This window comes from Netta rufina, assembly GCF_964035555.1.
Source record: "Netta rufina genome assembly, chromosome: 12".
In the NCBI taxonomy this organism is placed as follows: domain Eukaryota; kingdom Metazoa; phylum Chordata; class Aves; order Anseriformes; family Anatidae; genus Netta; species Netta rufina.
In genome coordinates this window covers 19,931,500-19,992,179 of record NC_140135.1, presented here as the reverse complement: position 1 = coordinate 19,992,179, position 60,680 = coordinate 19,931,500, and the positions used below count along the sequence as shown (strand labels likewise).

General features: G+C 49.5%; 3 protein-coding genes across 3 annotated transcripts; 2 read left to right on the top strand and 1 right to left on the bottom strand.

The window, feature by feature from the left end:
- Positions 1-11,319: 11,319 nt before the first annotated feature.
- HMGN5 (high mobility group nucleosome binding domain 5) lies at positions 11,320-18,891 on the bottom strand. The gene is made up of 6 exons (XM_084293866.1): positions 18,463-18,891; positions 17,431-17,460; positions 16,997-17,026; positions 16,032-16,082; positions 13,287-13,430; positions 11,320-12,004 (listed from the first exon to the last, which is right to left on the bottom strand). Exons 1-6 carry the CDS (start codon positions 18,475-18,477, stop codon positions 11,957-11,959), a joined length of 318 nt encoding a protein of 105 aa, XP_084149992.1. The 5' UTR covers positions 18,478-18,891; the 3' UTR covers positions 11,320-11,956.
- An 11,784-nt stretch (positions 18,892-30,675) lies between these two features.
- On the top strand, positions 30,676-54,540 carry SH3BGRL (SH3 domain binding glutamate rich protein like). The gene is made up of 4 exons (XM_084294340.1): positions 30,676-30,793; positions 45,508-45,693; positions 48,190-48,270; positions 51,699-54,540. The coding sequence occupies exons 1-4, from the start codon at positions 30,749-30,751 to the stop codon at positions 51,729-51,731; spliced, it is 345 nt and encodes a 114-aa protein (XP_084150466.1). The 5' UTR covers positions 30,676-30,748; the 3' UTR covers positions 51,732-54,540.
- A 4,912-nt stretch (positions 54,541-59,452) lies between these two features.
- On the top strand, positions 59,453-60,373 carry LOC311213941 (TLR adapter interacting with SLC15A4 on the lysosome-like; the record flags this gene model as incomplete). Its single annotated transcript, XM_084294278.1, has 1 exon — positions 59,453-60,373. The coding sequence occupies one exon, from the start codon at positions 59,453-59,455 to the stop codon at positions 60,371-60,373; it is 921 nt and encodes a 306-aa protein (XP_084150404.1).
- Positions 60,374-60,680: the final 307 nt, after the last annotated feature.

Sequence of the window (60,680 nt, the reverse complement as noted above, 5' to 3'; positions counted from 1 at the left end):
GTATAAATACTTTAAAATGTTTTTTTTTTGTTGTTTATTGATATCCATAAGATGTAAACATTGTAAATAAGCTCATTAATACCTTTATAATGGTCTTATAACAAATAGAAATTAAATATAAATCACCGCATGAGGTGACGAATTAGAAAGCCGTCTTGTATAAGTTTGCCCACAGGAGTCTGAGTTTACAACAAATTTTCAGAGCCACCAATAAAACAAATGCTCCAGTCTGATGAGGAGGAGAATGAAATGGTTTCTGTGAGTCACTTCATAGCACCACCATAAAGAAACCCAAACCGAATTAAAATTTGGAGGTGCAGAGGCAGGAAGGCAGGGGGTGTACCCGCTCTCCTAACCACTCACCACCAGCCACACGTGAATAAAACAGGGAGGATCCACAGCACCCTGCATCCTGGCTGTGTGTCAGCGGGGTCCAGTGCAGGGGCCCAGGGTAAGCTCCCAAAGCAGAGCCTGGCTTCAGGACGTGCTTCCTTGGGGTGCTTCAGCTCTGTACCCTATAACTTCCTTCAGCACCTCCTCAGGTCTGTGCTGCCAGGAGCAGCAGCAGCTGTTCCCCCTTCTCCACGCTGTTCAGGACCACGTTCCCTTTCAGGCTCTTCCCAATAAGAAAGTCCTACCCTATTTAACCCCATCCTATAAGGCAGCTCTCACAGAGCACTGCTACCCCCACCTTTTCTATCCCCACCTTTTCTAGTGCTGTCGTGGCCATTTGGAGATGGGAGGCCTGAAGCTGCACCGAGTGTCGAGGCGGGTGCACCGCGGGGTTGTCTGCTGGCACAACACCACTTGTTGTTATTTGTTCTCCATTTCCTCCCTAATAATTCGTGATGGTCTGTTTGCCTTTGACTGCCTCTGAGCATTGTGCGTAGCGCTATGAAAATGTCAGCGCAGCGATGCCAAGATCTCACTGAGTTTTGTTAGGTCAGAGCCCGTTTCCACATCTTGGTAGTTAAGGGTCCCTCCCTCCCATTGGCATAATTTTGCATTTATCACAGCTCAGTTTCATTTCTCCTTCTATTCCCTTAATATCAAGCCTGATCCAGACAATGGGCTGCAAACCAGAGTTAAGTGGCCAGATCTAACTCTGGATTTGAGTGCTTCTCTAGAAGTGCTTCTCCTGGTAAGTGCTATTCCATACTGGAATTTTGTTGCCCTTGATTTTATTTTTTTTGGCTTAAAGCCTTGTCTCCAGATCTTCAGTCTGGGGCATTTTCTCAGTTTTACCCCTTGTAAAGAAAGGCTTTGGCGTGGAAATCACCATCAATTCCTCTGCAGAGAACAGCGACCTACACGTTTCACTTAGATCTTGGACTTCCATCATTTAGTGGATGTGTACATTCTCCAACAGCCTCCCAGCTTCTGATCTTTGGGAATGTCCTTTTTTATTTTTATTTTTATTTTGGCCTTAAATAATTAGGGCTTTAGATGCAGCTTGCTAGAATCTGTGTTTTCTCTGCCATCTCCATTTTAAAGATGACTCACGGTTACAGGAAGTCCCTTAAAGTTTTTTTTTTTTTGATAGAAAGACTAATTTAATTTAATCTATGTTAAGTGTTTTTCAACACCTGCAAGTTCTTGTCCTTTTGGCTGTTCCCTTCCCTTTCCTCTACACCAGTAAAGAAAGCTTTTCTTTCGGCTTTATGAAGCCCATGAGTTCCGTACAGCTGAGTGATGTTCTAGATGAAGACCAACCTGGAAAACCAGCGTTTGGGAGGTGAAGATGCAAAAGGCAAATGGCAGCCTTAAAGGCAGAACTGCAGCCACCAGTCTTTACTTTCACAAGGTGTTGTCGCAACCTTGCTGCTGAATAATAATAAGCAGAGAAGACAATTGCACAGACTGCGTAGGCAAAAAAAAAACCAACAACACATATTTTTGTTTTCCACATTCCTGGGCAGTTCCTTAAGCCCAAAGGAGTCCTGCCACGTTCCTGTTGAGGATCTCCTCTGCACCCTGCCTTCTTCTGTTCCTCTGGCAGTCCAGCAGCAATTTCGGACCTTGACCTCTCCTAAAAATCCTCCTCCCCACTTGGCTTTGGTGCCGCTGCGTATCAGCTGTACCGGCCACTTTCCCCCTCGTGTTTACACTGCGTGTCTCTGCTGCTGAGCTGCTTCCAGAATGGGCAAGGAACATCTCCTCATGAGACATAGCTCACCCCTGAAAGGGGCACTGAGAAATCCCATGGGTGGCAGTGCCGGCCTCCTGGTGGTGCTTTATTCGCCCATCACTGAACGCAGCTGGAGCAAACGTCGGAGTGCTGGGAGCTGAGCAAGAGCAAAGGAATTCAGGCAGCACGGAGGCTCGTGAGATGCTTTGAGGAAGTCCGGTCTTGTGTTTCTTACCAACACTCCCTCCCTGTCAGGAGAAGAAAGCAACAGGAGAAAAGCCCCAGCTGGAACTTTCGCCTTGCAGCAGTTTCACCCCGTTCAGCCCGAGACAATCGTGGCGTGGGAGCTGCGGGGACCCAGCCGGCTGCATCCACACCATCCCCGTGGGGATGCAGGAGCTGGGGGAGGAAAACCCTTCCCAGGCAGGGAATTTTCCTTGTGCCCCTCAGCCTCACCGAGGCCGTCCAGCTCCAAACGAGGTTTTTGGCAGAGCGAGAAAGGCTCCTGTTTAAGGTTTAATACTCATTTTAAGCTTTAATATTCCTTTTGGCAATTTGTACCCAGACTCCGAGCGACCTTCTCCGTGAATCATTGCGCCGAGATCCACAGAGCCACATCTGGGGGCACAGGGTTTGTTGGATTTGACGATGTGAACGTAATGAATGGGCTGCTCGGCACTGCGAGCCATTTCCCTCCGATGGCTGCAAAATAAATGACGGGACGTTTTCCAGTGCAGCGCTGCAACCACCCAAAATACCACTATAAAACTCACAGGCACAAAACAGAGTGACTGCATTAAGCAAGGCTTAGGGGGATTATCGAATTAAATTGGTTGCCCCCTCCACCCTTCCCCCCCGTCGAAGATATTAGGAATCTAAATACAAAACCGAGCGTTAAAACAACACAATGGGCTTTGCTAAAACCTATAAAAGCCGAGCAGCTCATTGTTAAGGCCGCTGCTTTCTTCCAGACTTCTATTGTGTTTGGGCGCAGCGTTTCGCCGCATACGGTTCTCAATCGGGGCACTGGAGAGCCGTGCGTGGGTAAATCTGCCGAGCCACAGCAGCAGCAGTGCCTCTGATGCCTCCGGAATGGCTCTGCCACCGCGATTCCCGGCGGCTCTCCGGCGCGCACGCAGCCTCGGCGCCTTCATCCGAGCGTGGTTTGTTCGAAATTTAACAAACGAACAAAATAGCAAGCAAACAAGCAAATAATAATAATAATAATAATTGGAACTGATTTACTCGAAGAGCTTTTGGCTGTGCAGTGGAAGCGCTGCCCAGGACACATCCATGGTACGGCACCCGTGTCAGAGGTTCTGACCATGGCACACTGTGCCTGCTTTAATTAAAACAGCTATATTCCAAAAAAAAAAGCATTTTGGATTTAACTTTAAATATTTTAATATCTTCGTGATGCGACTGGTTTAAATATTTAGTATATAAATATTTAACATTAAATATTAATCGCCAGTACATTCACAGAGCACGTTTCACCCAATGACCACAGAACTGTCAGGGAATCCCTTCTCCCTCTGCATTTTTTAACAGCAAGACACAGCATCCCCACCAAAAGGAGTCCTGAAGTATCTAAAGCCTTTATTTTAGGGCAGTTCTCTTAGTGAGAAAATGAATTCATGAGGCCTGGGAGCCACGGAGTAGGGAAATGGGACAGCTGTGTGGCCCCAAATGGGGTTTGTGTCGATTTTAAGCTCTTTGGGGCAAATGTGGGTTTTGTCACTGGGCGTGTGCTGGCGGCGTGGCACACCTGGAGGGAGCACAACCGCAACACGGCCAGATAAGCGTCGTTAATGAGTGCTAATTAGTAAAGCCGCTGGGTTTTCTTCGACCTTGCGCTGTCTCACAGCCTGATTGCGGAGGCTGGGGAGGCAGGGGGAGAACGGAGCGGAGGAGCAGCTTTCAGGCTGCGTTTTGCCCCCTCCCCAATGCCCTCGCCCCCGTGGCTTTCCCCTTGTCCGTGTGTCCATCCTGGTGCTCTCAGTGCTTTAGCAGGGGTGAGGGATGCTCCATCGTGCACATCCGAGCTGAGCTCCCACAGCATTTGGCAGCGCCCTGTAGGGCAGCTCTGTGGGATGGGGCTCGGGATCCCGACTGCTTGGTGGCCTAGAAGAAACCCAAACTGTGGCGTTTCAAAACCTGCATAATATTGCCATGGCAACGAAGTAACTCACCTTAAAATCTAATGTGCATTGGGAAGCAGCCCTGCATCTTCAGGGAGCAGGAAGAGACGGAGCCCATCCTCTTCATTTCGGTTTCCCGAACTCTTGACCTATTAAAAATACCAATTTCTCTCCGAGATAAAATATAAACCAAACCCAACCAGATCTCCGTCACTGAAAGAAACTCCCCAGATGGTGGCACCGGCATGGCAAACTGGTGGCTAGCTCATAACCCCGACACCTGAACCGCCTTTTCCTCGCTGCCCAGAGGCCGCTTCTCGCTGCGCGGGCGGACGGGGAGATGCCGCTGCCCTGCAGCAAGGATGCCGAGCCCCAGCCCCTCTCTCCTGGCTCTTTTACAGCTGAGTGCTGCCTTCTCCTAAAATTAAGACCCATTTTTTTCCGGGATACAGGTAAAATGTCTCAAAACCAACGGCGTTGGCCAGCTGGAGGCAGCAGGCAGGTTTCCCCCTGTTTGGAGACGCTGGGCAGAAGCAGCAGCGATCGCCTGCGACACGCAGCCACGTGGGGACGGATTTTTCCCTCTCTGTCACAGCGGATGAAGAACTTAAATATCTGTTTTCGTGGTACTACGTGCGCACCTTGTAAATGTTGCTTTGTGTGAGGCTGGCACCCGTTTCAACGGGAAGCAGAAATCTGTGCTTCCAGCCACTTGTTTTGTACCAACACAAGGAAACCGGATTAAAAGATGTGAGATTGTTTAACATTACGAAGTAGGGGAAGCAACTAATGAGGCAGAGGGAGCAGACAGGACTCTAGCACCAGGCAAGAGGGTGCACGGAGTGGTTGGATGCCGTGGCAGCGCTAAATAATTGAGCAGTGTCACGTTCTGGTGCCATCAGCAGGCTCCAGGCACTGCCTCTGCCCTCACAGTTCCTCGCGGGGCCGCAACGAGCTCGGCTTCCCGGCTCCTATGGGGCTATTTTCCCCCCCTAGGTCTTTGGAAAGGAAATAAAAAAAAAAAAAAAAAAAAAAAAAAAAAGAATGGTTAAAACTGCTGCGCGCTGCCCTTTTCCTTTCCACTTTGGAAGCCTTTTAGCGTACAGTTTTGCAGCAATTGGGAGGAAAATTGCCCTGAAAGAATGAAACAAAAATCGGTCTGATTTTTTTTTTTTAAACAACCCCCCCCCCCCCCCGCGCCACACAAGCAGCTGCAGAGAATTTCTCTTCCAACTGGATGATGTAATGGGTTTTGTCAGCCAATGCTGTAATGAATAAAAACCTAGCCCCTAAAATCATCCAAGCTTTTGATGAAACTCAGAAGGTTTCTGGTGCAAGTGATCACCAAAATGAGCTCGAGCCGGTGGTTTTGTCATGCAGATCTGGGTGTAAGGCGATTAAAACACTCCAACAGGCACCGGGCAGAGGCGGGGGGCTCGCACCCTTCGCCTGCCGGCCTCGGGACACCCCAGGTGCGAGAAGCCTCTGGGATGAGCCACGCAGCTAATGTGGAAATCTGGTGCCCCGAGCTAGGACCGAGGCTTCCCATCGATAAAATGTGCAAATACAAAGACCTGAAGGCATCGGCACGCGTGTCCCAGTGCCACCAAAGGCACCAGACCTGCTTATCCCAGGGGGATGCCTGCCTGGAGCCCCTCACCGGAGCCCTCCCCAGCTCCGGCTGCCCACCCGGGGTTAAAAAAGAAAGGCACGTGTTTTGGTTTGGGTTTTCACAGCAGTACAAGTCCCCGTGCTTCCTGCTCTGGCTTTCATTAGGCTCTTCTCGCCCTTTTCCCGTGGTGTTTCAGCACAGAGTGTTTCCAGCCCACTTCGCAGAGCGTCGGGCTCTTGGTGCAAGCCCCAGCTCCTCCGTCCTTCGCTGCCCCCTCAGACAGGCTGCACGGCTCCAGCTCCAGCACCAAATGCCCCCAGATCCATCTGTGTGTGTGCTTTTAAAGCTTGTGCAAGTCCCAGCAGAGAGGCACAGCCATAAATACGAAGCAGGAGGTGCTCCAGGGGCTGTGTTACAAGGAAGGAGCCGGAGGCTCTGCAGCCCCCGGACCTGCAGGGCAGGGCCACGTCTTCTGCACCCAAGGAAGGTTACAACAAATCTGGCTCAGTTACGAGAAGTGAAGCGTGTGAGAGGTGTTGGATTTCAATCAGAGAAGGCAGCTGAGCCGAACCGGCACACTTGAAGCAGAAATGGTTGATACGGGATGGTGCTGGACAAGGCTGCCTGGACTTGGACGTCCAGCAAGTTCCAGGTGTGGGGCTGGAGGGCTACAGAGAGGAGAGGAGCACCAGTTCTTTTTAGGAGCACAGCGTCCTTTTGACTTGCAACCACCACTGCTCATCCACTGCAGCTCATATGAAGGTTTAGGAATGAAATCCTCACCGTATTCAGCCGGACAGAGGAGCGTCTGTGGCCTGCAGTGGAGTTTGTGATGGAACCACTGTTTCTTTCCCTTCAAGCTCACAGATTTTAGGTGAGGGCTGGGGACCTGGGCCCCTTTCTCCAAGCCGGCAGAGCTCCAGCTGCACCCTGCGCATCCCCACCGCTGGTTATCTAAGGAAACGAGGTGATGGGGGTGGGAGAGCGGGGCCGGGGCCCCCTCGGGGGCTGCAGCCTCGCCTCGGGAGCGTCTCCGCCTTCGCCGTCCCGCCTGAGCCATTTGGGGGGGGGGCTCCATTTGGGCAACGAGCTCCCCGGCGTTAATTGCGCATTGTGTGCCGTGTGGCCGCTCTGCATCTGCCGCTGGGTAATTTCTCGTGGCCCGGCTTTGTTCGCTTTGTCTCCCACACAAGAGCCACCGACCCCTATTCACTTCTCCCCCCGTGCCACTGCCTGAGCCCATCCGGCTCCCTCCTCCTTTCTTCCCCTCCTCCGTCAATTCTCCGCGAGACAAAAAGGGTAATTTATTTAATCGCTGCTGATATAATGTGCGAAGGCTCTCCTTCACCCTTCAACAGTTAATTACGCTTGTTAATTATTTTAATTACTCCCAGGGTAATGGTCCAGGTACAGACGAGGACCCCACTGGGCTGCACAGGCACGGGCAGAGCGGAGAGGTCCGGGTTTACCCCAAGGAGCCGCGTTCCTGTACCTCACATCAACCAGCCTGGGGCAACACGGGGGGGCAAAACGGGAGCAGGGAAAAAATTTTGGAGAGATTTGTGATTTTCTGTAATGGGAAGCAGCATGGGAAGGTTTCTGGGAGGAGGCCTTAGGGGAGGGCAGCTCCTGCAGGGCTTCCCTTGGCCTGGCAGTGGAGGTGTGGGGAGGGGAGCCCAGGCCTTCCCCTCGGTGGCAAAAACGCTGCTTTTGGAGCAAAACGGAGCGGGGACGTGGCACAGAGCTACGGTTGGCACCTCTGGAAAGGCAGACGGGGCTCTGTGATGGAAGAAATGTGCTCCAGCTCCGTCCCAGGCCCAGCTGCCCACCTCGACCTGCAGCAGTGCCTCGGGGAGCCGTGGCCCCAGCCCAGCAAACCCAAACGCAGCACCTGCGGTCGCAGAGGCACCCAAGGGATCCTCGGAGCGAGGGTGAGAGCAGAGTTGCTGCGATCTGAATCTCCACAGCCTCTTTTATCTTCCTGGGGAGAAAGCAAGCGGAGGAGAAGCAGAAGGCCTTGTGGCTAAGACGTCTCACATCTGGTTTCAGCTCCGAGAAATGCACTTCCACCCCCCTCCCTGCATCACTAATGTTACAAAAACAAAACCCCGGTGATTTTCCTGGATTTCTGTGCCCGGATAACTCACGGGGAGCTTTCGCTGCGGATTCCAGGTTTGCGCTCACCCCGATCCCTCCTGCGAGCAATGCTCCTTGCTCGGCTGGCAGGGAGGTGCCTCGGGAGGGCAAAACCACCGCGTCCTCACCTCCAGCATGGGCATGGGCACGGGCAGAGGAGCAGCTTCCACCAGAGGAGCCTCTCCTGGGCACCACAGCAGTGCCCCAAAAGCAGAGCCCTCGCCCCCAGCCTCCAGTTGCCCCCAGCCCCGTTTCCGTGCCCCAATGGCAGCCCCGCAGCGATGTGGTCCTGTTCGTCCTTTCCAGCGGGATGAACCTGGTTTGGATCTGCCCAGGCCACTCTAATCTTAGGTTTCCACCCCGTGTTGCTCTCTGCCTTACTTGTGCTCCCCCCCCCTCTTTTTTTAAGAGCGTCTGGAATTGTTTAAGACGCGTCCAACTGTATTAAAATGCCTTCGAGAGCTCTGTGGTGTTGGGTTGATTTCCACGCTTTTAGGAGCTTGCTCATTTGCGACGTTGCTCCTTAAGCACCTCCTTCCCTTCCCTTCCCTTCCCTTCCCTTCCCTTCCCTTCCCTTCCCTTCCCTTCCCTTCCCTTCCCTTCCCTTCCCTTCCCTTCCCTTCCCTTCCCTTCCCTTCCCTTCCCTTCCCTTCCCTTCCCTTCCCTTCCCTTCCCTTCCCTTCCCTTCCCTTCCCTTCCCTTCCCTGCCTTCAGGTGCTGCCTCGCTCCCAATTTCACCCTAACGCCCTCGGACACCGCTCAGCTGTTGCCGTTTGATGCGTTTTGAGCCATTTCCTCAAGAAAAATCAGCATTGCCTTTCTTGGGGGCCCTGCCCGCAGGCTGCCCTCCCCACGTCGCTGTGCCCCTCTCTTCTCCCCAGCCCAGGGCTGGTTTTGGGAGCTGGGGAGGCTCTGGGGAGGCTCCTCCAGCCCCCCAGAGCCCGAGGGGTGTTCTCAGCTCCCTGGAGCCCGGCCACGGGAATCAGGTTTCAGAGCCGGGGCTCCTGCGCCAGCTGCTTGGAGGAGGAACATCACCTCCGGGACAATTAGGCAGAGGAGCCATCCGTTTCTATTCAGGGGATCCAATTTGCTTTCTGCTTCATCAGATTAACACCAGCGTAACTCCATTACCTACCAGGGAGTTGCTCTTCGGCTGAAAATCGGAGCCATCGGGTCTCCTGGCTTCTGCGCGCAGCCCCTTCGATCAGAGGCGCAGAGGCGGCCATAGGGTGTACCTGCAGCTCTCCCAGAACGTGCTTTGGGCAGAGCGGGTTATTTTTCCTTCCCTCCCATTTTAAACACGTCATTTGCCCCCTTTCTCCCCCAAACACAAGGACCTCATGGCGATTCTCATTTTCCACTTGTTTGTGGGAGCTGTGCCTCTCTTCTCCCCCGACGAAGCGTCACCGTGCCGCTTCCGAACCACCTCTACCTTATCAATCCGCCTGCCACATCCGTCCTTGGGTCTCTAATTGTGTAATTAACAACGATAATCAAACTCTCGTAGGCAATTTGGGCCGTTCTGTGCCGCGGAGCTCCCCTTGGTGCAGCGCCCACAGACGAGGAGCTGGCAGAGGGCAGGCGACGCGTCCCGTTGTGCAACTCGCCCCAACGCCCCAGCGCTCAGACGAGTTGGGGATTTGAGCAGAGGTCTGGCTGAAGGCTTCTTGAGCAATTCGCTGCACTTATTTGAAAGAGGAATCTGATTATAACAATAGTTATAGAATTAAGAACAACTTGGCCCCGGCGCTGGCAGGGGGAGAAATAACCAAAACCAAACACTCAATTGTACGGCTCCGGGGAGCAGCCCCCGTTACAGCGGAGACCCGACGGGACACGCAGGGTGACCTCACTTCGTGCAGGCGGGCTCTGACGCTTTGGCACGCGGACGAGCCCTTTGCTCAGAAGAAAATACCGCCCCTACTCACCCTGCCTGCTATTATTTAAATAACAATGCCTGAGACACTGAGACTGGGGCACAGAACTGCAATGGTTCGGGGTTGCTGAGGTTTGGAGCTCACCTTCCTCGCCGTCCCCGATTTGCTGTTTTACGCCCTGTTAGAGAAACCATCTGGAGGGGGAGTTATTGCCGTTACAAACCGCGTCATTCCAAAATGCATTTTCTCCTTTGGGATTTTCCTCTCTTTGGGATTTCTCGCCACCTTCAAGCAGCATTTGGCCAGCCCCTGAGATCTGGTCAGACACCTCCTGTGTCCAAAGCACGGGGAGGTCCAGGACACAGCCAGGAGCTCCCAGCACCACAACCACACATGGATGAAACATCACATCGCAGGCAGCGCCCTCAGGTACTGACCAGGGGACACACATTTAATAAGACATCACACCGGGCCACCGAGTTGGATTTTGGGTGTGAGATAAAACACGCAGGCTCCTGGAATTTCACATTTCTGAGCTGCAAAACAGCCTCATGCAAAGCACGAGGCTTCTGCATTGCAGACATTTCTCTTCCTGCTAAATACACGCTGCAGTTGGTCATCAACATGGAAAGACTTCATATACAAAGCAGCTTTGAGAGGAAAACGTGAAGTGTCCTTGAAAAACTTGCAGAGAATAGCTGCAGCAACCAAAATAAGATCAGGTACAACCCGTAGGAAAGCCCAGTTTGTGCTGCCCAGTCCAGCTGCTGTTTCCCAGTACAAGCCCACGGTATGGAAACCACTTTGCACACACATCCCCGTGCTAGGGGAAGCTAACCAAGTCCAGGAGAACATTTTGCAAGTAATACATTTTTAAAGAAGAGAACTATAAACAAAAGTTATGTAAGTATGCACTTGAACAAGTGCTGTGAACGTTTCAACATCGTAGCACGGAACTATTTCGTACTCCGAAGGTTTGCTGGCCGTGCAGCAGCCCCTGCTCTTCTGCACTGTTTCCAGGAGGCAGGAACCCACTAAAATCCTAACCAACAGGCAGGGGAACGTAAAGGAGACAACACCCTTTGGAATTTATAGCACTGACAGAGCTTAAGGCACACGGGACAACAGCAGTATCTTGTTTTCACTCGAGCGTGCAACAGTTTTACAAGGTAAGCCTTCACCTGGAGCTCCCAAGGGGCGTTAAGTCAGCGTGCTTCAAATGGGATCGCCTGTTCCCATCCCTGCTGCGGGGAGGCTGCCCCATGAACTCCTTTCTGTTTACACCCCTGCACAGGGGCGCACGCATGGAGCGCTTTTAGCTGCAGAGGTTCCTTCAGCCTCAGGCCCTCTCCTCCTGCACCTCTCCGGGAGGCTGGCGGCTCTCCAGCAGCACAAGCAACAAACCACAATCAGCTTTTGAGGAGTCTTTTTTATTAAGATAAATCCAGCAAAATTCCTAACAGTGGGTACATACAACCAACCTGCCCTTCTAAAAGAAATGTTTGTATTTCATTTAAAAACATGATTACACTTTTATTTATTTTATTTTTTTTTTTTCAAAACTGACAAAATAAAATTACATTTGGGAAACAACAGATTTCCAGCTCTTAGGTTTTTTCATGAAAATAGCTCACCTTCTTTATAAAAGCAACCCACAGAACCACTGGAATGTTTAACACAGTTATTTGTTTTGAGACCTCCCCACTTTAAGAAACCATACAACACATACAAGGGTAAAATTAAAATCTGAAGTCTGTAAGCATGACTTACACAAAAAGGGACACACTGACAGAAGTCAAAAGCTACCACCACTTATTCTTTCCATGTACCATACAAACTATTACAATCACAAAATTTAAAAACAATGATTTTTTTTTTGTTTGTTTTCCTTTGTTTGTTAGGGATTTAATTCCCAAGTAACCGAGATGAAGATGTTCCATAATTAAATTCATGCTAAAAAAACCTGCATTTATAAAATAGTTGATAAAAATATTCCTCTCTGTTAACAATACAGCATGGAGGTACGGATACCAAATGATGGAGATATAGGGCAGGGTTAACATTACTCGGACTTGGCTTCCTTATCATCAGATGCTTCAGCAGCTGGTGCCTATAAAAGTGTTTGGGAAGAATAAAAATATTATTTGTAACGCTAATCGGATTCCGTTCTAACAAGCATCAAAGAGAGACTAGTTTGTTAGTACACACACGGACAACACTTGGTGTAGATAGACAAGAATGCACGGCTACTACCAAAAACACCAACACAACACCACGTTGGCTGATGATAAGTCTAAAAATTGAAACGCAGGAGGGCATTATTTGGTGATGGGATTAATATTGGAGCGTTAAGTGAATCCAAAGAGGCAGGAATTTGGAATGTGTTTAAGATAAGGATCGATCGTATGCTAGGGAAAGGTCACGTCCTCATCTCCGTACGTCACAAGGAAGCGTAAGAATCATACATGAAATCACGATACTCGTCCAAGCTGCAGGGAAGGTGGTGCTCCCCTGTTTTCTATCAAAATGCCTGCTCTTAGTCAACACTTTGAAATTGCAAAGCTCCTACCAAAGATCTTTTCAAGTACAACAGCCCCACGTTAATTTTGAGCAGAGAAGATTGTGAATTAGTCTGAAGAAGGAAAGACTGAACAACCCATTGACTGCACAGCGATACTCAACAGACACACGAAGAGATCGCTGCAAATCGAAAGCGACAGAGTACACAAGAGGCTATTCCACGCCTACAGGTAGCAAATGTTGCACTTCTACTATCAGCAAGAAAATTTCTAGGAAAAAGCCATCGGGAGCCGACTGAAGCTTGCAGCTAGTCCTAGCAAACGGCAGCTTAGGTAAGTAGCTGAGACAGTAAGAACCTGTAAGAAAGAGGCTTGCAGATCAAGAGACAAGACCACGTTTTGCTTTGCAGAACTCTTGCGGAATTGTTCTGATGCGAAGAATTGTTTTAAAGGATTGTGTAAAACTTAAAACCAGATTTCTGGCACAGTACCAACCCGTGCTGAGCAGAAGAGGCAATCCAGCAGTCCAGAGAGGATAGGCAAAGGCAGCTCAGGGTTGGATCGCAATCCTTCTGAGCTCTATTGTTCCCCAACCATTCTGCATTGCTCTTGTGCCAACACAGAGCGGGACACTAGGGAAGCACAGACCACCTGTGGAAGGGCTCTGCCCCAGAGCAGGACTGAGGTGGAAGGAGAACGCTATTCTTTCAGGCTCTCCCTGGGAGTCGCCCCGTGCAGACACTGCAGCTGGTCTGTCTTAACAGGACGGCAGTGAAACACGCCACCTTGACAGGGAGGCCCCAATCATTAGCTCCTGCAGACGTATTAGCAATACATCTGTGTTTATTCCCATGTTTACTGTAGCTAAGGTACCTCGTTAGTTTTGGTATCTCCATTTTCAGAGTGGTTTTCTTCTTTAGCATCCTCTTGTTTAGTTTCATCTTTGCCTTTGGCTCCTTTCTTCCCTTTTGTTGCTGCCTTTTTGTCCTCCTTTTTATCATTTGCTGCCTTTTCTTTCTGTTAACAAAACAGACCACGATATGGTAAACGCTGATTTCCACCCCGGACGCCTGCGTTCGCACATTCTCAACTCCAAAGATGAGATCAAAGTTTCCAGGGAGAAGAGTTTCCCTTCCGCTGTGCCCCGAACGTGCTACTGGGAAACGCGTAACATAAAAGCAGTCATGGCTGGGGTTAAAAGAATTCCTATTTTAAATAGGCATTCAATTAAATTAGCTAAAAAATGTTGGAGTTGAACTGGCCTGTACTTCTGCTGCGCTGCTGAAAGGCATACCAAAGAACAAAAAGAACATGTGCAACTAGTGGGAATGCCAGAATACTTCAGATGTGCCATTGAGGCCTATTTAGAAAACTGTAACAAAGCTGCAGTCAAAGCACTTTCCCCCTTGCCTGCCCGAAATACTCCTTGCTGTAACGAACCGTTTGTGTGATGCTCAAGCTGGGGGCCCACCAGCATCACTTCAGGAACAACGGGCACCTTGCAGTTATTGATTAACCGCAGCTTCTTGTCAGGATGATCAGGGTAAATCACTACAAAATTTGATGCTGCAGCTTCTGCAGTAACAGTTTCCTACACAGCAAAGTCAGAGCCTGACCCCAGACCAGCGACAAGCAAAACTCTCATGAGTTTGGCTTGCAAGGAGCTGCCTCCTGCTGCCAGTAACCACGTTAAGCAAAGCAGCTCAGCTCCTTGGTTAACGTGGTTACAGCAACAGAACAGTGACTACCTGCAAAACGACCACCTGAAGTGAAAATCACCAGATAATTGCTGAATAGAGATGTTCATCTGCTCAGCAGATGGGGTTGTCTTAGCGGCTCTCAGTTCTAAGGAGCACGCTTGCTTGTTTCAGCCCCTACCTTACCGGCGCACAAAATTAATTCGCATTAAAAACGAGTTTGCTCAGGGCAAACACAGACAGCAAGGGGCAAAGTCACCCGGTTATTCAGTAACGCTGATGATTAAAAACTCACCAAAATGAACAGCCAGTCGTGCAGTAACGCAGAAGGCTGAGGCAGGAGGCTCGCAGCACCACGTGGGGCTGGGTCTGTCTCCTCTCCAGCCTCCCAGTCCCTGCTCTGACCTCCCCGAGGGACTCAACCCACCTGGGACAGCAGCACAGTGGTGTCAGCAGTCCCTTCCCCGCACTGTGCCTGCTCTCCCCCAGCTTCTCCTCCTTCCTGGGGACTGACTTAGGAGAGAAAGGCAGTGCCTCTTTGTGAGAGCATCACCAAACAGAGGGCTCTCCCAACCTAAGCCATGAAGGATTTTTAAGGTTGGTTGAAGAAGGGTCTCTTTTCCCTCACCCAGTAACGAAAACGCCACTTTTTTACCCTTTTGTTGGTAAAGCCTCTCTCTTAAGGAACGACTTGAGAAGAATCCTCAGAAACTGGCTTCCACGGGAGGGCTCTGCACCAAGACAAAGCATCTCGCACAACACAGCTGAGACCGAGGATCCTGGGATCCTGCACAGCCCCTTTTGCATAGGATTCATCCCAGGTCAGCTAACTTCAGAAAACTTCCACTCAAATATAAAAAATAAGCTTGAAAAGAATACCAACAGCCTGCATCGTGGGCAACTGCAGCGAGCTCTGCGTGGTCACCAGCAGAGGCTGAAGGCCTGGGGAGCCCGCGGGCAGCTCTGTGGCCCTGGGGCTGCAGGAGCAAGCCCCGGCAGCAGGCTCTCCTCCAGGGGACCAGCCACTAGAGGGAGGCCGGGTCCCAGCGTGCCAGCAGCTCGGCCACAAAAATGCAGAGCACTGGGGCTCTTCGCCTCCCTGCCGCTCCGGAATGGGATCTGGAGCTGGGGCTGCGCGGCCAGAGGTGAAGGACTTGAAAACGTCCAACGGGAACAGGTCAAAAGGAAGGTTTGTTGGTTTGTTTCCTTTCCCGGCAGCAAATTCCTGACGCCACCTGAGTGTTTAGAGATGGATCGAAAACCAAAACACCAAAACCCACCGCAAACTGTGACCCCTGGGAACGTTTGTGTCGGGAAGGGGGCACAGGGAAAGACCTCAGGGAGTGCAGAACTGCCCCCTTTTATGCCTCAAGCTGTTGCTCCTAAGCACAAAGGGAACTTTAAATAGTTTTTTGTTTAACTCTCCTGTCAGCCATGCCAATATTTTTGACATTTCCCAAAATATCCAGCTTCAGGGAACGAGTGTGCAGAACTTTGCCTCCAGAGATTAAAATTCGATAAACTGATAACTAACTGGGAGAAGTGCCTTCGAAAGAAAAACACGCTAAGAGACTAATTAAAAGCATGATTTTCAATGCCTTCTCTAATTGAATCTCTGATCTCTGCTCAAAGCATCGTTTTCCCAACAATACACTGCCTGAAAGGCTTTACAAGGCAGCAGTGAAGCCTCCCCACAACCGATTTAAGATCTGGGGAGTGTCAGTAGGAGTTGCATACCCTCATCTTTACATCTTTAACGTTGTTTTAACTCACGTAAGCCAATCTCGAATCTTTAAAGGAAACTATGAAAACCCAAAATGATTAGCCCAAAATGATTAACCCAAAATGTGGACTTTTCTCCCGCATAAACACCTTAAAAAAGAGAAACATGACTTCAGTTCGAGTTCTCTGCAACACTTACCTTAGGTGCTGCCTTTTTGGGCTTTGGCTCCGGTTTAGGCGGAGCAGGTTTCTGTACAAAACACATGCAAGAAACACAGAGTCAGAAGAACCCCATAAACGTTTTAGCACATCGGTAACTTTTGAAAGCTTCCAAATATGTTGAGCTGACAGCCTCAGTCACTAGTAGTTAGGAGGCAACATCAGATCAGACAGATCAGTCTGTTTTGCTGCCCAAAGCCACATTTCCCCGTGTATGTTACAGGGGCTATGGCACAGATGCTGACCAGGAGGAGTAACTGGATCACTGCTTGGTCTGATGGTACTGTGAGGGCAAGCATCTGCCAAGAATTAAATGTATTAACATCTGGCCACAACTGTATAAATGAACACACGTCTTAGCTTTCACTAAAATTAAATACTTTCTTTTTTAAATAGCAGCAGTTATCTCTTTGGCATTTCCAAGACAGCTTAGAAAGGATTGGGTGCACCAACAGTCTGTCGAAAAGGGTGCCAAGAGCCTCTGCAAGTCTGTGCTGAATCCTACCGCATGACACAGATTTACACCCTCTAGGTCTCAGTTTACCCAACAGTTGGGCCATCAAAATCAATGGGAAAATTGCAAGTGCAGGTAATTTATACAGCTATGAGCAGGCACCTGTAAGGAGAAGGCCCCCAGAGAAGAAGTGCATCGTGAAACCAATACTCCTCGACTCTGGGTGCCTAATGCATGGGTCCAGGTTGTGTGTTCACTAACGGGGGAACAAAACGCCTTGTGTAACTCACATGAGGTGCCTCAAAGTGAGCCTGTAACGTGGTGGCGCTCAAGATTTGGAAACACAAAATAGAAATTTCACTCTTTCATATGGCAATACTCTAGGCAGGCCTCTCACAGTACCAGTGGAAAAAAGGTAGTTCCTCTGTAAGTGTCCCCCAGAACTTAACATGCCACGAAATGTAGTATTAAGGGTAAGTAAAGATACTCACAGCGGATAGTCTAGCTGACCTTCTCTTTGGCTGCGTAAAGAAAGACGTGTCACTGCAGTTCAGCGCATGTACCGCCACACCAGTAACCCACAATAACCCAGTATATCGACCCCTACAATTTATAAATCCATGGCCACAGTGGTGAGGGCTTCCTAAAACCACGTTTTTTTTCAACACCCTCCCAAACGAGGTCTCCCTCCTGCCCCAGAGGGTGTCATTAGGGCTCTGCCACCCCACCTGGCTCCGGGAGCACCCTGAGGCCCCACAGACGGAGCCCTGAGGGGGTTTCTAACGGGTGTGAGGGCACCGGGCAGGGCCAGGCTCAGCCCAGGGCCCCGACCCCACAGCCCTGAGGGGCGGCCACAGGGGGAGTGGGGGTCTGGGGGCTCGGTGCCTTCTGTGGGACGCCCTGGGAGCGCAGCAGCGGGTCCTACCTCCTCCTTTGCCTCGCCTTCAGCTGGAGCCTGCAAGGGAAGCGAGAGAAGGGGGTGAGGGGGGGTGGTTAAAAGGGGGAAAAGGGGGGGGGGGGGGGGGGGTGAGGGCTGGAGACCCCCACAGCGAGGGGGGCGGCGCCTGCCTACAACTCCCAGCATGCCTCGCGGGGGGGGAGGGGCCGCCGAGCCGACGTCACGGCGTGGCGCGTTTGAAAAGTTCCCGCCAAATTACCTGCCACAGCAAGGTCGGGGCCGGCCGCGCGCAAGGACAATGCCCCCCCCTCCCCCCCCCCCCTTCCCCTCAGCGCCCCCCCGCCCCCCTCCTTCTCCTCAGCGCTCTCCTCACGGCCGCGCCTCACGGAGCCCAGCGGGGCTTGGAGGGGCTCGGGGGCAACGGGAGGACCCCCCCGGGGCCGTGAGGGGAGCCCGGGGGTCGGGAGGGAGGCGGGCGGGCGCTGAGGAGGCCCCCGGGTACGGTGGCGGCCCCCGGGGATGGTGGCGGCCGCGCTCGGCGCTTCCCTCCGAGGCCGGTTTCAAATTCTGCGCCGCCTAATGGCCCCAAATCACCATTGCACAACCATCTGGTATGACAAGAAGTGGGAGAGAGGAGGAGGGAAGGGAAGAGAGAGAGAGAGAGAGGGGATAGAGGAGAGGAGAGAGAGAGAGAAAAAAAAAAAAAAAAAAAAAAAAAGAAGAAGAAGGAGAACAAAGGCAAACGCAGCGCCCGCAGGCACCGCTCGGCACCCGCCGGGGGCTCCGCTCCGCTCCCCGCCGCTCGGCCCCGCCGCCGCCCGCCCGCCTCTGCCTCCGCCACACGGCAGCGGCGGCCGCGATCCAGCATGGAGCCGCCGCGCTGCCCTCCCCCGCCGGGCTCCCCCCCACCCCCCCGGCCCCGCTCCCGGCCCGGCCCCGAGCCGGGACGAGGCCGGCGGCGGGGAGGCGGTGGGGGGCGGCCCGGCAGCGCTCCCCCAACGCGGCCGTGCCCCGGCCGGCGCGGCTCAGCCCCCCCCCCCCCCCCCTTTGGGCACTTACCTTTCTTTTGGGCATAGTTGCGCCTTAATAGTTGGCGGGGAGCGGGAGGACGGAGGTGGCTGCGGGCAAGCAACGCGCCCGGTGGGGAATAATTAAAAAAAAAAAATAATAATAATAATAACTGTAAAAAAAAAATTATATTGAAAAAAATAAACTGTTGGGAGCACTGCTGCGGAATTGGCCCCCTCCGGGAAGAAGAAGAAGAAGAAGGAAGGAAGAAAAATAATATAAAAAAAAAAAAGCACACACAAAAAAAAAAAAAACGGGAAAGAAAAAAAAAAAAAAAAAAGCAAGGCGCGCGAGGGCCCAAGAGTTAATTGCAGCAGAAACTGAACAAAAAAAAATCCCCCCCTCTTTATTGCAAACAGTCAAAGCCACCAACACGCAACCAAACTGCATGAATGGGGAGCGCCAGATGGGCCCAGCCGCTGACTGACGGGCGCGCCGGCCAATGGGCGCGCGGGATGCGGGCCGAGGGGGCGGGGCCGGGGGGGCGGGGGGCGGGGCCGCGGCCGTAGCGCGAGAGGCGCTGGCAGCCGGGGGCCGGCGGCGCTACGCAGTGCGCGCGGCCCGGCCGCCCTCGGGCGCGCGGGGGAAGGCGGGCGGCGGCCGCGCCGCGCCTGAGGGGAGCGGCGGCGGGCGGCTGGAGGGGGCAGCCCCGGCTCGAGCTCCGCTCCCCCGCCGCTCCCCCGCCGCCCTCCGGCCGCCCCGCGGGCTGGGGAAGAAACTTCCCCGAAAGTTGTTGCAGGCCGCAGGACGACAACATGGCGGCCGCCCCCCTCCTTCCTCACACACACACCACCCCCCCCCCCCCCCCCCCCTCTTTGCCCGCGCACACACCCGCCCGCCGCCGCCGCCGCCTCAGGGGCCAGCCCCGGGAGCCGCCGCCGCCGCCGCCGCCTTTGTCCGCTCGGCCCCCGCCTCATGAGGCCCGCGGGGCGCTGCCCGCAGCCCCGGGGAGGCTCAGGGGGACGGGAAGGCGGCGGCGGCGCTCCCTCGGCCGGCCCCGGGGGTCGCGGAGCTGCAGGGCGCTCCGGGGGGGGGTTGGGAGCCGGGCCTTGGGGTAGGCCCTGAGGGGAAGTCCCCGCGCTTCTGTGGCGCCAGAGCGAGATTTGCCCTTGGTTCTGTCATAACAACGCTAACATCAGGGTTTCTAACGCTTATATTATCACTTTGTTCAGTGAAAACACCAGGCGTGTACTTAAAGCACCTTTAGGACTGCAAACTTCACCTCAGAGACTTGAAGCGGGAGCTGCTGCGCTGAGGCACGGCCTGGCTCCTGGCAGTAGCCAGCTGAACTTTCTGAAAACCTGTTGAACCTCTTCAGAAAGCACAGATTCTGCAATCCTCCCAGATAGCCGGTTACAGCACTTGGCTGTCCTCACCACAAAAAGTTTTCCCCAGCATCTAAACTGGTGGTGAATTATATAAACTTTCTTTGCCCAGTGCGTAGCACACATACAGAACAGACAATCTGCATCAATTTACATTAACATTTTAGAGACTTTATCATTTCACATAGAATTACCACATCCTTTGTTTAAACTTCATTTTTCTACACTAAGCAAATTCTCACAAGTCTCACGATCTCATAATTCACACCTTGAAACCTTTTATCATTCTTTGTCTGCTCCAGATTCTTTCCAACCTTGGCTTTTCCTTACATTTACATCCAATAATCAGGTTAATTAGGTAAGCTATCTCTATGGCATTTGCCAACTTTGCGATAGCATCACAACGTTAGCTGAGATCCTTTTTCCGATCCCCTGTCATCCCCAGATCCCTCCCAGCGATGCTGCTGTCTGAAAAGCTGTGCCCCCTGTTCTTTACAAATTCATAGTGGCTTTCTGATCTGTCACTTTTTAAATCACCTCATTCTCAAGGTCCATACCTGTCCACAGTTTTTCTCCATGGACCTTGGAGTTACACTGAACAGTTTTCCATTGAGGTTCCCCTTCCTCTCCCTCCAGTCAACGGAGAGCCTTCAAACTCCACGACTTCTTCTGTAGATACACACCAATTATTCAAAAACTTATTTGGCTGGCCTCCTAAACACTCTGGAGTGCATTTTCCAGACACCGCCAACCTCAGTGTAACCACAAAGCCAAATCCAATTTAGCACATTCTTCCCTGCTGCTATGTGTTGCTGTCACCTTCCTAAAAACGGTGGGTTGAGAACCAGGTTACAGTTCGCTTGAAGGCTGAAGCAACTAAGGCAGTTTTTTGGTTGTGTGGGGTTTGGGGTCTTTTTTTTTTTTTTCTTTTTTTTGGTGCCTTCCTCTTCTGTCAGCAATAAGCGCGGTTTTCTTTTGTTTTGCTCCTACTTTCAGTGTGTATATATAGAGCAAGTTCCTTCTCTGTTCCTTCGTCACTGTAACTAATTTGGGACCTTTGCCTCCCTTTTTGTTCCCCCATGCCTGTGCTATTCCATGACAGCAGTTCTGAACTGTGTGCTTTTTTCCACTTTTTGCACAATTTAGAAAGACTGAGTATTTATCTTTAAAGCTGCCATTAGGGCTCCATTATTCTCCTGCTCATCTTTATGTTGGTTTTTAATACACCTCCTATCTGCCTTCCACGTGAGGATGGTTTGTTGTTCTGCTGATATGTTTCTTTCAGTAACTACTCTCTTCTTTCCAATCATGTCAACTTTGTATTTTCAGCCATTCTCTTTTATTAATCAAGATTTTAAATAGTGTTTCCACTAGTTCTCTCCATCCTCTGAGCTAAAAATTGTCAAAAACGCACTTCATGAGCCCTTGGTCTTCTTTCAAGAATCCGTGTCCAGTAATAGAAGTTCTCCACTGCTAACAAGATTTATGCTTCAGTTGCTTTTTGTCAGTTGCCTTGAGAAGTTTCACCTGGCTCCCTGTAGCTATTATTTCCTTCTTTCCATATTCTGTGAAATGTCTTTGTACAATTGTGGGAGAGGAGCAGGAATTCACTGAAGAGTCTGTCAGCCGAGGAGAACAACTTGTGTGACAGCAGTTTGGTTGAAAGCTGGGGTTAAAATGGGCACTGGGGAGTACGCACAGATATAAAATTCACTAGGAATTTTGCATTGCAAGTGCTTTGCCTTCTCCACCTTTATATTTTTACAGAGAGTAAACTACAAATCAGCAGTTAGAAGGTCACTTCCCTCTCAACAGGTAGGATAAACGGTGGCAAGACATTGTGACACTGAGGGTGTAGATGGCTGTTATTGTGCAGGCCTATAGAAAATTACAGAGCTGGCTATACCAACGGATACTGTAAACACCCTCCCTTCAGGCCAAGTGGAAGGAGTAATTAAATGTTCCTTTATGTAACTGGAAAGAATAGGAAGTCACCTGTCAAATAAATGGGCCATGGCTGGCTGAATTCTCTTCCAAGTGGCAGCAGTAGCTGTGTGTTTAGCAGTGATCAGCACCAAGCAGCAGGTAAGAGAAGCGCTGGCGTGCTCGGGCACGCACAGAGGACCTTGAGTCTGTGCTGGTCACCTTCCTCACAGCAGGCTGTGGTTCCACGGGCGTGAATGCGGCAGCAGAGATCTGAACCAGACAGGGAACAGGCTCCCTGGCATTAATCCCAGCACACAGCACGGAGCTTACGTTGGCTTTAAGACTGTGTAGTAGCTTTATGTTGGCTCTGGAAAGACAAAAAGGATTTGATAAGACACGTCAGAAAGCCATGCAGTGATGCAGCTAACCTGGCATACAGGTCGCCAGTACAGAGTCAGCCAGTTAAAGCCTTCTGACAAATTAGATCCAGGAGGGTAATTTCCTCTGGATCATTGACTTGTACCGTGTGACCCCTTTCTGGCATTTTTGCTACAACTGGTAGTTTTGATTCGGTGCAAAAAGGCCTGAGCCTGAATTTATGTTACATCGCTGGCCTATGTCAAGAGTAAATCAAAGCAACAAACCAGAAATTAATCTGCTACTGCTTCCATGAGAAATCTTCATGCTACAGTTTGAATCCTGCAGAGCTATTTGAACCAGGCTGTTGACTCACAGAGGTAAAAACATTCCATCTGCAAACAGAAACATACCATGCCTGTGTCAAAACAAAACTACCCAACACTGCCAGCGCCCTGAACAAGCAGGCAGCTGCCCACACTGAACTTCTAGAGCAGTACTCGAATGCTGACTAATTTTTAGAGTTTGTACTTTTGGGAAATTACAGACAACCGAAGTGCAAGAAAATAGTTTCGGACCAAAACTATCACAGCTCGGCCCAGTTTTTGCCCCTTGATCTTTGCAAAATCAGGCAACCCAACTTGATGCCAGCGTGGTGTGACTGCTGTTTGTTGCGTTTATTACTCAATCATCTCGGGGACCTACATCTCTCCAACATCCTCCAAGGTGCTGTTGACCAACTCGTGAAAGTTTTCAGGCTGTTTGCTGGCTCACAGGATCTCATGTACATTTCCCAGCTGTTGCCCAAGGCAGGAATTTCCTGCAGAGAGGAGGAGAGCCTCTTCCTGATACCAGAGGAGATCTCTAATACTTGACGAATGTTTTCCTAGGTCGTGTTTTTGCATTGAGTTTTGAATGCCAGGAGATTCATTCCCACCACGGGATCTCAGTATTCTTGCAGCTCTCTTGGTCGTGCTGCTCAGACCTGAGGCATTTTATTCCGACTCCTTTGTACAGACTTGCTTTTACCAAAGGTGCAGTGATTATGCCGTTGTGCAGCACCAGGAGCTCTGGAAGCAGAAAGGTGCAGGAGATGCGTTTGTGTGCTGATGGCACAGCAAGGCCGCCTTCACGGCCTGGCTGAAATCTGCCCTGACAGATTTTGTTACCCCAGAAGCGAGCGTGACACAGGCTCTGGACACAAACCTCTCAGCCTCCTCCATCTAATTATGAACAACCCCATCAGCAGGAATTCAGAGGCAGGGGAAATTGGGATTCTCTCTGTGCTCGCAGTTATGGCACATATGGCAAGGAGTCGACGTTAATCCATGCTCTTCTGTGGCAAAATACCACAGGACACATTTTCATGTTGCGTACCTGGCATCTCAAGTGTCTGCTGGCCTCACCGTATGTAACTTTTGGGATGAGTGGCTTATTGATCTACAGGAGATGTTTGTGCTTGGTTAATTTTATTGTTTGTCCTGGGTAATTTTATGGTTTGTCCTGGGTAAAAATTGACTTGTGTGTCAAATTCGATATTGATTGCAATGAAACATTTAGTGCTTGTTAATCTGGGAGTGCGAGGGTGTTAACTCTGTTGGTTGGTTAGAATTCCCATTGGTCTATTTGTTCACCTTTACTTCAGGGGAAACCCTTTGGCTTAGCTACAGCTTCCCGCCTAGTTCTCCACCGCAAGCACCAAAGCAAACACAGACTTTTATTAAACATAAACTACAGAGAGGAAGGAATCGCCATGCACTGCAGTCAGGTAAGCTGACTGTCAGCAGCAAGTTTGTCTCATAGTTCTTTCATTCTTCCCGTTTTGCTTCTTTAAAGGAAGATGTAATTTGCAAAAAGCAGTCCAAACTGAGACTACTACTAAAAGGAAGCCAGAAAAAGCACAAAGCAAAAATGAGCAGCGTCACCAGCTGATCGGTTGCCAAAATTGTCTTTTATTTGCCTTTTCCTCTGCAGTTCCCACTGGTGTACGCTGCTGGACGGGTCTGAGGCACGTGACACTTGCTTGCCATTGCAGTAACGATTCTCTCCAAAAATACGAAGGTGCATGTGAGAAGATGAAGGCAGCTTTGAAGAGTGGCAAGAATCACGTGGAATTATAAACCTCAAAACCTATTTCCTCAGCTAATACAAGAAAAAATGATTGTCAAGTTTGGTGATTTCTCAACAGATAAATAAGTGGAAATGTCTGCTACCCTTATAGCATGGGATCAACTCCACCACCAACCTTACCAGCTGTGATAAAGACCAGGGAGGCAGCAAGGGTGGGAAACACAGCTGCAGTGGGAAATTTCCCACGGCTGTATGTAGGCCATGTAGCTGTTATGTCTAAGTGTGAATGGTCAGACACCATTAATGACTTCTTCTAGAGCATCTGCTCAGAAAAACCACAAAAGGAGAAGCAACGCTGGGTTTGGACAAGGACAGAGTACATACAGGACCTAAGTCATCATTCTCTGAAACAGTGACCGTTGCATACTCCAGGCGCCACTCTGACCGGAGTAACAAAAGCCAACGAAGTCACCGTTGTTCTTTGTTTCAGAAAGGAGAGCATGGTAAAAGTGAGAAGGCTTCCTGGAAAAAAGCTAGAAGAGGTAGCTAAAAGAGTAAAAGATTTTCACGCAATGTGGAGACCACTGAGAGACTTTGCACTGGAAGCTCTGACCAAATACGTATCGTTTGCCAACAAAGCACACGGAAGGATCAAACATAACTGAAAAAATGGGTAAAAAATGAAGCATGGCTAAAAGGCAGGACCTGAGAGGTTACTGGGAGCAAGAAGACATCCCTCAGAAAGTTTTATTTCTGTTCTAATGAGGAAAATAGAAAAGATCATGAGTGAAATGTAAAAATAGCTATGTAAAAACCTGGGTTTAACACACAACCTGCAAAAAGACTTGAAAAGCTTTATAGTCTCATCAGGTCTGTAGTCTGAGAAACATTGTCTAGAACCAATCTGCTATCAAGGTACACAAGAAATATATAGACAAGACAAAATTGGAGCAGAAACCCCAAACGAGCTTTTTGCATCTGTGTTTATTGTGGAGGAGGCTGGGGAAGTTCCCAGACAGGAACTCACAAGCTTGTCTGAGGATCTGTCTCGCGCTGAAAGCATCGGTAAGGGTTAGAACAAATCGACAAAGTGAATAATAACAAACTAACCATTGCCAGATGGTTCCTGCAGCACACGCAGAAGTGTGCAAGCCCTCCTTTAAAACCGCTTCCACAGACAGCCTTAGGAGGCGGCGAATGCTGCACAAGTGTTTATAAACAGGTCCTGGGGAGACCCAGCAACTGGGAGGGCTGTGGCCAAGTGAGCAGGGCGAAGGTTTTCAGAGCCACACCACCTTCAGCGCTTGTTTTTTAGCACAAGCCTTTCCAGCAGCCATTTTTACACGCCCTGAACACACGGAGGGCGTTCAGGAGGGAAGGGGGAGGGTGTGTGAATGGACCCTTTGGCCAAAACAGACTCGATCCTAGGAAACTGCAAGCCCTCTGCAGCTGGGAATGTATGGGCTGTCTCCAAGTCTGTAACAACGTAAGCCACTAGCATGGCAGGCATCGTGCAGTGATTTGAAGCTCCACTTCCTCTTCTTTCAGCTTGCTCTGAACTCACAGCAAGCAGGAACTGCAGGTTCCTCACTGGACAGGCGCAGTGAAGGGAGGATTTAGTGTTCAGAGTACAAAAACATGTTCTGGGCAGTCCATCCCTGAGTCAGGGACGGCCACCAGGCGAGGCTGTTGACAGACTTCTGGATTGTTTTTTTTGCCCTTCAGGGCAAGCTACATCCTGTGAATGTCCATTTGGATAAACCGGCCTAAAACACCATCCAAAGAGTGCATATTCCTGTTACTCTGGCTGAAGTCTGGGTGGCTGTGGTATGTCCTTCCATGTGTTTCCCCGAAATACTTCAGAGTAACTAAGTGCACTTGAAGAAAACAGCCGGGGCTGGCCAGAGCTAGGGCTGCTGTGGCCATTTGGAGCTGGTGGGATGGTTTGGAGTCATGAGTACACGGAAAATGAGAGACAAAACTCTAAACAAAGCGTTTTGACTGGCCAGCCCCTCCCTGGATGGAGGTCAGCTGCAGGACAGGAGGTTTCAGGGGCACAAGCAGTGGGAATCCCCACCAGGCTGCTGCTGCTGGGCCCTGGCCCTGCTGCTGCACACAGTCGTGTCCCAGCCTGTGCACACAGCAGCACAGGCTGCTTTTTTTTTCTCATTATGAGATATAGTGTGCCAAAAAATATCTGCCAGGGCTGTCAGCATTTGTCTTGGCTAAGGCTTGGCACCCCTGAGCACAGCGGTTCTGGTTATGCCCACCTTGGCAGGCAGTGTGGCGTGAGGGGCACACACCTGTAGGGCGGTGGAAGAGCTGCTGCTGAGGGCCCCATGGCATTTTAGGGCTCTGGAGGGCGATATGTGATACCTGGGGCCAGCTTGGGGTCATCCAGACATCACCAAACATGATGTCAGCTCACCAAGCATGGTTGGGAGTCGCTCCAAAAGCGCGCTGCAGATCCCAATCTTGGCCCCAGCTCACAGGTCCCCAAAATGGAGGGCTCCCGGAGAGTGGCTCCGTGGGTGCTGAACCGTCAGAGCAATATAATGTTAATTAAAACATGGACTTTGCCTCTACAAACGCTGAACGATCAGGACCATGTAATGCGACTCAAAAAATGGCCCCTTCCCCTCCCTCAGCCCGGGGCAGCAGGGGGCGCGCTGCGGCAGCGAGCCGCCTCACGGGGCCCGGCCCCGGCCCGCCGCAGGGAGGGCCCGAGGGACCAGAAAAACAAGGAATCTTCCCCAAAAGAGAAGCAGGAGCAGCAGTAGCCCCCCCGGGACTACCCCAGTCCCTTCCAGCAGCGTGCTGGAGCGGGGGGTTTCCAGCCCCAGTAAATGAGGCGCACGCTGGTTGTGCCAGAGGGGGACATTGCTCCTGCGGAGCTGAGGTGAAGTCAGGGGATGTCCTGTGAGTGAGTCACGGCTTGCCTTTGGCTCCATTTTTTTGGCTGGCCTGGTTGTCTGCGATGGGAAACGAAGAGCAGATTGCTTAGTGCCTAGCCAGAGCGCTGAGCTGACGTTTCGGCCTGACTGACCCCACGTTCCTCCATTTCAGGAGTTCAGACAAACCGAGAGCATCTTCCCCGGCACTATTACAAGCAAAAGAAGAGCAGGAAAGCTGGCACGTTCTCAGGTTACTTGCCAAAGATTTGCAACTGAATTCTGGATTTATTTCCCTCCGTTGTTGCAAAGAAGCTGTGGAGCATTTGGAGCACACGTGCTTCCTGACCTTTTGCACCAGCGGGATTTTGCAGCTGATTACTGTAATATCTTTCATTGCCAGATTCTACTACATTTGTCTCTCTAAAGGCAGCTTACTTTGCCAACACTCAAAAGCTCCCATCCTTGTCTGCAGTTTAAGAAAAGAGTGAGGTCTTTGCTGTTACCTGCAACATTTTTATCCTAAATGCCCACATGTCTCCTGGATGGCCCATCCATTTGGGCATCCTGCCTCACAGCCGAGGCATTGGGGAGCAATTCCTCACGCTCCTGCTTCCCCCCATACAGCCGGAGGGCTGCCGCTCACTCAGTACAGCTGCTTCGTAATATATCAAGTAACCACAGCAAAACTCAACTGTTAAATCTCCCTTTAAGCAAAAGAGATGGGAATAAAAGATGTAACCTGACAAAATGGCCTTGTACAACCACATGCTACAGCAAATGAACAAAAGAATCGGGGAGACAACAATTACTGCTATTATATACATACTGTTTTGTTGGCTGCACAAGAACCGTAGGTTTTCCTCTTAGAGGCATAATATCAAATTTATCCATTTTGTTTGAGGTTTTAGTCTACCTTGAGAAGGATAATTAAACACTTCATAGCTGTTAGTGAAAACAAAAATAATACCATGGATTTTACGTGAGCAGCCTGGGAATAGAAAACATGGCACTTTTCTGCCAATAGAGTAGGAAATTTACTATTATGAGTCAAGAAAACGTAGTCGTTTCAATAATACCCAATTCATGTATTGCTCTTAATGTAATAAATCTTCTTTCATGAAGATAAAATGCCTTTTAAAATGCACTGTTGAGAGCAATGGTTATGGCACGCTTTTCATAGGGAGAACAGACAGGGAACAGCTCACTCTGGAAGAATTTCAGCTCTGAGATGCTGAAGGGGTGTTGCGAGGAGGAGAGCTGGCCAGCAAGCAGGCGGTCAGCCTGCACAGTGACAGGTAAACACCGTGTTCAAATGAACGCGTCTATCCAGTTCTCCACCTGTGTTTATTTCATTCTGTCTGATAAGCTTCGGTTTCTGCCTCTCCTGCTCCTTGCTATTTATCAGATTACATCCTGACAGCGAGAATCGTGCTTCAGAGGAGATGGGAATTACCAGTGTACTTCTCAAACGGTCGTGAAGGGAGCTGTACAAACACATCTGAAGAAACATTCCTGGAAGAATTTTAATCTCCTGGACTTAGATCTATTTGTTTTTAGAAGCACACCAGTTATTTCTATTAAATTTTGAAATTTCCTGAACTGGGGAACTTTTATGGTGTACCATCATCCTAAATAAATATTTTGGCTCATTATGTTTTCAGAACATGCATAAATCTCATGAGACTCTCAAAGACTCAGATAAGCATCATAAGCAATACCAGAATTAGGGATGTCATTTTCAAAATAACTCTCTAACTATTGAGAAATTAATAAAAGAAATATGGGCGATTTAATTCAATAGTCTTTTTAATTCAACGGTCTTTTTTTAGAAAATCATGTTGTATTACTTTGTTTGGAAAAAACACTTCAGAAATACCTTCCTCCTTTTTGCCAAGAGCACAAAACCACACTTTTATCTTAGCTGGTAGATGGTAACATTTCAGCTTGCTGTGTCTATTTTAAGTATTTTCCATTTTCTGTGATTTTGATATCAGAACATATAATAAAGCGTGTAAGGGAGTAGCTGGAGTACGTTTCTGCAGAGGTAAGTGGGAGACAGGTGCTGCATATAAATTTCCCTAAATAAAGTGTCACTATGGCTGTAATAATTAACAACTCTTTGAGGTCTCATCAAGCAGTCGTGATTAATAAAAATGATAAAATAGCATGCAGTGAAATTGCAGTACGTTATGGCTCCCAGCTTCCCAACGGGCCTTTTGCACAGCCCTGGTACCTTGCATTACCCAAGCAGTAATTCCTTTTCCACGGCACAGACAACTTAAAAAGAGCAGGCGAGAGATGGGAAGCAGAGGGGCCAGTACAGAAGCGCACAGACCCAAACGGGACTGGCGATAGCAATCCTCCTTTGAGGATTTATTGAAGATGCACTACAGTAATTCTGGTAGAACATTTGAATAGCACCAAATGCCCAAGCGGTCTGTATTTTGGCATGGGCCAATGTGTCACTTGGAGAGTGGCTCTCACAATGAAACATATTTAAAAGTTATTGTTGTTATTGTGCAGTAACACCTGCTCATCCCACATGTCTCTTCTCACCTCTCCAAGTGACAATCCCAGCGAGGCCGCATTTATCGGGCCCATCAGCAGGAAGCAATGTGGCTGCTCCAGCCCCGCCTGGGCACCAAGGTGCCGCCTAATTCATGTACACCAAGTGAGAGAAACACAAAGGCAGAATGAAAAGCATCTCCTGTAAGAACGATGGCAAAGGGGTGTTTCTAACATCGAGTTGGAGGCTCCTCAGGGGCCACCACCTAAAGCTGGAACTTAACCCGCTCCTTGATGTCTGAGCTGCCCCTGTCCTGCCCTCGCTTCTCTCCCCTCTCACTCCCCAAGATAAAGTCTCCACACCAGCAGCTTCCTGCCTCCTCTTCTTTTCCACAGCCTTATCTTTAGCTCCTGATTCCTTCCAGAGTTAGACCACATCAGATCTAAGTGTCTGCCTTTGCTTTTACAGCATATGGGTGCACAACCTGCTGCTGAAGGCCTTCCCTGCCCCTTGTGCTGTAGGGTGCTCTGGGAGCCCAATCTCTGTAGAATTGACAGATTTTTGCTTCTGATTCAACCGAAAATGGGCCTCAGGGGGCAGAGGCAGGAGCTTTGTCTGAGACCCCTCACGGTCTGTGAGGGTTTTGCTCGCCCTTTTGTGGGAGCTCTGAGGAGCCGCGCAGCACCCGGCGCACCGGGGTGCCCGCATCGCGCACACTTGGATTTCACCCCCCCTGAGGGAAGGGATCCCTGACGCAGATTTTCCTCGGAAACCGCCCATTTCAGCAGGGCTCGCTGCTTTTCGAGGCTGTGAGCCCCGGGGCCACCGCCCCTACAGCCGAGCCCAGCGCCTCAGCGCAGCCCCTTCCCTACCCGCCCTCCATCCCCTGCACGTCTCGCGTGGTTCGTCGGGAACTCGCCTCGCCCCTTTCTTTCTCTCTCTCTCTCCCCCCCTTCCTTTTGCCTTTATTTATTTATTTTCTCATTTTTGAAACCATTCTCTCCCCCTCTCTTCCGGGCCGGCTGGCTGTGACTGCCGCGGCGTGTGGTGGGGCGAGGCGGGGCGAGGCGCAGCCTCCTCCCTCCCTTTCCCTGCCTCCCTCCCTCCCTCCCTGCCTGCTCTGCCCGGCTCGGCTCAGCTCAGCTCGGCTCGGTTCCACTCCTCACACACCCACCCGCCCTTCCCGGCTCCCCCCCAGCATGGTTATCAAGGTCTACATCGCCTCCTCCTCCGGCTCCACGGCGGTAAGGGGCTCGCCGGGAAACTTGCGGGGGCTGGGAGTGCGGGAGCCCCGGGGGGGAGCCGTGCTTGTGGCCCCCCGGGGGTTCCTGCTCCTCGTAGCGGCTGTAGGGCGGCAGCACGGATCCCCTATTGCCGTGCCCATGAAGTTGAGGGCCGGGTTGTGCCTCCCGGCTGGGTGCTGGGGGGCTGCTCCGCCGCCTGGCGGGGGATGAAGCGCGGCCGGGAGCCGGGCTGGGCACCGTGGGGCGGCAGCGGGCTCGGCCAGCGGGCTGTGTGTGGCCGTGTGTCCGTCCCCGTGTCTCTATGTGTCCGTCCCTGTGTCCGTTTGTGTCCCCGTGTGTCCCCTCTCACAGCAAAGCCAACACAAAAAGTGCGGCTCTGCCCCCGGGGCCAGCCCCGGCTCAGCGGCGGCGCCCTGAAGATTGCCGGGTTTCTGAAGGAAAGATGCTTGGAGCCTAAAATCCAGGGGGTTGTCGCATTCAGCGTCAGTGTGGAAGACTTGCAGGATGCCCAAGAATGCAGTCAGAGATCGGAGACTTCTGCTGAGCCGCCGGCTTCATGGTGCTCGGCCGTGTCAGCGTGCTGGGGAGCGGGGACCCAGCTTCCAGAGGCCGGTGACAGCCAGGAGGAGGAAAAAAAAGACATCTTTTACACTGAATTCTCCTTCCTCGGTTAGCACAGCTGCTGGTCTCCAGCTTTCAGCAGCAGAACCAGGCAGTGGTGAGCGGTGTGGCTGGGGGCTGGCGGGGGCAAACCCGCCTTGGGCTCTGCTGGCGAGAGGAGCAGAAGCTCATCCCTCGGGTGTCCCCACGCTGCTTCTCTCCCCCTGTCCTTTTTTGTGGTCTCAGTGCTGCTGCTGATATCAACACGCTGATGCCGGAGTCAGAAAGCCGATGATTATCTGATGCCGGTCTTGAAAGTGTCCTGAAATCCTGAGTGACTCGCTCATGAGGGGGGGTCAAAAGGATTTCCGCTGGCTTGTTGCAAAATTATCAGCGAGAAGGAAAGAAGCAGTCATTAGCAAAGTGGAGATGTAATTCTGCCTTCCTAATACAGCTGTTAATAGGTTTCCAGTTGACAGGCTCTCTTGCTGTAGATTCTTATCGGTGACCCCTTAATGGCAGTTATTGATTTTGGGTTTGCGTAGCGACGCCAAGCTCCAGGGATACAGCCACTGATCTTGACTACATTTACCTGGTTTTAAACGAGGCCTTTAATTATTTGCTAAGTGGTATCTGCGATGGCGTTTTGTCTGTGTGGATTGTGCGTGTCACGAGACGCGGTGCGAACATCCCCTTCCCTGCCTCTTAGGGTCCCTCGTGCATCCTGGCCGGTGGAATTTGGCTATTAGCATTGGCGTGGTCTGTTTGTATGAAATGTAAGCATAACAAACACGTAATCACCAGTTTTGTTACATATGTATGCCCAAGCCCGGGTCCAAAGCGAGCACAGCTGAAGTGGTGTCGTGGTAATGAGCAGGATTTGCACGTTCCCAGTTTACTCAGCACACCAAGGGTGTTTCTGTTGGCACGGCTCGAGCCTACCTCACCGGGTGGCTGTTTTCTTTCTGCTATAAGAATTTTAATTGATGCTTCAACTTAAAGCAGAACGGAGAGGCACCTCGCTGAAGGGAAAGGTTGAGCATTCGCCTGCAAGGCGCTCGATGGGCATCAGTCATTTTCCTGTCCTTTAAAGAGGTGGCTCGCACTCCTGCTACGATGGCTTGGTACCGCCAGCAGCACCTGAGGTGGGGTTACTTTGGTTTTTTGAAAGCTAAATTTGCTTGAGTAAAAGCAAACCAGCAGTAAGTGTAAAGGCGCCTCCTTCCTAGAAAACGACTGCCTGGTTTCTGCAAGCCGGTGGAGCTTTGGTGGGGCTCTGGAAAGCGTTAGCTCCCACCGGAGGGGAAGGGCGCTGCGGCTGCTTCGCACCTTGCAGCCTCGGGCTGTGAGTCTTGGAGGGTGCCCAAATTTTGTGGTCTTCTATTGGCAAAGGAATACTTTGTTCTGCAGGATAATTTTCCATATCATATTTTATAAAGTGTTTCCCCGAGGCGCCGTTCTCCACAACGTTTATATTCGATAGCGTGTATCTGCGAGGAGGAATTGCTGTGGGATGTTGGTGTCTAAGCAGAGGCACCTCAGAGTGCGTTTCAAGGGATTTCTGGTGAAGTACGCCTTGCTGTTAATTCCTCGGTGCCTGTGTTGTGCGGTGTCTCATCATGGGTGGTACTGTGCAAAGTGTGTCCGAGCTGCCCGGCTTCCAACACCAGGAGTTGGGAAGTACCCGGCCTTATCTCTGTTGTGCTGCGCTGGTTGCAAAGCCCAGTGTTTGCTTTTTGCTCGTGGCTTTTGCTTTATGCACCAGGTGGTGAAGGTAAAGGTGACTGTGTGTGATGTGGTTTGTTGCTCAGAGCTAGAGATAACCGAATGTACCGAGAGTTTATCGTTAAGGACTCGGGCAGGCTGTTATAACTGCAGTCCTGGTCCGGCCTGCTATTCGGATTTCACCCAGGAAATCAGAGCATCGTGGCTACAGCTCAGTTTGAAGGCTGAATTTGGAAGTCCTGAACCAGCAGATGCCCTTTTCCTTCGCTCTTGCTCAGAATGGACTTTGTGCCGGTGAGTCCCAGGCGGGGGTGAAGCAGCACGGGTGGCTGTAAGCACGGCGAGGAGCTGCAGGCACCGGCCACAGGAGCCCAGGGCCCTCCAGGAGGCTCTCTGAGGGACACACAGCCCAAGCGAGCAGCGTTCCTCAGTGCGAGGCGGTGCTGGAGGCCACGAACGTGAAATGGCAGCCGCAAATGCCACATTCAGGAGCGCCCAAGCGTTGACTCAAGCAGGCTGCGAGGCTGAATTTGGCTATGGGCTTCTGTTCAAATCCTTTAAGAGGCAAAAGGAGGAGAGGCCAGGGAGTAATCGCCTCTTCTGCTGCGGGAAGAAGAATGTGGGGACTGAAGAGGCTGAATTGCTCTAGTCTGTGATTTACCCCGTTGGCATTTAGGTACTGTGCTCTGTTTGGGGAGGACGTTGCTGCAGCTTCCCTGCAGCACCAGGAGAACTCGTGCGCGCCTTCCCGAAGGCAGCCGGACTGCTGCTTCTGTCCACCTCCTGTGGAAAGGAACCAGCTGCTCAAATTCTTCTCGGGCTCATTTGTTGCCAGCAACTGCACCATTTGAGAGCACGGGTGCCCTGGTGTGAGCTGCGGCAGCGTGCGGGAAGCCCCCTCCTGTTTGGATGCTGTGCAGCTCCGGATCCGGCCCCCGGCACATCTCAGGCTCCTGCTGGGTAGGGGTGGCTTAAAGAGAAGAGGAAGTCTGAGTTTATTTTTTCATTTGCAGAGTCAGGGATGGGAAGGTTTGGGGCTTGGTGTTTCTTTTGTGCTGTTTTATTGTTTGGGAAGGGGTCCGGGTCTCCTCCCCGCCCGCCAGGAAGCACAGAGGAAAGCAGCCTGTGCTCTGCCGTGCCAACGCGTGCTAGCCATGCCGCCTACTCTTCTTCTCTCCTCCCCAGAAGCACCTTCTGGTGGTGCCACGGATGTACAGCTGGTGCTTTGGGCTGGAACTGAGGCAGAACAGCTCAGAGGCAGAACAGCAGGGCTGTCTGTACCCACCTGCTCTCTCCCTGCTCGTCTTCAGCAGCTCGGGGCTTCGCGAGGGCTGGCGAGGCTGCTCCCTGCTTCTGCAGCAATCCCCCAAAAGTGACAAGCGGAGCTGGCTCTGTGCAAGCAGCCTTGGGGATATCCTGTGATAAGCAGACTTCATCTCCCCCTCTCTCTTCAGAACAAGGCTTGTTCTGGATTCGAGCTCTCAGGGTAGGAGACACGATGCATGACACGAATCCAGCGAGACAGCCGGGGTGCCTTCCATCTGTCTGGTGGCCGTCCCTTTTTTTTTTAATGTCATTGTTCCAAACTCTAGATAAGTCGAATGTTTTTCTTCAAATGCGGCATTCAAATCCCTAACTCAGCCAAAGATTAAATTGGTTGCAGTTGCTGCCAAAGTTGTAATGGATCGAAACACAAAACATCCTACCGTGCTTAACTGCAAGCGGTGCCTGGGATGACGCTCCGCAGCTGCGGCTGGAAGGGGTTTTGTGAAGACTGCCTGCCGGCGGTGTCTGCAGCCAGCACGGTGCTTGTCCCCAGGCAGGGTGGCAGGATTTGTCCCCTTGTGCTGCTGGAGAAGGAAGAGCTGGCCCGGGACGGAGGCTGAGCACCCTCAGCTTGCTCCATTTGCTCCAGCCCTGGTGCCCGGCTCCCCCCAGGCGTGTCTGTGCTCAGCACTTCTGCAGCGTTTGCAGAGCTGAGCAAGGAAGTCCCCTTGTCTCGAGGCATTAAAGTTATGCTCAGAAGATTCCTACAGAACTGGCATGCGTGTAACGAGTAGAGGATGCCAAAACCAAGAGCCTCTGCAAGGCTATTATTACCGCTCGTTCCTCCCAGAAAAAGAGGGAGCAGGGAAAGAGACAAACGGAACCAGGCGCACATCGATAGGTATCAGCTGTTCAGGCTCAAGACAGCCCTAAAATAGTCCCTCTGTGATAGAGAGAAGGGCTGAGGATGACGGGCTTCCCATCTTAGCAAGAGGGACGGGGGCTCTGCAGTTCGGAGCAGCCCCAGCTCCTGCCCTGATCACTGATCTGAAAGGGCTTTGTGTGCCCCACGGTGCTCCCACCCGCACAGCAAAGCTACATGTCTGTAAGCCCGGCTGTATTCGGTCTGGGATTCAATGTAAAGCACCTTTCTCATCAGATCCTTCATCAAACCCAAGAGAGTTTTAATTGTAACGCTGCTCTTGTTCATTCCAGAGAAATCCTCCGTCCAGGAGCACGTCCTCTGCAGGGCAGCACGGCAGGAGGCTGCCAAGCCTGGATTTCAGAAGGTGGGCAGGGGACGTTCAGGCTGCCAGAAGAGAACATAAAGAAAGGGTCAACATCAAGCTGCAGCCCGAGGCAGAGCTGATGCTGTCTGAGTGCAGCCGAGGCAGCCTTTGGGTTCTGGCTTACAGCTTGGTGTTGGGCTTGGTTTTCCTTGTGAGAAGTGGGTGTGATTTCTTTCATTAGCTCTCGGAAGGCTGATTTTATTTGGGCTCCTTTTGCACACGTGAGTACCGCCATGCCTTAAATTCTGAAGGCGCTCGAGCGTAACATTTGAAGTGTTACCTGCCAGGGGATTTGCTGTTTGAGGTGCTGTGGTGCCAGGGCAAAGAGAGGAGCCAAAGGCAAACGAATTTCCAGAGAGAAACTCAGCCGCTGGGGGATAAAAGGGAAGGAGGTTTTTTTGGCTTACATGGTCGATCACACTCCTGTTAGATAAAGCAGATAACGATCAAGAATTTAGTCACAGGCAACCCGCAGAGAGATGAGAAAGGTGGCGGAGGCACGGTGTGAGCAGCCTGCCGAAGGTGGCTCCGGTGGGAAGAACCAACCTGTGCAGGGCTTGAAGCTGGTTACAAAATCCCCTATCGGTGGTATAAACAGCAGGTGAAATGTTGGGAGTTCTTAGGACCAGAGAGAGCAAAGTTAAAACAGTAGCACTGCATAAATCTGTGGCAGGTCTGTGTCTTTGTTAGGCCAGGACAAGCAGTGAACAACACCAGGAAAGATGCTGGGGAGCATGAGGTGAGCACTGCATGAGAACAGCCAAATAAAGTGGAGTTTGGTAGTAGAGAGAGGGCTGAAAAGCACAAAAAAAAGATAAAAACCACGTCCGGCGGGGGAGAACGAAGAGGAAGTGGTTGCTGGTGACTCCTCGCAGCACAACAACAGGGGGAGAGCGGGGAGAAGCTGGGTGCCTCCTTTGGCAACGTGCAGCTCGGCAGAGAAACGCCGTGCCAGAGGGTGTTGTGTGTGGCAAAGATCGCCCAGGTTCAGGAAGCAGCGAGACAAATGAAGGGGGAAAATCTGCAAAGGGCTATTAGGGCTATTAAAGGGAATGACTACACCTCTGACTCAAAGCTGCGTGTTACTGAGGTTGGGAGAGGGTAACGTGGGGCAGTCGGCGTGCTCAGTCCCTTGCTGTGCTCTCCCCTGGAGCCTGTGGCTGGCGGAGGCAGGATGTTGGGGTGGACAAGAGCTGGATCTGACCCAGCAAAGCTGTTCAGCGCTCGGATGAAACTGGCTCTGCTCCCAAAATTATGTTAGCAGTGTGCGTTTAAAATATGTGAGGCTGTGTTGTCCGGGGAAAAAAATGTTTGACGGAGAAGAAACGTGTGTTTGTGTTTGGGATTTTTTGGTTTGCTTCCAGTTTGGTGTTTATTACAAATACCTGCAGTTCTAGCACTGTTAGCAGGCTTTGTAGCTGGAAGTTTCCTTCGAAATGTAAGCGGGCTGTGACTCTGTGTTGCATGCAGACAGAGCGATGCGATTAGGATCTTACCTCTGCTTCGCAGACTCCGAGACGCTTTGAGAGGCTGCAGACATGGGAGGAACTTTTAACCGTATTTGTGCCCTGTATCTTAGAAACCAGGAAGAAAATAGCAGCGGTTTAATAATAATTCTCCCCTTGCTTTCCTTCTGAGCAGCTGCAGTTCAGCACAGGGCTGTCAGACCTGCCATAGGAAGCTGCTGGCTGTGCAGTAGCAGCGGGCAGACACCGAAACCTCAACATTTGGGTGCTGAAAGACTTTGCACAGGGAAGCTTTGTTGTCAGGTCTTCTTTTTAACATCGGAATGAAATCCTCCAGGTCGGTGCTGAGGTGTTTGGCACGCAGCAAACAGAAGGGTTTGATGCTACAGGCAGGTGGTTCCTAAATGTCGTGGCTTTGCAGCACCAGCAGCAGATGCTGATACACCTCACGTTTAGGGCTAGACAGTAGGGCAGATTTATCAGAACCCCTACAGCCGTAGGTCAAAAGGAATTGGCAAAGCCCAGGGTAAACAGCAACTGGGCAGCCCCCGGGGAAAACAAGAATGGTTTGCACTTAAAGCCACGTTTTTATGAGAGTTGTGGTTTCCAGGCAGGTTTAAGCAGCGCGTCGGTGTGCACCTCACGGGATGAACCTTTGGCAGTGGGAATGTCGCTGGGAGCTTTGCCACGGACTCCAGCAGGGCAAGGTTTTACCGGGGAAATCCTTAATGCTGCTTATGTGAGATCGCTGCTGTCTGCGTGGTGCGAGGCAGCTGGCAGAGAGGGCCAGGAACAGGTAACTCAGGAACTCAAAATACATCCCAAAGCTTTCTCGGGGGACACGGATGGAAGTGAAGTTGCCGTGAAGCTGATTTATGGGTAATAGATGTAGGATTTTTTTTCCCTAGGCAGGAAATGCAGTATTTATAAGTAAAAAGGAGGCACAAAATAAAACGGGGCAGGTTTGCAATCTTGCTTGCTAGCGACCTGATAATCCTGGTTAGGAACTGCAATGCTTTGCCACCCCGCAGCGCAGATAAGCACGTCTCGTGCTTCTGCTGGCTCACTCCGCGAGACCTTTGGACCCAAGCAGTCTTTCTCTAAATTTGTTTCCTTTCACCACATTAAAATGTGTCGGGAGGTCGCTGAAGGACTCCGCTTCTCCTGCAGGGGACCCAGGTTTGAGGTGCACATGCTGTGAGACGCTCGAAGGAGGTCCTGAAGGCTCTGCGGGGGATGCTCGCTGTAGGAATTGACACCTGCACCAACCGAGGAGCAGCTGGGTCTTTTGTGGGAGCAGGATTAGCAGCATGGAAGGTGCTAGGACAGCCATGGTGCTGCCAGCAGCCGAGCATGAGGCTGAGCCCGAGGAACACGAGGGGAATGCAGCTCGCCTGGCTGCTCGCCCAGGCCCGGAGAGCTCCGTCCTCCAGCACGCAGCAGCTGGGGGCTCGGCCTTTCCGAAAATGAAACGCAGTTTGTGTTTGTCTCAGGGCTCGGTCGTGGTATGCGAATGCTAGATTGCAGGGAGGCAAGAGGAAGCCTGTGGTTTTTGAAAAACAAGAGAAGCAGGGTGATAAGAGAGACCCCAAAATGTTCCGGACATCGTGGGTGGCTGTGGGGTGGCCCCGGTCGTGGTGTGAGCAGCGCTGTGCCCTGCCCCTGGGGTGGGATGGACGGTGGCAGCTCCCTGTGGCTGTGGGTGGGAAGAGCTGAGGGAAGGACCTTACTGTGATGGAAAAATGTGCTGTTCCTGGAATTCCTCACTGCAGGATGTCTCCTGAAGGGTGCCCCACAGAGCTAAGCCCCGATGCCAGCTTTCCAGGCCAAGGCAGCAGAGGTTGGGCAGCTGCTGCTCCTGGCAGGCAGCTCCTGGAAGCTTTCTGTTATAGGTGGCTATTTTTGATTAGACAAAAATGATCTTTATTGTCTTCAAAGAATTGATTTGGTTTAGTATTTGCATAGCAGTCATCCAAAAGACTTCTGCTGTGGGATGCCTCTGGTGTGTGAGTTCTTCAAGGGCAGAAAGTGATGCAGAAGCACCTTGGGTGTGGAGCAGGATCCCTGTTTTGTGCCGCATTTCTTCTTAAAGCCAGTTTTATTTAAAGGCAATGAACGCCTGGCAGTACAGAGTCAGTGAAACAGCAATTCGTGCTGTAAACCTTCAGTCTGGGCAGTTAATGTTTGTCATCTTCTGGGGAGTTTTTGGCTGCTCACATAATGCTCAGTGTGATGGCCTGGCTGGAGATCAGCCTTGTGTGTCCATGTTTAAAGCCTGCCTGCGAGGCTGGGCTGGGCTTTGTTTGGTCCTGGTTGCAGGAACGGCCAGAAACGATCCCTCACCCAAATACCAAAGCAAACAAGTGATTTGGAGAAATAAAATTACTGCTGACAGCTCAGGGGCGGCAAAAGGCACACCCAAAGTCACCCCAGGAGTCTGTGGCAAAGGTGGCCTGCCCTGAAGGCCTTTATTGCTCCTCCGCCCTGCCAGACCTCCTCCTGCCTGAGGACGTGCCATGAGTGGGCTTCTGCCTCCTTCTTCCCCCTCTGCTTCTGCTTCTTTACCCCCCTGGAGCTGGGATGGTGTTTCCAGGGGCTCTTTGGGCCTTTGAGGCCTGCCAAATCCCATGTCTGCAGCAGGAAACGACGGCGCGTCATAACCACGGGGCTCCTGATGTGCTCCTGCCTCATTAATGGCCAGCCAGGTAATGGGGCCTGTGTTCCCGCAGCTTGAAGCTCGCTCGCTGTTGGGTTTGGAGCAGGCTCCCATCCGAAGCAGAGCTCAGGCCTGTAGGGTAGGGGCAGGGTGATCCTCCCTCCGCTCCAAACCCCGCAGCTCCCATCCCCAGGGTGATCCCTGCACGGGCTACCTGGGGCTCCACAGCCTTGAACTAGGGAAAACTTCTTCAAAAAAGCAAAAGGCGTGAGAGAAATCTGTGCAAATCGTGGCACCATAAGCTATATTTGTGCGAATATTTGAATATTTTCAGATTTGTGGTGAAACCTCGCAGTAATGTTTTGCGTTACCTCTATTCTTGGAGTGCTTCAGCAGGCTGCGGCTGCCCCAGAGAGGGATGTTTGGCATCCTGGCTTCCACACCGCTTCCATTTGGCACTTTGCAGAACTCACAGAGGCCTCTACAGCAAATGCTGGAGGGATGCTGCTTCTTTTTTTGGTGAGGAAACACAACCTGACTAAAGAGAGGGTTGGAGCCGGCACGTTGCACCCAGACTGCCCGCTGTTCTGTGAGTTGAGACGGTGGGCTTGTGGTGAGCTGGACCCTCGGGCAAGACCACCCGGGAGCTGCTGCTGTGATACGTGGGCTTTGGTGGTCCCAGGAACGTGAGAAAAGCAGCCACAACCACCTGGGGGGCAGTGAGTATGGGGCAGAGCTGAAGGAGCGCGCACGATGTCGCCCTGGTTTTCATTGGGGCCAAGAAATGAAGAAAAGCTTTGCTTCTGATTTTGGTGGCTCCAGCAGGAACAGAGCTGGGTTTTCACCTGACGGAGATCATTTCCATGCCCTGGAGCAAACCTGATGTTGATTAAAAGGGACTTTTGTAGATCATCTTCAGGTCTTGTTGGTGGTGAGGTGTTCGGTGTGTTGGCAATGCAGGAGCACCCCAAGAGCCCCTGGAGAAGCAGGTGTAAAGGGATGAATGGATTCTCACTCTACTATCCCAGGTGCCTGGATATTATTTGTTCAGAGCAGAATTTGGCTCGAGATGTAATGCAGAATTAATCCTTCAGGTGCCTTCACAGAAAGTAAGCTTAAAACACATTAAAAAGTCATCAGGCCTTCATTAGGCCGCGCGGCTGCAGCTGCTTGCCAGGAGCCGCGAGGATATAAATAAGGAAACGCTCCTTGTCCTCGCGCTTGACTGATAGCAGACGGATCTGCTTCTGGCCTCTGCGGGAGGAAAGCAGCCGAGCAGACCTCTGATGTGGAGCAGCCACTCGGTTCTGACACGTTTAGGGCATTTTGGTGCCTTTGCTTTTCCAGCCTGACCACAGCAGAGCTCGGTGGCATCGGCCGTCGTGTGTCAGAGCACCGCGGCCTCTCCACTCGGAGCTTCTTGCTGGGGGATTTAGCAAAATTTCAGGCCTCGGGTTATTGAATCAGTGTGCTTAAGGTGGTGTTCTAATCCGTAAAAGAAGCTTTTAGTTTTGCTCTCGTGATTCGGCTTTTCCCTTTCTGTAACTTTCTGCAGCTTCTGGAGCACGCTGCGGGCCGGTTTTGGGCAGAGCGAGTGCAGACAGAGCCCATCTGGACACGGCCTCATTTCTGGAGAAAAAAAAAAAGAAGAAGCACGAGTACAGTATGAGCTTTTCCAGCCCCTTGTGTTTGGTTTGGGTCACATAAGTTCGTGGTGGTTTCAGTGTTTGTCCTCGTCGTTCCTTGCAGAGCAGCAGGCCAGCGCTGGAAGAGCCGCCGCCGGCCTTGCTGCGTGTCGCGCGTGGCTTAAAATAGGCAGACAAAGAAGTGGCGTGGGCTCTGCGATGATAATTGCCCAGACCTAAAAATAGGAGGATGTTCTACCCAGCAGGGGGAAGTGAGAGAGACACCCGCAGACGTCCTGCAGAGCTCTCATCAGGCCTTCTTTGCTATGGGTGCCCTCCAGTTTTCCACCCCTTGGCGGCGGCTTGCAGCAATGGTGGCCACCAGAGCTGGCACCTCTGAAGTTTAAGGTGATCCAGGGCAAAAATCTGCTTTGTTTGTGTGAATGGAAGCAAGGAAGCTTGTGTATAAACACCTGCATTCTGAAATATTACAACAGAAACACAGAGAGCCCTAATGGAGCCCAAGAAGGAGCCTGCTCGGGGGTGGCTGTGGGGTGGGAGCTTCCAGGGAAGCACAGTGGGATTCCCCAGCCTCAAAATGCTGCCGGGAGCTGCCCACAAGGTACTGGGAGCTGAAATCCCCGCTCTGCCTGCAGCTGATTTCCAAGCATCAGCTTCTGCCCCAGCAGCCTGCATGAGGAGAGCTGTTACCATCAGAAATGTTAAAAAACCAGCACACAAAAAACAAAGAATGAACTTTTTTTTTTTCAAATTCCAAGAAGCAGCCGTGAATAGCAGTCGTGTTACCGCAGGCACGTGAGGAGGGAGAAGCTGCTGCTGCTGCTGGACATATTTAGCCTGCTGTCTGCGCCGGGAATGGGCAGGGCGAAATAAAACAACGGGGAAGCTCTGGGAGGGGGCACCTGTTTGGTGTAAGGGATGAGTTGTACCTTTGCAAAAAAAAAAAAACACAAAAATGTGGTTTTTTCCCTGCGTGGAAGTGAGGACCCGGGAATGCCCCGCGCCGTGTGCCAGAGCCGCTCACCGGCTGAAGGCAGCCGCAGAGCTGGGGCCGCAGGCTCTGAGGGCTCCGGGGGCCAGAAATAGACTTCCAAAACACGACTCGGGGCCAACGGGGAATTTATTTATAAACTGAAGAAATAACAAGGCTTAAAAACAAAGCCCTGCTTGGCCAGCAGCGCAGACTAGGCTATTCTTCTCCCCGCCTGTGCCTACGTACACCAAACAAGAACTGTCTTTGAAGCCCTTTTCACCAACACATTTAAACGAGGCTTTCCTGGCAGCGGGGCACCAGCAGCTCGCAGGACCCCGAGCATCACCCCCAGCCCTGCACAGCCGAGCTCCCTATGGGACCTGCTCCTATGGGACCTGCTCTGGGGAAAGTTTCGGCAATCCTGGCAGCTTTACATCATTTTCTTTCACTGCTGTAGGTGCTGGGATTGCTTTGGTCGAAGGATTTGTCCTGGCAGCACATCGGTGTCTCACCCAGCGCTGTCAGAAGCCTGCTGGTCTGGGCAAGCTGCTGCGAGTGGAATCGCTTCCTTGGAAGTGACCCCAAATAACAGGGCCAGGCTTTTACTATAGTTGGAAGTGTTTGCTAAAACAAACAAAGCCTTGGATGGCAAATCGATGCACGTGTAGGTGAGCCTTGGTGAGAGAATGCCAGATATTGGCACTCTTTTTTTTAATTAGTAAAGATTTGAAGGAGAAAAACCATTTTGAGGCGGGAGTGCCACAGCGTTTTGTGGGAAGTGCTCTGCCCGTTTTGGGGCTGAATTTCCATTTTTGATGGATACGATTTGTTGCCCAACATCACCCAGCTCTGCTCCTGACAGCTTTGATGTGGCTTTTATTGCGTTCGTGCTGTCATCCAGGGCTGCAGCTACCTCCTGGAACAGAGAATTAACTTCTGGTGTGGGTTGCAAGGAGGGACAATAGTTGTGCCTGATCCTAGCTACTTCTTTCATGGGGTTATTTTCTGCATGTTATCTGTTCAAAGGTTGATCTTTCATGGCTGTCTTGTAACTGGAAAGGAAGAGAATCTTGAAACGTGAGAATTTCTCTTAAAAACAACTCCTGGAACCATGAGCTTCCAGTCTGCGTGTGAAGGTTTTGAATGCAAAAGGTTCCAGGTTTGTGGCAGGAGTAATGCTCTGTGTGAGGAACCAGGAGGATGGTGGCGCCTGTGAAACCTCCAGCTCATTTATTTCTTTGGCCAAAAGCCTGGGGTTTCAGACTAACGCTCCATGCGTACCGGCACCTTTCCTTTTCCTTCCAGGGCATTGCCACCACCACGGAGGGAGAATTACCTCCCTTGACCATAGGCAGATGGTGGAGCAGGAACCCAAATGCCACATTTGCCTTCCAGACGGTGCCTTTTCTAGCAGAATAAGCACAAGTCCCTCTCCAGGAGCTGCTCACAGGCAAGCCAAGAGGGTTTCGCTGCCCCCGCCGCAGTCACGAAGCGGGGACCCCGTCGTGCTACCTGTCGCTGAGCAAACAGCTCTGGCAAGCCAGGAGGTTTTTTGCAAGTTAAAGAACTGAGACTAATGGGAGCTGGCTTCATCCGTAATTCACAGCTGGTGGGAAACGGTTAATTAAAGGGTAATTAGGTAGGGAGGAAGAAGCCTTGGTTTATTCCCGGGTGGGTCCGTGGCCTTGAGCGCTGGCTGCCGGAGTTTACAACTGCAGGGACCTTTCCCGTACTCCAGTCCTACGGAATAGCTGCTGAAGGAAGTGCTGCCTCCTTTCTCTTTGACCTTTATAACACGACGGAGAAAAACTTTCCCCTCCTGCTCTGCCCCTTGTTGTTAAAGGCAAACGAGGAAGTCTCGTACCGCCGGGTGCGAGCGTGCTGAGAAACGCTCTGGTGCACAGCCTGTGACACGAGCGACCTCCTCGGGGCGAGATTAACCTGGCCCATTTATTTATTTTCAGCCCTGATAAAAAAAAATTGCTAATGCACGGCAACGTGACCCCGTGGGATCCTTCTGCTGAGAGAAGCACACCGGGAGGAATCCATCGCCGTGGCTCCTGCACCAAGGGAGCTGGAGGGAGGCCCCGTTGTGCCTTGCTGTGATAGACACACGGGGATCTGTCTGTCCTGGTTGCTAACAGACCTCTCTGAAGGGAACAAATTTCCCATAAAGTCCCATTTTTCCCTTGTTTCCAGAAACAAGGTTCTTTCAAGGAAACAAGGATCCAGATCTTCATGGATCTGGATGCACACAGTTCTAATTTCCCTTACGGCGCTGAAGTCGTGCAGAGGAAGAGCAGAGCGTAAGCAGAACGTCTCTGCCCCAGGAAGTTAATAACTCACGTTATGACAGTAATAAAAACCACCTTTCCTGTCCACGGCCAGCACAGTTTTTGTTTCACAGATCCCACTTCTGGCTGGGGTGCCGTGGGAGCACGCGGGGGACGAGCTGTGTGGGTCTGGGGTCTCACCCCAGAGCTCTCCTGCAGGCAGAGCTCGCCGGCTTCTTGTCCAGAGAACCAGGACCCAGAATTGCTTTGGGACCTGACTGCTCAGTGTGGTCTGTGTGGGGAAGCTCTGGGTTTGGCTGTGCAGACCCTTAAAGTTCACAGCACTGCCCTCTGTACAGGGACAGTGCCCCTACCCCAGCCCCTTCGATCCTATTGAAGACAAGTTAGGGGATTTCTTGTGAAAAAAAACACTCTCTGAGTCCTGCCGAAGATCAACCCTTCGTTAAGGAAGGGGTTGTTCAATCACTCTGCATTCAGCACCTACACTGCTTGGCAAACTTCTTCAGATATACACAGAAAAGGGGCTTCTGCCTTCCCCGAGCCCCCAGCCCACCAGGCTGGATGGGCTGTGCCTTCACCACCTCCTTCAGGCCCATGCTGTGTGTGTACATCACCTGCAGCCCCTCAGATGGGGCTCTTTAGAAGATACTTATTTTTTTTTGTGATAATTTTCCTCCAGTTTTCATTTTTCAGCCTGTTTTGTACCCCCCCTGTTTCTGCACTGACCCCCAGAATTGCAAAACCACCGGCGCAGCGCGACTGATGTTGTTTCTCTCCCTCCCTCCCATCTTTCCGACAGATCAAAAAGCAGCAACAAGATGTTTTAGGGTTCTTGGAAGCCAACAAAATTGAATTTGAGGAAAAGGACATCGCTGCCAACGAGGAGAACCGCAAATGGATGCGGGAGAACGTCCCAGAAGACAGCCGGCCCGCCAGCGGCAACCCGCTGCCACCGCGGCTCTTCAACGACAGCCGCTACCTCGGGGTAAGGCTCGGATAAGTGTCACCTCCCCTCGGCCCCATCCTCGTGCTGCACTTTATTACCCTTTTTGCAGCACTTTATAGGAATCTGGCGGCGTTGCAGCAACCTGTAGCCAGCTCCGAGAGCCGCTCTGCCCGCACGGGGCTTTGCGTGGGGATTTCGGATCGCTCCGGTCCGCTGCTCATCTCCCAAAAGCTGTGCTGCTGCGAAGCGGTGCCTCCCATGGCAGAGATCAGTTTTCTGATCCTCGGGACGAGCCTTTGGGTTCTGCTGGCAGAGCGAAGCCCGTTGCGGTCCACTTGCTGCAGTGCTTTGAAAAGATTAAAAATCACGTCGCGAATCCCATTCCTGCCCGTAATTATTTTAATGCTTGATCAAAAGTATGCTGCCCTGCAGCACTTGTGCTCAGCAGGCCATGCTTGAATGATTATTAGATTAACTGTTAATTTTATTTTTAAAACTTGATATCTTCTGGAGGGAGCTCACAGCGGGCGTTGTTCTGGTGCTGTGGTTTTGTTTCTAAGTCGTTTCGAAGTCTGGTGCTGAGCTCCAGGTCTGTCATTCGGAATCTGCCAGCTCGGGACCTTTGCGAGGTGATGCTGAGGCCAGTGGCAGAAGTGATTTGTAATGCACTGCCATTTTCTGTGTGCTTGTAAGAAAAGGAGAACTTGAAATAGTTCCCACGGTGAGTTCATGTGCCTCTCGGCTTGCAAAATTGTACTGATGGCTTGGACGTGGACAGAGCTCAGCTTGGAGGGACAAACGTGGCGATTAATGGCCGTCTGCAACCGAAAACAGAGAAGGGGAGAGTCCCTGCCTTGTGTTTATTTCACCCCCCCAATTTTGGCAGGTGCCACTTCCAACTTTTGCAGTTTGGTGAACTGATGTAGCTGGGTTCAAGTTACCAGGTTTAGCTTTCCGAAAGGCGAAAGTTATTCTGAACCTGCTTACATCTTTATTTGCTTCTCCTCAAGCATGAACTTCCTTGTCTGTCCCATCGGATGCGGTGTCAGTGGCAGAGGTGGGAGCCAGCTGAGTGTTACTGGGCTGCGAGCTGGCACAAACCCTGCCCCTTCGGCACGGGCATTCCTTTCCTGCTGGGTGCTACAAAGCCGCCTGCTGAACTATGCACCGGCCAGATAAACACCCCCTTTGTCATCCAGCAGCCCCAGCATACAGCAAGCACTGCCCCCAGAGGGGCTTCGGGAGGATTTAGCACAGTCCCACCAGTTTCTATCAACCCACCACCCGAATGCTTGGTGTGCAAACGGAGCAGGACGTTGACATCCCTGATCTTTAGGCTCCAGCGCTCAGTTCTCTCGACTTCCCTCTGTTCTGGCTGCACCAGCCCCTTCTGAGAGGCGCCCCTGCCCCGAGCATGCCGCAGCTCCTGCAGCCCTTGCTGTTTCAGGCATGCGGAGCGCCCTGCCCTCAATGGCAGCTCCCTCCCAGACTTCAGCCCCTGACTGAGCCTGCTCCGAGCTGCTGCCTCCCCGGGGATCTCTCTGCCAGGACTCCTGCAGCAAAACATTCCCCAGCAGAGCTGCAGAAAGCCCGAGCTGCTGCTCCAGCTGTAAGGCAGAAAAGGGAAGACATAGGTCAGGTATGTGCTGAGTTTGGAAACTGGAGCTCGGGAAGTATGTGGTAACTCGGGCAGTAAGTCGACTTGCACAAACGTTTTGGGCTGATTTGGTCAGTATTTGGCAACTGCTGTTGCTGAGCCACGCTGGGGTTTTTGGCTCGCAATTTCCTCAGTTAGCAGGCAGCTAAGCCGTGCTGTCTGTAAACCACACACAGCTGCATTCTCCCTCAAACACTAAGAAGTCAGAGAAGGGTACTCTTTATTCTTTCATTGTTTTCACCTTAATTTTCTTGGGAAGTGGCCGTGTGCATACGTAGAGCAGCCACGTGCCCGTGTCAATCCAGTGCCAGACAGCGAGAGGCAGAGCCCTGCACCTTTTCATGGGGCTGACGCTGTACATCTTCAGCACGTGAGTAGGATGGTTTGACAACAAGCAGCCTGCCCTGATTTCGTTTGTTTGTGTAGGCTAATCATTCAGGGCAAAGTGTGACGAGATCAGGTATATTCTTAGTTTGCAGGTTTGAATTTAACTTTCAGGAGTCACTGTCCATGGCTGCACAGTCGCTGTTGGCAGTGGGTGACAGCACCACGGTGCCTGGCATCGGTTTCTGATGGCAAGGAGTGGGCTCAGCCTGGTCCTGGAGGAGGGCAGACCATGGGTTGCTCTAGAGGCTGTCACCCTGGGAGAGGCTGAAGCACCTCACAGCAGCATCTCGTTGCTCCAGATCCCCAAATTCCCAGCTCGTCGCTTTTCAGACAGTCCAAACCCTACGGCACCAGTGATTTTGCATCAGGCCACGGGAAGCAGTTTGCTCGGTGCAGGTTGGGTACCACAACCAATTGTGCTCTGATTATTTCTCAAAATTAACACTCCTATCTTTTGTTTCCTCCCCCTGTCCCTCACCCCCATCATGCAGGATTACGAAGCCTTCTTCGAAGCTCGAGAGAATAATGCAGTATATGCATTTTTAGGCTTGACTGCGCCACCTGGTTCAAAGGTAGGTCTGCTTCTGGCAGGATATTTCACATGTTTCTGTGGTTGTCCCAGTGAATCTCCCTGCTGGCCTGATACTCAGTCTCCAGAGACCAGCTTTTAGGCTTCCACATCACAGCAACAACACGCTGTTGTTGTGTGCTGGTTTGTTTGGAGGATGCTCTGTTCCCTGGAGGTATCTTCCTCCCCCTCCTTCTGCCAGAAAAACTCCGTGTTCAGTACTGATGTTCTTTTGGTGTCCTCACTGTGGAGCCACCCTGCAATTTTCCAAGTTAATGGGAAAGCTTTCATTGCTTTAGAAAAAAAAAAAGAGCTGGTTCGAGTTCTTCACTAGTATTAATTATCTGTTTTACCTTGGATTTTATTCTTTTTTAATTGCACAGTCCTGGAACAAGAGAAGAGTAGTTAATATTTCTACTGATGAATGCATGAGAAATTTGGATGAAAAGATATTGCCACGAAAAAACAAATTACTTCAATTCAGTGAAAAAAAAAAATTAATGTGAAGCTTTGCTGAGACTTTTATACTCAAAAATACCTTGAAACCAGAGTCACTGTTTTTGAAATAATCTGCTCTTACTTCAGAGTAATTTTTTCCTCCAGCTTGCTATCTGAAGCCTTGTTTTCCTTGCCAATTACAAAGTGGGCTGCTGCTCTGCGGAGGCAGTGGGCTGGAATTCTGCTTTTGATTTTGATCGGATAGGACAAGCCTGCTTTATACGTTTCACTTGAGGGCAGCAGGATCCTCCAGGTCACTTCGGTTTTCTTGTTCCGATGGATAAACACGCCGTTTCCTTTCAACTTTAGTCATGTAAGAGTTGAAGGTCACAGTGTGCACATCACTCAGAGACCTAATTTTAAAGGTGGATGGTGATCAGTTAGTATTAAGCGTTAGAAGCTGCAGGTCAGACTGAAGCAGACAGTCTGGGGAGCCAAGCTAATTCTGGTGGTAACTCCACTAACGAGAGGTGCAGTGAGGAAATACTCTGCCTCGTATAGGGTTGCAGAGAGCAAACCCTGGGATATGCACCCCAGCTGCACACAGTGTGATAGTTGTTTAAATCCTGTTTAAATTTCTCAGAATATCTGCACAGTGTTGCACGAAAGAGAGTGCAGGATGGAGCCAAGGAGAGAGAAGGCAGCCCTGAGAGCACGGAGGGCAGGAAAGCCCTCGTGTTTCCCCTCACATACGAGGTCTGGGAAGGGCAGTGGTCCTGGAGAGCAGTTGGTGCCGTACCATAATGGGGTCATCTGTCTCTGTAACATTTATAAACATCAATTCTTTCCTGACCCGCTATGTGGGTGCTCTGTCAGGAACAGTCCGCTCGGTTTTTAGCTGCTCTGATTTGTCCTAAGGGAAAAAGAGGAGTTCTGAGGAGGAGGAGCATGACCACAGATGTTCTCTGCTGTGTTTTCACACTCCCTGCTGCAGCTCGGAGCCGGTGAGGGCAACCTTTACAGGAACACCTTCGTGCCCAGCACATTCTGCAGTTGTGCTGGCTTTCGGTATCCATCCCACAGTTACATGATGCAAAAGGCAAATCAAGCGGATTGCCCGCTGCCAAGGAGGAGGAACTGATTTGTAGATGCTGCAGGTGGCATTTAGAGCAGAGCTGCGTGCCGCCGGGCTGTGCTGGTGCAGTTAACACCATCCTGCGTGTTGCTAGGGGAAGGGAGAGGAGCGGAGGACCTTCCACTAAAGGTCCTTTTCCATCAGTTCCCACTGATTTGGAAAGGTGATTGCGAATACAAAGTTCCAGCATTAAAGCTAAAGAAAATGAAGAGAAGGGCTCAAAAACGAGCATGGAAATGCCAATCACTATTTCTTGAGCCCGGGTGGTTTGTTCCTGGGAATGAGAGAAATGCCGGGAATCCTCCTCAGCTCAGCAGTGCCTGTTTTGAAGAGATTTATTTGATCCTGCATTTTCTAAGCAAAAAAGGAAAAAAAAAAAAGAAAGAGGCTAGGTGTCACTTCTCTACTGCTTATGACTGCTAATGGAGTTGTTAGGAAGCCAGGAGAACCATCCCCTCTTTGTTACCATTTCAAGAAGCACTTGTTTATTTTTTTTCCCAGGCTTTGTTGTCCTCTCTTATCTCTCCTCCCCTACCACCTGCCTTTTCTGCCAGGAGCCGACAGGGTGCCCAGGCACGAGCAGCTAACAGATAACAGAGATAGGCCTGGGGCTTCCTGCCCCGCAGGCTGGGCTCACTGCCTGCCTCCCCTCTCCCAGCAGTCTTTCAGTCTCTCAGAAGTTCCCTTCTTAGTCCTCCCCCCCTTTTTTAAATGTTTTTGTTTTTCATACTGTCTCACGTTAATAATGCTGTTGTTAATCTGTTATCTTCTGTATTCCTGTGCAGTCACCAAAGCAAACAACTTCATTACGTAAAAGCTAAGTTTAGCAGATTTCCTTTAAAATAAACCACACTCTCCACCCTGAAGGGCCACAGCGAGAGCTCAGTGACTCCGTTCATCCTTCTGTAGGCCACGTTGCTGCTAACAGGTCATTAAATTAATCTCCAGTCAGAAGGATGCTTGTGGAAACCATATTCAGGAGAAGAAATTCCTTGTGCCTTTCTTCTGTGATGTTATTCTCCCATTTGTGTGACCACCTCACGAAAACCAGAGTGAAAAACTCAGGCTGTTTTTTTTGAAGGATCCCTCCGAAATGTACTGAGAAATGTTAGGGGCGTCTGGTGTCTGCTAACCTGCTTCAGCTGCTCCTGGATCTCAGTGGCTTCAGAGGAGTGTTCTCATAGAGCTGAAGGGCACCAGCTCCGTACCAGGTCCCGAAAGAGCTGCGGGCTGGGAGCCTTGGGCATGAGGAGCAGGTGGCAAGCAGCAGCCCTTCCCAAGGAAGGTATCCCAGCTTATCAGCCCCCTGGAAGGCAAAAAGCTCAGTGGTTGCTTCTGGTAGTTTGGTTGCGTTTAGTTAAAAATAAATAAATAATAAATTATCTCTCTCCCCGTACCTCTTCTTATTATTTTTTCCCAATGTGGAGACTCTTTTCTTATATATGTAATATTCTTGTCTATCCCTGGTTCTTCCAAAGGTCTTTGATCTCTAAATAGTTCTCGTGTCGTACCATGAAATGAGGCATACTCATTTTATCTGCTCTCCTGTTATAAACTCTCATGGTCAGAACCGGCCCTGGGCGTGTGTGCCAGGAGGCAGAGGGAATGTGAACAACCAGCACATTCTTGCAAGTCCTGCTGGAGCTAGGTCAGAACTGGAGGTAAAGCCAGTATGGTGTGGGACATGGTTTCTAATGTAATTGTAGCCAGTGGGGACTCTTTGAGTTGGGTTCCCTGCTGTTCCCTTCTTAATAATGTACTACTGCAACTTTCTTGTCATGTGCTGGTGCCTAACATAGGTATGTGTAAGTTGCCATCCTTTACAAAGTACTAATTTATATATTTCTGTTCTGTTTCAGGAAGCTGAAGCGCTGGCAAAGCAGCAAGCATGAATTTCGACTGCCTTAAATGTTCTGTAAAGGGAATTTCCACAGCTTTTTATAAAATAGTAAAATTGTCTCTGCTTCAAGAAATATAGATGTGATTTCTAACATTTGATTGGTGCTTGCAGCATTCACCGTATATACTGCAAATCTGAACACGATATGAAAATGTGAACATAAAGGTAGAAAGCACGGGGTGTTATTACCGAGTTGTACGCATAGGAAACTGAAGCAATTGGACACGAATGACTTTCACGTAGTTTAAATTGTCTTGGCAATTCGTCTATTTTGTGTAAACTCCAAAAAACTATTGTACTAACAACGCAGATGTGGTTATAGCTAGGGATCCAGCTATTTAAAATATGGAAAAAAAAAAAAAAAGCACCAGTATCTCACACCTGGTCAGATACCAACTTAGTGCCTGAGTTGCCTCAAAAACGTTATGGAAATGCACCGTGATTTTCAGCCTCTTTAGATTCTGGTTTCGGATGAAATTGTAGGTGGTGTTGTGTAGTGTAACCATTGCAGTCACTTCTGCAAGTTATGTTTGTTCTTTTGTAGGATGGGTATTTAAGATTTGTATTGTAACACGCTGTACAGATGATAACAAAAAAAAAATGCCATGTATTTCTCATTTAAGTGATCCATGTGGGCTCTTTTGACAAAGAAAAAGGGATTTGGGCACTGGCCGGCCTTTCCACTGGCAAGCTGATCAGGACAGGTAGCTGCCTGAGCATGCCTTCAGTGCGTGTCTGCGTGCAGGAGTCAGTGCACATCGAAGAAGTATGTCCTAATTCCCAGGCAATGTTGCAAATAAGCCAAAATGGCCAGAAATGGCATTTCCTTACCTGTGTAAGGGTGAACGCCTTTAATGTATTTCTCTACAAAAATACCAATTCACACTGCTTATAGTATTAGGCATCTTAATGCATGCTCAAGTAGTCAGTAGATGAAAATAGTATTTTTTCAAATCAGCAAAGTTAAATGGTTGGACAGCGAGAGCTATTGTAATTATCCAAGATTTTTTTTTTTAAGGTTTCACAACTTATTTCCATTGCTATTGCCATATCATGAGGCTATTACAGGAGCTGCGAACCTATTCAAGTGTCTTGTATTGGTGAATTTACCACGTGCAATATTAACCTGTCTGCCCTCCCAGTGCTCGCGAGGTAGCCTGGATTTCTTGGCCCTGTTCTGCGAAAACACAAATAATTACAAGTGCCCTAAAGGATAAGAAGCAGGTTTTAAAAATGTGTGGGTAATTTAAAATGCATTATGCACCACATAATGTACTTATCCCCCAAACGCATCAAAATACAGTTAGAAAGGTAATTAGGCCTTGCTGTAATTAGAGGATCCTTCTAATTGCTCTGCGCACACACATTTTGGTTTTCTTTGCTTTACGAAGGAAGAGAAACAGGTGGCACAGTTCAGCAGAAGGCTGCAGCGTATCGTGACAGCGCGGTTAATTGATGTTTATGCTGTGCGATGCACGCAGCGCTTCTTCAAGACGTTATGAGATGGTTCAAGGTTCATGGTTTGAAAGTCTGACATTAGGAGCAGGGTAAAAGTAAAAACCCGGGTTTACAAAGATGCTCTAAAGTGCAGTAATTAAATACTTCCTTCGCATTTCTTTGGGGCTTTTGTTCATTCAGGGAAAGTGCTCGTTTTGTCAACATCTGTTAAAACAGAGCTGCAGCTTTTTGCTCTGGTTGGAGCACAGCTCTGCTTCGAGAGGGTTCGTGAGGAAACTCCCACGGATGTCAGAGTGATCGGGATCAAGCGCAGAGCCAAGCTAGTTAAAATCATATTTATTTCACATTTTATCTCTTCTGATTTGGGAGCCAGGGAGTTGGTTTGGAGCTTGTGCTGAAAAAAGCAAGCACGCCATCAAAATACACATGGATAGATTAATGTTGCCTTACCTTCAAGATTTACACACACATTTGTGCTTTTTCTTTAACAGGCTTTATCGGTGATTACTGAACTTTTGTGAAAGTTATGTTTAAGATCTTGTGGAAGTTGGGTTGCTTTTAAGCCCCGTGTCTGATTTTTGTTGTTCACTGTGATTTCACCCTTTTAAACTGAGGTGATTTTTCTTTCTTAACACTGGTGTAATCTTTTTCTGTCTAAACCAGTGGTCAAGTTTTTGAGAAAGTAATTGAGAATACTCTGTGAAATCTCATGAAGAAAGTGGAATTTGACACGCGAGTCACTTATCCACCCATGCTGATTTGCTGTGTTTCCTGTGAAAAGAAAGTAAGTTTTGTGAACTACAGGCATTATTTTGAAGGAGCTGTAACTGAAAGTCGCTGCCAAATCCTGTCAGCTCAGCGACCCAAAACATGCTGAAACAAGGTCAGCCTCTGTTTCTGATGGTCAAGAAAACTGCCGAGTTAAGAAAGCAAAGTCACTTCCCTCGTCGGGTCCCCCATCCTCGCCATATGGTAGCGTTCAAACTGTATCAGCATTCCTAAGAGAGCTCTGTTGAGAAAGACTGAATTATTTCTTTGTCTGGGGAACAAGGCACCAACACAAACTGAAAAATACCTAAAATATTTCTTTGTTGTGGGGCTGTGTGTAAAACGTGCGTAAACCTTGATGCGGATACCTTGCTTGGATTTAGGAGTGCTAGGAATGTGTTGCCTACCTGCTATTTTTCTAGTTCATTTACCTGTCTTAGGTTAATGATGGGCGCAAGAACTGAATTTGTTCGTTTCTATTTTTTTTCCTATGTAGATGGCCGGCAATGAGGATTTAACTTGTAATATTAACCATTCCTGTATCATTCCAATAAATTGTTTTAAATGCTTTCTCACACTATTGACTTTTTGTCTTTTTTTTTCTTTTTCTTATTTCGTTTGTGGTTTGAAGCGGTCCTGTGAGTTTAGAGAAGTGTAGTCCTCAAATGAAAATATTTGACTTCAAAGTAGGGGATCTACACAACAAACTGAAAGTTAAGCATCCACTGCTGCACGTTCAATCTGTTGGATCTCTCACCTCTTGCAGCTAATGGGTTTTAATTACTTGCGACACACCTACACAAAAGGAAGTCTTTGGAGGTTTGGAGGGTTTTAGGAGAGCACTGAATACACTTTAATTAAGCTGCTTTCCTCTTTCCCTAAGGCAGTTACAAACTGAAAGCGGACAGGGCAAATCAGCTGCACCCCATGCCTGTAAAGCTTGTCAAACAGCTTCATTTTTTTTTTTTTCCTTTTTTCTTTCCCCCAATGTGTAATTGATTAGCTTTATGCTGGTCAGAACAGAGGAACTGTTATTTTACATTTGTGTTGCCAGAGAGGGCAGTATAGGATGTATTTTTTAAACTAAAATTACTCATTTTTACCTTTTCTGTGGTCCCCACAGATCTAGCAATTGCATTATTTTAAGTGTTGCATATTGAAGTGTTGTACCACCTGGAAGACAAAGACCTTCTGTCGAGCTGTAGAAGATGCCCTCTCAACCCCTAACCTGCATTAGGATTTGCCCAAATCCCAGCTTTCAATTCACGTGGAAAGGTGAATTGCTCTGAAGGAAACCAGTGACTTAATTCTTCCAGGAGTGGCTTGTGAGCAAGCTGCTTGCTTGCCATTTATAGGATCATTTTTCTTCTAAAAGTACACCCAAGAGCTAAGTTATATTGATGGCTTTGATAGTGTCCACTGCTTGTCTGTACCACTTGCCCTTATTTTAAAAAATGCTTCATAATGTAAGGTAGAGAAAAGGGCTTCTGCTGGCATTTCTCAATATAATGATTTCCATTTGTATATACACTTGTATATGCACTTGTATAACCGAGATAAACCTAATTTGTAAAGCTCAATAAAAGCCAGTTTCAAAATCCTGTTTAGAAAACTATCTGCAAGGGTGCATTATGTTTCCTTCGCTTGCTGTTCCTGGTTACAGCAATGTGCACTGTAATAAACTTTTCTACTAACTCGTGTGGGATTCTCTTTAATTCTCATTAAATACTTAGGCCACCTTAGGGGGAGGAATTAGCTGTGGGGGGCTGAGCACCGTATAGCACTGAGTACCGAGCACCCTCGGTATTCCCAGTATACAAAATACATTTATTTAATACATGTAAACTGCATTCGTGGAATATTAAGCGTGAATCCCAGTCCTTTATGCCCTAATTCCTTCCCTCGCCGGTTCGTCTGTCGGGGACATCTTCAGGAGCTTGGGGACTTCGCTCCGCCCGCCTCTGCCTCACGGCCGGGCCGGTACCTGCCTCAGGGCGGTGACGCGGCTGTGACAGACCCGGATGGAGCCCCGCCCAGCCGCCACCGCCTAACCAACCGCCAATCAGCGGGCGAGGCGAGCCCGCCCCGCCCTTCCCATTGGGCGCGCCTCTTGGCGATCAGCTCTGAGGCCCGCCCCCTCTCCATGGCGGCGCGGGGGGCCAGGGGCTGGGGAAAATGGCGGCCGCCCCCTTTCCCTTCCCTTCCCTTCCCTTCCCTTCCCTTCCCTTCCCTTCCCTTCATCCCTCTTGAAAAAAGGCGCGGTTGTTAAAACAAAGTACTGCTGGTTTCAATGGAAAACAAAAGACTTGAATCGCCTGCACTTGGGAAAAATTAGCTTCTACTTCATATTTATGTGCACGTAAAAGGCATGGTTGGAGCTGAAATAAAGGACTTTGTTTACAGGCTGTGATCCTTATTGTTCATACAATATGATAATGTAATATAATTGTGTGTGATAATGCACAATGGTGTAATATTTATTTATTTTTCTTCCCATAAGTGAATGATACAGTTAAGTTTCTTTGTCCTTTATACATTTTAATTTAAGTTTAACCTCAGGATTCAGACACTTGTCTTGTTGCTGTTTCTTCCAACTGCAACCTGTATTCAGCTTCTGAAATAAGTTTTATTCTGTCTCCTGCTGATTTCATGTCTGTAAATACAAGTTTTTTCTTCTTTATTTTCCTTTTTTTTTTTTTTTTTCCTAAGAAGATCTTAGCAATAAAGATACTCTTTTTTTTTTTTTTTTTTTTTTTTTTTTTGGATATCGATGCATCTGCATCAGTAGAACTGAGACAAAAGGCGACTTGTTTTTAACAACTTACACCTAACTTGCCTAACTTGATTTCTCTCTCTCCATCTTTCCATTACTTTGCTATTTTGTTGAAGCTGCTTCACAAAAAAAAACGTGACTGCAGCTGGCACTAATTACAAGCTCGGTGAAGGAGGCAAGGTTTAAACCACGTGGAATTGGAAGCAGCCCGTTTCCTGTGAGGCCTGATCCCCTCCAAGGCTGGGGGCAGGAATGCCCTGTGGAAGTCACAGCCAGGTCTATCATGCAAAAACTAGTTGTGTAAGATGATTAAAAAAAAAAAAAAGTCATTTAAAACAGCCTTTAAATATGAAACCACTTTTATATAAATTCACTGGGAATAAAAATAGTTTGCATTCTGCTCCCATAAAAACAAAAGACTGCTGAAATGGAAGTGAAAATGAGGGAAGAGGAATAATTTGAAAGAGACTTCATTTGACATAGAGGTTTATAGTTACTACAAACCTTTCATTAATTCATTTCTAAGGCACATCGTTATTTTACTGACAAAACTTGTTGAATGATGGGTTACAATTAATATGTTGCTATAATGTTATCTTTACACTCTAGTTTTATTTTACATTTGGGTCTCACTCCTATCCCTACACTAGCAGTACCTATTTAAGAGCTTTTGTCTAAATAACTAAACTTGCATAGATGGAATTGTTTCTTGGAATCCAGTTTCAATTTTTGAACAGCCTGAGAAAGCACAGCCACCCTGATCATTTAATAATCTTGGTTGTTTTTAAACGATGTGTTTTGGCAGTTACCAGCTCATCAGCATTGCACCACGGTCACAAACATCGCAATTCATTTTTTAACATCCTCCGTTAGATTTGATGTCACTCCATTCTCAAGAACTGCACACTTTTTCCAGTGGGATCACTTCTGTTTTAAAAGGACAACAAAATGGGGAACTGAATCATGTGTGCTTCAGTTATTGCCCACACAGTCAGCAGTGACGGAAGAGTATGTGAGAGTCTGTTCTCTTACAGCAGCTGAAGTAGGAGGCTTTGGGGCTATGTGATTATCTACCTTTCTTACCCTACTAGAATTGGTAAGTCTGGCTTTTTGTCCTTTTATTTTTTTATACCCCACCCCCTTTTTGTGCCAGAATGGTGGCACCATTTACTTTATTTAAAAGAGAATGCGATTCTGCTGCAATTACCATATTTTAGCTTTTATATTAGCACTGTGAGCATTTTCAAAGCAATACAGCAAAATTTTCACGCATGTAAGGATCTGGGTACCTGCATCCTGTTTTTCAGAAGTAAACGAGGCATGCAGTATTCCAAATACCATTGACATTCAGCGAGATTTAGACTGCAAAGTACCCTTATTTTTTTTGAAAACAGCACTTAGTTTCCTAAGTCCCAGAAGTGCTGAAGAAAATGTTGCCCTGCTTTTTGCATATGTAAATTATTCGGTAGATAAAGTAAACAGTTATGCTAATGTAACCAGGAGAAGGCAGGGTGTGCTGCCGTTCTTGCCTACTTTGGTCTGACTTGCAGGCATTTCAAAATTCCAGCGTTACATTCAACTTCTGGGAAGGAGCAGTGCAATTGAACCTAAAAAAGAGCCCTGAAAAAGGAAAAAGCAAATGCTTGTACTGTGGCAATGCATAAATTTACAGAGGGAGTAGAAAACTTCCATCTATCAAGGAAATGGAGTTTTAGAATAGCTCTCTGGAAGGAGTACTGGGATTAAAAACAAACAAACAAAAAAAGACTTTACCTATCAAGTTCCACTGCAGAACAAATAAGTTAGAGTATGGTTTGGCTGCTGATAGCAAAGGAGTAGAGTTGCAGGGGATCTTTTTGGTTATGTATCAAATATCATGTTAAATTTGCAGAGGTTTCATTTGTGTGGAGAGCTATCTGGTGACTTGTGTGGCACCACTACTGGTGTAAATTGGCAGCACTGTGAGAAGTAGTGAGCTTTAATTGCCTGTGATATAAATAGAGGTTTTGGTGTATTTCTTGAAAGTATAGGAAAGGGTGTGCCAGAAAGTCTTGTTCTTCAGGAGTTTTAGTATGTGCTCTTCAGTAAAACTGCCTCATCCCTTGCCTGCCTTCACTATTTCAAAACATGAGAGTGCCAGAGATGCGTGAAGGTGCTTGAAATATGCAGAAATTAAAAAGATATATGAAGCACAGAGGGATTTTCTTGTGTTCATCTTTCTTCATTCTTCCACAACAGGAGTGGGTATGATCTTTCCCTCAGTGAATTTAGGTCAGTCCGAGCTCTAAATGGAAATCAAGTGAAATCACTTTTTTTTTTTTTTTTTTTTTTAAATCCTTACAGAGTAGCAGCTCACGAGTATGAACCACCTCAACTAGCCATAAAGCAGAAGAGACACCTAGGTACAGAAATGTGATATTAGAGATGAAGAATCCTGTCAATGCCCCCTTCGTATCTTCAGAATGATTTTGTTGACCTGGGTATAGAGATTAAATTCGTATAAAAGCACACAGTTTGCTTTTTGCTAAAAACAAATATTCTGGAGAAAAAGCAAAATCACAGACTGTCTCTATGAAATATGCACTGTTCATTTTTTTTTTTTAAATTGTTATACTTCTTTTTCCAAACACGCTTGAGGTCTTCTGCTCATCTTTCTTTCCCTCACAGGACTCCATGGAACTCTGGTGAGTAGACTGCTGCTCACACTTGTCATCATGCTGGCAGAAGGCATCTTAACTAGTCTCGTGTATAAAGAAAGCTGTCATCAAGATAAGCCTCACAAGTCTCATGCAGCAAAACAGGATGAAGAGGGAAACTGGAGAGAGAAACTTGTAGACAACCCCAAAATTACAGGACTTGCTGATGGATGTGAGACGCAGGATAGGATCTCTGCTAAAAGCGACACGGAACACAAGAGAGATCCTCAGCAGAGACCCATACTAGGGTTTCCTGCAAGAGATCAGAAAACACTTGTTAAAGGAACTGTATCACCAGCTTTACACATCCCCAGAAGAGAGCAATATAACGAACAGATGGATTTGTATAGATCCTGGTCATGCAACAGCATTTATCAAAACTATCCTGACTTACAGATTGGAGGAAACCGTGTGGGGGACCATACATGTGATTCAGGTTGTGTTTTGGACCACGTGTGTGATGAACTTCCTGATGGCCCTGTTATACTGTCCATAGACATTCCTCTTGGCAAGTCTCCTCTGTGTGAGCATCCTGACAAGTCAGGCAGTCAGTCCCTGCCTGGAGACGATGCTGGAGAAAGGAGCATAATGCTCTGCGAGGAGCCTCTTTCAAACTCCATGCTCAACAACTACATGGAAACCAAAGTGGCAGAGTTCTACAAACTGTTTTTTGAAGAAAACTTGACCAGGTGTGGCTCTGTAAGAAACCTCCTCACCTGCAGTTTGATAAGGAACAACCTGAATCAGATCAGCTTTCAGATATCCCAGGAGCAGAATATAGAAGCATCGAAAGCCAGAGAAGTGCTCTTACAGTCTATAGCTTTGTTTAGTTTGCACAATACCACCAACAGAAGTAGCTCGGAGTTCAGTACTCCAAACTTACAAATTTCAAACCCAGGATTTGTGAAAAAGGGCTGCAGGATGCAGTTTACATCATGACTGAACTGCTCAGCTGAAGAGGTGAATACAGTTCAGATATGAATATTTCACGCTAAGGATTAAATTGGGAAAGGAAAACATTTAGACACCACAGACTTTTTCAAATAAACATTTTAATGATTAAATCATACTTTGTCTATGGTACTCATTAACATAGGAAGTAAAGGTCAGTTTTCTTTTTTCCAATGCAGAATTTGAAATGAATTCATCTCTAAAATGCTGCGACCCTATTTTTAAAAGGTCTATGTCCTTCTTCTAAGACTCTGGCTGTATGAGCAATTGTACTCGTGTTTCATTGGATTTACTC

Coding starts and splice junctions, on each gene's coding strand:
- HMGN5 (XM_084293866.1), bottom strand. Junction 16,083..16,996: donor GGTCAGCTAGACTATCCGCT/GTGAGTATCTTT, acceptor TGTTTTGTACAG/AAACCTGCTCCGCCTAAACC. Junction 12,005..13,286: donor GAGATACCAAAACTAACGAG/GTACCTTAGCTA, acceptor ACACTTTTATAG/GCACCAGCTGCTGAAGCATC.
- SH3BGRL (XM_084294340.1), top strand. CDS start 30,749: ATGGTTATCAAGGTCTACATCGCCTCCTCCTCCGGCTCCACGGCG. Junction 45,694..48,189: donor ACGACAGCCGCTACCTCGGG/GTAAGGCTCGGA, acceptor CCCATCATGCAG/GATTACGAAGCCTTCTTCGA. Junction 48,271..51,698: donor CTGCGCCACCTGGTTCAAAG/GTAGGTCTGCTT, acceptor GTTCTGTTTCAG/GAAGCTGAAGCGCTGGCAAA.